Source organism: Gallinula chloropus (assembly GCF_964237585.1).
Source record: "Gallinula chloropus genome assembly, chromosome: 1".
Classification (NCBI taxonomy): Eukaryota; Metazoa; Chordata; class Aves; order Gruiformes; family Rallidae; genus Gallinula; species Gallinula chloropus.
Genome location: NC_140085.1, coordinates 15,246,359 through 15,311,795, shown reverse-complemented (window position 1 = coordinate 15,311,795; position 65,437 = coordinate 15,246,359). Strand labels below are relative to the sequence as shown.

At 39.8% G+C, this 65,437-nt stretch overlaps 1 protein-coding gene across 1 annotated transcript; it reads left to right on the top strand.

Annotated features, from left to right (window-relative positions):
- Positions 1-5,735: 5,735 nt before the first annotated feature.
- LOC311195075 (ataxin-7-like protein 1) lies at positions 5,736-45,684 on the top strand (the record flags this gene model as incomplete). Its single annotated transcript, XM_084268382.1, has 4 exons — positions 5,736-5,850; positions 6,383-6,451; positions 45,330-45,434; positions 45,564-45,684. The coding sequence occupies 4 exons, from the start codon at positions 5,736-5,738 to the stop codon at positions 45,587-45,589; spliced, it is 315 nt and encodes a 104-aa protein (XP_084124508.1). The 3' UTR covers positions 45,590-45,684.
- Positions 45,685-65,437: the final 19,753 nt, after the last annotated feature.

Here is a 65,437-nt window from a genome sequence, read left to right as displayed (position 1 = left end):
ATCCACTTGAAAAGCAGGATAAATTAGCTGCAGCGCAGTGCTATGTTAGTGCATTTAGGCTACAACCAATACTTGAGCAAAATTGTTTGGAGCAAGCTTTTAGGCACTGGAACAGGACAGGCAATTTATTTTTTCACAGAGCTTGCATAACTCTTTTGGGTTTGAAGTGCATAGTAACTGTTGAACCTCTAGTTCATGACCTTTTTTTCTTTAAACTTTGCAGAGTTCACAGTATTAAGTTATCCTTTCATGCACTTTCTGTTCATAGATCAGTGCAGTACACCTCATGTTAGATTTTCATCTGATTAGTGCTGCTGTAGCATTTCAAGTATTGTTTTGGGTGAAGCAATTTGCAACACTTGTTTGAGAAATATGTTTTTGTTGAGATACAAGAGTATCTCCCTTAGAATCCCTTTGTCAGTTCTCCATTTTTCTGACTGTATCTCTTTTAAGTACTGGCTTCTTTGGTTAAGATGGAACCAAAAGCTTAATTTAGATTTTGTGTGTGTGTGTGTGTGTTATTCCAGAGGACATTTAAAATAGATTTCTTTGCTATAAGTGCTATACAGTTTTCTATCTCATGTCTTCTATGATGGCACTCACATCATGTTTGAGACACCTTCTGAAATTACAAAAAGATCAAAAATAGCACGGGGACTGAAATTCTGGCCATAGTGGCTCTAGGGAGACTGGCTCATAGTGGCTTTTATGCTTGGCTTACTAAGTGCCAAGCTGTTTTAATGGCCATCCTGTATGCATCTTTTTGCAGAGACCTAGATATAGGACTTTTAAAGTATCTGTTTTGTTTAGTGAATTTCGGTACTCTAATTATCACATAGCAAACTAGGATGCTACATTGTATTAAAAAAAAAAAAGTTTCAGAATCAGTTTCACCAGAGAAAGAGCCACTATGTAACTGGTGGGGTTTGCAGCTCTCAATACAAACTTCTCTTTTTGCCTGAGGTACAGCTATAGTATTAAATCAAAATTCATTTTAGGTAATCTACAGGTAAAAATTAGAAATACTGTAAAAATCCACTATAAAAATCATTTGCACTCTAGTAAACATATAAATTACACTTCTTGATATCCTGCAGGAGGATTGAAGTTTCTATACTTCTGTGACTGACAGCCAGCTTGTTCCCTGGTGCTTTTCTTATGCAAACTCCATTACAGACTATCTTTAAGAAAGTCTTGTGATTCATTTACTGTTCCATTCCCACCAAAGTAGATGCCTGGGTTCATAAAACTGTCTGCTATGTAATAATTTCTCCTACAGAAGATAAAACCACTATTGTGGCAAATCCATTGCAAAATAGGATCTTGAGAAGTACTAATGAATCTCTTGCCAAACTGCTTAAATCATAACGACTTTGTCACGAGAACATAGCATGTTTATAATCTTGTTATGATACTGAAGTCTTATACAGCTGTATTTTGTAGACAGTTTAAAGCCATCTGGAGCACTTATAGCCAGGTAGATGTGATTTAAAGTAGAGGGCCACAAATTTTTGTTGTCATTATGACTACACATGCATCTTCAGCAAACACATGATATTCCTCAGTGTATGACAGTGGAGCTGAAACAGAATCATGTCATTATTTGTACATGCTGACTACATACGGTATTCCTGACAGCCACATGTGAGAATTGCTGGTTTAGTTTGTTATCTCTGAACATCTAGCTGTAAATATAAATAGAAATGTTGGATTGATGTCCACATAACTCAAAAATGGATCTCCTCTAAATATTGTAACTTTTCCCATGCTTTTATAAAGTCCAAGTCTTTAACTATAATTCTAGTAAGTAGATATAGAAACATATGATTTTTATCTACTGGTTACTTAGTTGAAAGCTTGTGTTTGGAGGTTGTCTTATTAAAAGACCAGTGATACATGGATTAAAAAGATTAGAGTAAGGTTTCTTCTGTATTTTGCTGCTTATTAATTAGAGGCCTTAATTTGCTTATAGTTTACTTTTTCAATTCCATATTATGGTTGGACCACTGTGGTATTTAGAAGCTGCAACCAAAATCAAAGCTGTACTGTATCAAATTCTGAAAAACCACATAGTAAAAGGAAGCCCATACTTGGCAGTTGAAATAAAACAAGATCCACAGGGACTGGGGAGGGAAAGAAGTACCTTTCCTGACTGACTTAATTATTTTTCAATGGCAGAGTGACTTGTTCAAGGTCATAGAAGAATTAAATTTCTGTATCAGTGAGCAGGTAGAAAAAAGGATGTTTAATCTGCACTTTCATGTGCATTTTTTTACTCATTTCCTATGGAAATAAGACTGCTGTGATGATGTTTTTGCCTTTCTCTCCCTTTTTTCCTCTCCACCCATAACTTTTTGATCCATTAATACATACTTGAAAGAGGAGTAAAAGTCTTAAATAGATTTGTCTTTCTACAAATTTTGTGAAAGTAGATGCCAGGAAAAGGGAAGAAACCATGTGAATGCCTTTGCTAAGGTAAAGCTGCAGTCTGAGTTTACATTTCCAAGAGGGAACTACATATATTCCCAGCCACATGAAAACCATCTATAATGTCAAATCACCTCTCTTCCCATGTCACTATAGGGCTCCATAGCATAACACACAGTTGTCCATGCTATATACAGTAGTTTGATTCGGCTCCAAACCAGAGTGAAATTTGTGTTCTTGAGGACAAGCGCTGGAGCAGAATGGAGGCTCCTTTTCTGCAGCTTCACAACTTGCACTGAGAGCCTACCAGCCAATGGAGACAAACTGATCTACAGTTTGCTCAGGGATGGGGTTCATGCCTTGGTGCAGATTGTAGAAGTAGCATAGATGTAATCAAAGCAGAATTTGCACTTTTCAAACAAAAGATCCTGATGGTTGGAAAGTCAGGTCTATCTGTTCCGATGATTGTGGAACCACTTGTTTAATGATAATGTTCTTGAATGCATATGGTAGGGAGGAGGAAGAATGCCTTTGGGAGGGCTTTGGAAACCTTTCTCTCAAACTGTAAGTCACTTTGTAAGACATCTTTGATTTTATGCTAATTCTCCTTCATATGGTCTGTTTCTGTTAGAGCCTAGACTGTAGTTCTGCAGCATGTCATGGTAAGCAGCATGTAGATTAGTGCCATGTGTTAGAGTTGGAAGTTTCTTCACTTTTTTTGCTTTGTTTGTGGCAGCTTTTATTAGTTTCCTCCTCCCCCTCCCATTTTTTCAGTCGTGTGGTTGGGATTGCTTTATTGCTTGTGTATCCAGTGACAGTGTTTAACATTAGTTACATGCTTAGCCATACATGCTTCCCTGAAATCTTACATGAGTTTTCATAGAAGGGGATTTCCTGGGTGCTCACACATCTTTTTTTCTATCTTGTCTCCAGATACACATCTCATGTAATCACAGAGGTGTTATGGTAGAAGGTCTGTAGTGTAACTTCAATTACAAGGCTATTTGGCCACTGTCAAGACTTTTGCTCAACTATCTTGCAGGCAATTTGCACACAAGTGCCAAATATGGTTGACTAGTATCTTCATGCCATTTATCATTCTTCCTAAGGAGTTCCATCTTGCTATGCTTGACTAAAGAGTTTTATGTGTAGTGAGCAGGGTTTTCAACCTCAACATAAGCAGTTTATGTCTACTCTGTTTTTTCTTCCTCATTGATGATTATGTCTCCTTATAATTAAAAACATCAATCACATCCATTCCCAGCTGAATTTTGCTAGAGAAAGTCAAGCTCTTCTCATATGATAGACTCTTAATTCCTCTGATCATTCTGATAACCCTTTCCACACTTTTTTGTCAGAAGATTAATTTAAACTGGTGGCTAGAACTGTAGTTAATTTTCCAGAATAGGTCTTGCAGGGCTTTGTATTATACCACAACAACTCTTCCTGCTTCTGGAAATTCTGTGTGCACCATAGCTATGATCACACATCTTAGGTCTGCTTCATTTTGCTTGCTAGTAAGCCTGCCACCATTGACTCATTCTCTTTTGAGGCATAATTTGGTGAGTTTGTTGCTGCTTTGTTTTGTTCCTGTAGTTTCTTGCAGCACATGTTACATGACTGGATGAACTCTGGACAGGCCACACAGTGTGAAAGCTTTTAGGCTTGCCTCCAAGTATTAAGGATAGGATTTGTATATTCCAGCTACTTTTTGGAAGAGGTGGAGTGTGACTACTGTCCGGATTTAACACTGCATCTACTGACAGTGTATAGAAAGCAATAGGTGCTCATCCTTTGCCCCAAATATTTATCTGTTCTAGCACTGTGAAGAGCCCAGTCTCAATGAAATTGTATGACATTTACTTACGTCCACTGTAGACTGTCATGCTGTGTACCTTTCTGCAGGCAGCAGGGCTGATTTTGTCAACTCCTGCCCTACTCTCTGGCCACTGCTCCAATTCTTGTGCGGGCCCTAAATTCTATTCTTTTTTCTTGAGCCTAGACTAATTCCATGCTTTGCTACAGCACCGTCCTGCAGTGGTGTGAACCAGCAAAAAGGGAACGGTGACAACGGGTCTTAAGCAAGTGGCTGGGAAGAGAGATAGCACAGGGAAGGGACCATTTAAAGCCCACACCACCACCCTGAGAAGTGTCTGTTGAACCATTAACTTCAGCCTTCAGTACGCCTGCTGGGTCTGTACAGCTGTGTGAACTGTGCTGCATACAGAGTCTGCGAGGATGCGTAAATGAAACCAAGTCCTTCACCAGGGGTGTTTATGTCTGGCTTAATAGGTGTGAGCTGGAGCAATAGGCTTATGCTGTAACTCCCTACACAAATTAGGTACGGGGAGTACAAAAATTTGCACAGTAATATTAGTTTCCATTCTTACCTCAATGGAAAAATAAATCAAAGTGACACAGCCCTAGAATTAAATGAAAAACATGTACAACCCATGGGTTATGTACAGCAGGATGAAAGCCTGGGTATTACTGGAGAGGAGCGGGACCTGTGAGTCCAGAGCTGATGTACCTGAGCCTGAACACCAGAGCAAGAAAAAACCCATCTGCCAACAGACGAAGCCTGTACTTCAACACAGATTAGGCACGATTTGGACAACAAAATGGCTGTGGTTGTGGTTAGAGGTGATCCACAGGGGCGCAGCTGAAGAAGCCGGGGGGAGGGGGAGCCCCGCCAGCGCAATCCGGGGCCGTTTCCGGGCCGCGCTGGGGCGCGGGGGCCGCGCCGCAATTACCCAAAGTGCGTCCCAGGGACTTACTGCGGGGCGCAGCGAGGCGCGGGGCGCGCGTCCCCGGCGCGAGTAACGCCTGCGGCTGCTTTCTCGGCGAGGCACCCCGGCTGCGGGCCCGGCTCCGCTCCGCGCGGCGTCGGCTCTGCCGGGCCGGGCTGGGCCAGGCCGTGCCGGGCGAGCCGGGCCGAGCCGAGCCGAGCCGAGCCAGGCTAGGCCAGGCGGCGGCGCTACGCGGGGGCGCGGAGGGGCAGCGGGAAGCCGGCTCGGCGCGGGGGCGGTGCGGGCCCGGCACCCCCCTCGGGGAGGGCGACAGGCCCGGCTGCCGGCGGCGTCGCGGGGCGCGGCGCGCAGGCGCGGGGGACGCGGGCATGCGCGCTGGGCGGCGGGGAGCCCGATCTGATAGGGAGCAGGGGCTGACACTACCCCCGTGTGGGCGGCGGAACGTCCCGAGTATGACGTGCGGCGTTCTCGAATCCCGTGTCTCGCTCGCTCGCTCGCCGCCGCCGCCGCCGAAGGAAACGGGAAAAGCAACAAGGAGGCAGGAGCAGGCGCGGCGCCATGGCGGCCCTGGAGCGGCCCGTGCCCAGTCCCGAGGCGTTCCTGGGCCAGCCCTGGGCCGCCTGGGTGCGGGAGGCCGCCCCCCCGCACGCGCACGGCGCCGCCCCCCCGCACAGTAAGGGCAGGGACCGGCCCGCGGCTCGGCACGCCGCTCCCCTCCCCCGGAGCGCACGCACGGCGGCGGGGCCGGGGGCCGGGGGCCCGGCCGGGCCGCCCCCCACCCCCCTCCCCGGGGCCGCGCCGCGCGGCGGGAGGTGCCGCCCCCCCGGGCGCTCAGCTGACGCGCCGAGCCCCCGGTGCCATGTGTGCGGGAGGCGCTGGCGCACGCCGTGCCGTGCCGCTGCCCCGCGGCGCGGGCTCCGCCGCTGGGCCGGCGCCTCGGTGGGGGAAGGGGGCGAGGGGGAGGATGAGCGGCGCGGAGGGGCCGGAGGATGCTGCGGGGAGGGGAGGGCGGGGGGAGGCCGGAGGGTGCTGCCGCGGGGGGCCCGGCGGTTCCCCTCCCTGGCAGATGTTCCGACCATTGTGCTTTTGCTGTTGCAAATAGAAACACTGCTCACCTCCTCACCTCTCCTCCTCCTCCCCCCGCCAAACAATAAATGCACACCTCTGGGCCCTCAGCGCTTCCTGACTCTGCTTCTCTTCTGCAGGTGTAGATCTAGAAGAGACTGGAAAGGAGGGTGGAAAAAGCAGGGAGGTTATGAGGCTTAATAAAGAAGGTAAGTGGATAGTGCTGGCACACCTCTCTACCTGTCTGTCTCTTGGTGGCTGTGGATGACTGTGGTTTGGCCTTGACAGGGCAGTCTAATAGCATGTGGATCTCTCTGCCGTGAAGAATGGTTCAGGGTTGGATACACACAGATGACTGTCACTGTCAACTTCTTTTGAAGTACAAGTATAACAGGTGTATGTGTGCAACTGACAGACGTGGTAAAAGATAAAGCAATTTTTAAGTCAGAAGACAACTACACATCAGTGGCCATATTGGATTTCTTTTTAAGACCCAGTCCTTTCCTGGTGCAGCATTTCTCTTGCTTCTGCATGAAGATAAGCATATAAACCTGGGCATCGACTTTAATTGTAACATTGTTGTTGGTGACTCTAGTGAAAACATTTTGTCTTGCGGAGAGAAGTGGTGTGTTACGGTCGTCAAGTTTATTCACTTTAGGACAAGTCGCATTTTATTCTCTCGTTCTCACCGCTAAGTGTGACTTAGAGTCAACTCAGTGGGTCAGCATCTAGTATTACCTTACCTGCGGCCGAGCAGTGTACACTCTGCAAAACCAAATGCGATGGTCATTTGGGCCGTAAGGTTCTCTGGTGCTATAAGTATGAGCAGGCAAATTCCAGGCTATGGGTATTGGATAATATGCCATCCCTGACAGGGTTCTGTTGGTTGTGAGAGGAGAAACTTTAGAGGTGAGCGTAGGCAAATCGACGCGTTTTGTTTGTGACGTGCGTCATTAACATCACGCTGGGGTAACGCCTAACGCAACTAGTGAAACTGGAACGTTTTCACGTAGCTTTCTGTTTGTTTCTGTTCCGTTAAGAAAGCAGTGTACATACACAACTCTTCTGTCCTGAGAAGTATTTCTTGTGAAGTCAGTTCCTGGTGAACAGTTTCATCATAGTGAAACTTTGGTGTGACTTACTGATGCTGAGAGAAATCCCGCTATTACCTGTAATGTCATAATATATATTCTGAAATGATGCTGTATTATAGTTGTCATTACACATGCGTTTAATTTTGAGCATCTTGGCAGCTTAAAGCAATCTTATGTTTTCTAAACAGGCTCTTGAAAAAAGAATGAATTAATCAGTAACGTAGATTTGTGTGATAAACTATAAAATTGCATGGAGTGCACATTAAATATTTTTATTTAAAGCGCCCTAAACCTACCTTTATAGAAATGCCAAGCTTAATTGTATTCTCATCTTGATTCTCACATGCCTGAACCTCTATTTTGCCAGCTCAAAAATAAGTTAAGAGACAGAACTGGGATTTTCATGTAGTATAGGCAGAAGGTTCAAGGCTCAAACAGTTTGTACGTCTATCAGTAATGTTGAGTGTATGTTAGATTCAAAAGTAATCAAAACAAAAATCTTGCTACTGGAGCTTGACCTTTGTACAGAGCTTAATTTGGTGGGACAAAATGTTTTGTGTCTGGAAGTCCTTGGACACAAATTCTTGTTATAAGCTGACTTGATCGAAGTGCATCCCTGCTCCTTAGTCATACATAATATGCAAATTGTTTCCTAGAACGATTCAGTGTAGATTATCAGCTCTATAGTTTCTCATTGTTTGTTTTTCGGGGAGTTAGAGACTCCGTCATAGGAGCTCTATTTTAACTCACCATGCAGAAAAATTATTTCCAAACAAAGTGTGACTTCATTTCTGATGTTATGATAGTGACACATGTGAAGCACTTACTAGCTTTTATAGTATTTACATTGTAGCATAGTTTAAAAAAGCAAATCTGATTCTTCTATTTAGAAAATAAAAAGCTTTAGGAATTTTATTACTTCCAAGTAGTAACTTGCTTTGGATCACTTAGAAAGAACTTTCACAAAGTGTGAATAAATTAGTATGTGTTGAAATATTTCTACTGTGTTCCTTTAAGCAGTCTGTTAATACAGGTGTTTTCACCACACCCTTCTGTGGAGCTGAAACACCCACTGTAAATCTTCCTTGAGTCTTACTATCCTTATTAATAAAGGTGGGGAAAAATTGGAAGTGTTAGGTTAGTCTGCAGAAAGCACCGTTCGTATGCTTGTAGACCTGATGGTGTGTTTATTCTGATCTTGCACACATCTGTTGTGGGGCATGTTGACTTGTTCTGTCTGCTTTGTTCCCTGACAAGGGTTGTGCTTCATACCAAACCCAACTGCTTTTTCTTTGCAATCTTACCTATTTGAGTAAGCCTTTTTATGGCATTTGTGGTGCCAGGAAAGCGTGCCTTTGGAAAAATCAGACTTTACTTGTGTAAGGTAACTGGTGCATGATGGACAAAGACAGTATTAAAAATTACTGTCCTATTTGATAAAGATCTAATCTCACTGCATTTAGTTCTTTTAATATTTGTCTGTGTTTTGTCAACTTTAGTTGATACAACCAGATTTACTTGGCCAATCCCTTGTAAGCAGTTACACAAGGAGCCTTTTTAGAGTAGTGGATCCATGTGAAGGACATGGTGGGGGAAGGAGTGGAAAGACAGTGGTTTCCAGACCACGTCCAGGTTTTGTACACTTTGGTTTTGTAGAGGAAAATAATGTGCTTTCAGTGAGTCGGTTCATCCCCGTGTTGTTGCCTCCTTTCCGGTTGTGTACTCAGTGCGTTCAGAGCAATGGGCTGCATTTCCTGCTCCTGGTGACCCAGGCGGGGGCCTGGGAGGCAGCATTCACCATTGGTAGTGGAGAGAAACACTGACAAATCTCCACCTCCTGAAGGGGTTGATACTTCTTAGCACATCCCTGGGTAAAGGGGTCACCAACTGGGTGTGCTGTTCATTTCTGTAAGGCAAGAGATGCACTGAGGCCGTGGACACCCTCTACCCCATCTTTAGGGCAGAAGTAAAGGCATGGAAATATTGCTCGCTGCTTTCCTTTACTCACTGCTTTCCTTTATTCTACAGTGTATATTTAGGCAGCACAGAAGGAGAGAAATTTCCTGAATCTTTGTTCAGTTTTGTAGACAGAATTGCTTTTTGCATGCTAGTACTTACTTTGTTTTCCCTCAGCAAATGCAGGAGGTCTATGGGTGACTTTTAGTGGCATGTAGATTTGTGGAGAGGGGATTATGGAGTTGCAAGTGTTCACAGAAATGAAAAATGCATAAATGTTTGTGCCAGAAAAAACCCCCCAAACACTTATCTGCTTATCTAATCAGGAAACAGAAGCAGTATTGTGTAACTTATCTGACAAATCACTACCAACCAACTAGCTTAGCTAAAAGAGGGGTTATCGGAATTGAAGCAACATCTAGAATTTATATTGAATTTTAAAAAGTTGAACGGTGTGTTGAAGATTTCTTGTAGATACCAGTCATAGTAAAAGGAATCTCTTCATTTGACAATTCGTGACCTGTAAGAAGTCGTAGTAGCTGTATGCCTGAGACAGTATAGTGATCTTTTATCATCAGTCGTAACCTGTAACTGATTTTAGATTCATTTTGGAAACATATGGTTTACTTTACTAATAGGAGCTCCATATGTATAGCCAAAAAAATCATATTCTTCTATTATTTTCTTAACTATTAAATAATCGGGTTAGTAAACATGTGAGCATTAAGCGCTGTCTCTCTGGGTAGGCAACGGGCTGTGAAGGAGTGAAGGATACCCTGTGTGTCTTTGTGAACTACAGCAGGGTTAAATATGACCTGTGGGATTTAGATCTGTGTCTGGGTACTTGGTGTCATAGTCAACTTCAGTTTCTCAGTTCAGTAGGTTTGTATTATTGTGGTTTCAATCTGATGATGTGTGTGTTTTGTCTGAGATAGTATTTTTACTAACCATACTGACTCATTACTATTTTAACATTAAGGATGCTACGTAAAAAAAAAAAAAATCTGTTTTTCTAATGCTGGGCTGAAATTAGAGGTTTTCTATCATTATTGCACAGCCCAAAACATGACCATTTAACTTGAAGATTACACGTGCAAACTGGAATTTTAAATCTATTGCATAGCAGTTTACAATACATTTTTCCTATTTTGACTTTTCACATAAATATCCAATGAGAAGCTTTTTGGTAAATCCTTTGGCAACATCAGAACAAAATTAAAGGGATACTGATTAGTTTTCTTTTCAATATATTTTTATTCTTCAGAAAAAATATCTTAATAATTTTATCATCCTTCATGGAAAAATAAGAAGTTAAGGAAAAAAAAAGGGGTGTAGCAAACAGCATTCTACTTTATGAAGAGCAAGAGGAAGGGAACTAAAATTATTTATGAGAAGATTGTGAAAGAAGAGAAGAGAAGACAAAACCAGCTGGTTAATGTAAGCATAGGGATTGGAGTTGATCTTTTTTAAAATTCTAGTTTATTTTTTTGTTTACTAGTGGTTTGCTGATGGTGCTGTTTGTCTTTTTAAAAAACACACCAAACAAAAACTGAAGAATAAAACAGTCTTGTTTTTCTTAGCCACCTTCATCTTTTACCTTTTTGTGGCGTTTAGGGAATGTTGGAAAGGGCTGAGTGAGAAAGAAAATTATGTCAACGTTTGAAACACATACCTCAAAATAAAGAGGTGAGGCTGTTTGATTTAGACCACCTTGGTTGGTTGGTTTTGGTTTTGCAGTGGGCGAAAGAGAGAGGTGAGTGTGGTGTAATTTTCTTTCTCTTCCCTGTAAGCGAGCGAGGTCTTGCTGAGATACTGTTTCTTAAACAGATGTAATGTTCACATAAAGCTTGGTAAGTGAAAGAACTGAGACTTGGCAGGGTACAACGCTGTGGCTCTTGTCAAGAGAAACTTTTCCTTGCTGTTCTTATCTTTATGCTGGGAATAAGAATAGTGAGCAAAGGTCCCCGTGGGGTTTTTCTTTAGGATGAGAATTGTCAGTGGGATTGAATTCTGGCATGCATTCTGCTATTAAAGTGCCTGATCAGTTTAGTATATACTATCTGATTCTGATACTATGTTTCATTTCCCGTGGACAGCTTCTGCAGGGGGGTGGCGTGGCTCCTGGTTGTGGCTGTCACCTCATTTAATGTGTCTCAAGGAATGGTGACAGAGGAAGCATGAAACATTATGATAGTGCCCAGAAATTTAGTCAGAATTGTAGTTTATCCTCATAGTTACATAGTTATTTTCTGAAACCTGTCCTTTAGTTCATCAACCCACACACTGGATAAAAAGAGTGGAGTAATGGTAAGGCTCTCTGATCAGACATTCTGTGTTTTGAATCAGGATTTTGATGATTTTGAATATGCATCTAAAATTGTTGGTCTGTAAATTACTTCTTAAAAAATTCTGGGCTTGTTAGGTGACATGTATCTTGATGGAGTTCAGGTGACGTTTCTCCCAGTATTCGTGCAACAGTTATTCTGAAGGCATTACATCTCCTGTAGTTTAAGGTACATTTTTTGATCACTGCTGGGGAAGCCATGTGTGGTTTTTGTCAACTGACAGCACTGTCACTAAAGATTGGACTCTGACATTCCTTCTACTTGTTGTAATTTATAACTGGATTTGAGAAAGAGGGAAATAACATGTTTACTAGAGTGTACCCCAAACCTTGTTGTCACCAGAGAATGTGAAATGACTTCTTATATTTAATTATAAATGTAAAAACACGCATGTGTTTTCCTGTTGATCTGCCTCTGTATTTGGTTCATAGATGAAATCCAGGTTTCCATGTGTAAAAAAGACGACTCAGGAGTTGAACCATTTCCACTACAAAATGGAGTAATTTCTTTCAAATGGGTATTTTGTTCCTAGGGCATTATCAGGTTCTGTCTTACCTTTGGGGCAAAAAAAAAAGTTATCCATTTAACCAAGGCTGAGGTATATGACACAGAAGCAGTGGAAAACCCTATGGAAATCATATTTCAAACCTCGTTTTGTTTAATTTGTGGATCACAGAAGTTCTGAAGGCAGTAAGTGAGTAAGTGTACGTTTCTGGTAGCCCCAGTGCAAGTTTAGATTTGTAACACTGCATGCATTAGTAGGAAAGATCCCCTTCAGTAGAAATAGTATATCTATAGGAGTATTTCTTAAAGACTTAACTCCACCATAAGGTTATATGGGTGCCCTGCCAATTTGTTAACAGTAATTTTGGAATAACTAGCAAGAAAGATTTTTGGTTTATATGGACATGGATCGAGTTACTACGTCTTTCTGTCTTCCAAGTTCAACTAGGTGCAGAAGTTCTTCAGCTTGTCCTTGAAAAAGCTGTTTCAGGAGTTAATGGTGCGGGATGCCAGGCAAAGCTGGTGTCTTTAGGTAATTTATATGCCAGAAAACCTGTGGTGAATGCTGTCACGATGCAGTAAGGGTGTTTGACAGAGGTCTTTCAGCAAGTCTATAGCAAGAAATCTTTGTTGGTTCTCTTGCTGGATGAGAAGAATAGATGCTATGTGGGTAAAATTATGCAATTTTTTTTCTCATAGTGCTGTGCAGCTGTCTAAACTGACTAATTGGAGATGGAATCCAGCACAGTTACTTAAGACCAATGTGGGGCAGAGGAAACCCAATTATTGTGTCTGTAATTTTGCGCTCTTTATTTTCTTTTTTTGTTGTGCCTTTGGTGTCCCTGAATGTTGACGAATTTGAGTGATTTTTGTCATAACTTACATGGCTTATTAGAAGTTAAGCTTGAAAGCCACTGATGTTGCTGAAGAAGTGGGCTTTGTGATTGCTCTTGGTCTTGTATTCAGTGTAAGTAGAGATGTCTTCTTCACTTCTGAAATGTTGTGTTTATTCAGTGATTTCCTTTCATGTTTTATTAAGTCATATAAATAATACAGCCCTTAAGCCCAACATCTTCCTATTTGTCTGTATTCGGACAGCAATTAGAATTTAGAATTATTTGGTCTTCCTGCTCTGGTTTCTGTGTGCATGTATTTCTAAGATATGTGGTGTTTGGCAGAAAAAAAAAAAAGGAAGCAGAATTTGCCCAGATCTGAAAAAGCATCAGGCAGAAGTAGCAAAGAACTTGAAGACAAAAGTTTAAGTTCTGCACAACTGCTGGTACCAATATATGTCTGGTGCAGTTTCACTTAATCCCCAGGCCCCTCCTGAATCATCTGTAAAACGGAAGCAGTTGTGTTGTGACAGAGCTGTGCAAAGTACACAAGGGGTTTAGGCTTGCTTCCCTTTCCGTTCCCTTGGAGCAGGTGTTCAGCAGAAGAGACAGAAGGGTGACTGCTGAAGTAACATCAAGACGTAAGAATGACAGGCAAAGGGCAAGGAAGTTCCTGGGGTTTTATTTGTGTGTGGTATTCTACACTGTGCTCTTTGCTTACTTTATTTTTTTTCTAATGTAGAGTGTTTGATGTTTTCTGTGCAGACATTTTTTTTCTCTTCCTACTACAGGGGGATAGATATAAGGGGCAGGCAGGGACTGAGAATATGGAGTTATATTTGGATTGACCACCACTAAGGTCTTGTAAGTAATAGTTGTTGACAAGTTTGTTGGATCAAAAGTGTCTTCTCTAGCAAGGCAAAACAGGATGGAACCAGACCTCTCCAGTGGCAGAAGAAGGTGACTTCAGCTTGTCATTGTTTTGAGCTGAAATAGTCTGTTCTGAATGCTGCGATGGAAGCAGAGATTTACAGAAATGTAAATCACCATGTGATTTCATCTTCTGATGTCTGACAGGTATTTTGTCCTCAGGTGGCCTTTAGGCTGATTTCTTGTGATTGTCCCTGTTAGGTTATCAGATGGTAGTTAGCATATCCAGTTATTTTTTTAAGCTGCTCTTAGTTATGTCTCATTGAGACAGGATGCTGCTGCTGATTTAAATCTGAAAAGTTTGTTGGACCCATGCCACCACAACAACCACTGACAGTGCCAAAACCTTGTTTGTTTGGGGCTGATAATGGAGACAGTCAGAGGACAATGATCTGGATGAATATAAGTAATTTATCTGTTACTGCCATGATTAGGGAGGCAGTATTATTATTTGAAAGATCCTAATGCCTAGCAGCCCCACTGGAGACTAGATGTTTCTATGAAGGGTAGCAGTGCAGGGAGGAAGGGTGTGTGCACGTGTGTATTGTGAAATCCTTGCGCTGCAGAGAACGGATTTCTTTAAAATGTTACAAAGTGGGAGTTGTAATAGTGACAGGCAAAACGCTCAACGTGATAGGTGGTACACTTTAGCCTAAAGTGGCTTTCTTAGAACTGTGGCAAGGAAAGCTTTAAGGTGATGGTCAGAGGGCAGTGGAATAGTTCTCCAGGAGCTTGGAAGGTGTCCTTACTCAAGGTTGGAAGTTGGCCTGAGTGAAAATAGAGAGTGGTTGGTAAAAGCTTAGTAATTGGACATTATGAAACAACTATAAATGGTAGTAAATGGTGTGACAGCAAGTAGGATGTGGACAGTGTAATGTAGGTGAGACAAAGGAGCCTGGAAAGCAAAGATGAGTTGTTCCCAGTGTTTACAGTTTGAATGGAGAATCCATTCTGCGTAGAAGAGTGCAGAGGGAATAGTGGTAGATCAGTATGACAGTACAGAAGAAATAACTTTTGGAACAGTGTGAACAAGCAGGGTAATGTTTGCCAAGATGGGAAGGAAGGAAATTTTAGTAACTAATATGAGATGAAGGCTCTGACAAACCTTGAGCTCTGGAGATGTTATCCTAAGGGATGTAAGGCAGGAAGAATCACATAGATGTAGCCTTAATGAACAGTATGAGAGAAGTCATTGTCAAAGATAACATAGTATTTAGTTTCTGAATGAGGGGCAAGATGATAATGTTGTCCACAGTGATTGAAAAAGGAGGTGGAGAAACGAGGACAGGAGAGGTGAGATCTAAGTTCTGTTCTAGCTGTTTGGAGCTGAAGCTGACAGCTACTCACTGACAAGAGGTGTCAGAAAGATACACTGAGATTTTTTTGTTTGCTTGTTTAGACATAAATCTGATCTGTTTGAGACCTGTCTCCTTACAAGCTGAGTTTGTGAATGAAATTCCCAGAAATAAGAGAAGGAGCAAAAGATGTAGTTCAGTGCAGCCCTAGAAGACAGAGGAATAAGAAGCTTTTGGTGACCTGTGAAGGGGTTGGTACAGGGAGGAAAGGAAACAGGAGAGGGTAGAGTCAGAAAAGGCGAAAGAATGCTTCAGACAAATGCATTTAGTTTTTATGAAAAATGTGCAAAGGTTATGGATGATGGAAATTATTAACTCATTTTGACATTGCAATAGTAAAAGGTTTTTAGATGTTTCAGTCAAAATAGTTTGGGTAGTGCAAGGGACAGCTGGAGGGAGTTCAGGCTCAAATTAAAGATGAATTAAAAGTGTAATTTCTTATCAAACAGTTCACGATGAGCTTAGGGGTAAAAGAAGCATAGAAGAAGTAGTGCAGTTAGAGAAACAAGGGGTCAGAAGCACATTTCCAAACAGAGGGAAGGCTGATTGGCTGTCCTGCTGTTCCATCAGAGCAGGAGGAGAAAAGAGTTGTGAGGTATAGGATGATGTGAGTGAGGCGAGTGGAGAGTGCGACAGATGTTTCGTATCTATGGTACAAGGAAGAAGGGAGAGCTATAAGGAAGAGAAAGAGTGGGAAGGGAGAACGTGAAATAATTATTATGTTTTCTGGCTTTCTCTTGGAATAAATATTTGCATTCTATTGTGGAGAAAGAAATGGATACAACAGAAAAGGTTTGAGGAGTGAGTCAAAAGTAGGAGGAAAAAAGGCTGAAATTGCAGGTGTGGGTTCAGCTCAACTGGAGGAAAGGCACAGCTTAGTAAGCAGTAGGAGAGAGAAAGAAAATGTGCACTAACCTCATTTCCAGACTTGTTTCCTTTTCCACTGCAAATTCTAGGACAGGCAGGAATAAAGCCAAGGAAATGGATACTTAAGATGCGCATGGTTTCAGGATTGGTGAAATTTGACCCAGTGGTGGGAAGGAGAAGAAAGAACAATCAAATGTGGAAATAAGAAGAGCACAAATTGTGTCATTGTGAAAGAGGGTGGAGTCCTGGGTATCAGAAATAATGGGATGGGGATAATAAGCAGTGCTGAGAGTAAATTGAGGCCATTCAGTATATGCCAGGTCAGTCTTTGAGTCACATTCTTGGATAAAAGATTATTTTGGAGGTGACTGGAGAGAAGACTGCTGGCAGTTGGTGCTCTTTGACAGCCCCATGATTGAATCCTTGACATGCCTCACAGAAAATACAGACCCTTGAAGAGCAGCCTTTTTGAGAAAAATCAAAGAATATTACCTTTTCTTCATGGACAGAGAAGAGTGTGTAGACCATGGCTGTGGCAGCAGAATGCTTTGGCAAATTTTCATATCTTATCACATGGCATAATGGACATGATAGCAGTTTTCTTGCTAAATAGTTCTCTTCTTTGCTGTGCATCATAAGTAGATAACATGTCTGCGTTATCTATTAGATGCTGATACTGCCTTGTGCTTCCTGATTCCAGAGCCGAAGCAAGGCCATCGGATTACATGATCATGGATTGGGCCCCAGCTAATGTTCTACTATGCAAGGAGTATCATCAGAGCTTGGGCATGGTGCTGCAGTAAACGTGGTTGTATGGCTTTTGCTTGTCTTGCAGGGCAAAGCAGGCTTGTTGCTGTCTCTATGCTGTAGGCATACTTTATGTTACAGCACTTTTTTTTTTGAGGAATCGGGACTTAACGATTTTTGAGGTGTTACATGGAGTGGCTGTCATTCGTGATGCAGGCTCCTCAGTGTTTAGGAAGTTAATCTCAGGTTTTTGCATCTCTTTAGTAGATCTAACGTCTGTGTAAGGAGAAAGAGGAGAATGCTGTGGGAAAGGGAGGATTGGCCTGATCCTTTGACTTGGAAGGTTTGATCTGTTACCTTGCTTGCCTTTCCAAAGCAACTTTCTGCTTGTCACTTACGTTATCAATGTTCTGTCATCCCAGTGGTTTATGCACATCATTTTGCAGAGTTACTGGCAAAACAAAAAAAAGAAAAGAGACTTTTTCTTCCATGTCTTTCAGAGGGGGTTTTGTGCACTGTCCTAAAGGTTTTGTGGTTCTAATCTGTATTCATGCTTTTGTTTAATTTTTGGCCTTTTGGAGGACTTGGAGAACCTTGGGCAAATAGACTAAGAAGCTGAATGCATGACAGTGGAGAAATATAAAGATAAATAGGAGAAAAAAAATCGTTCAGCTCTTGGAATGATGGTGAGCTGTATGGATAGTGCTTTTAATAGTCTTTGTACATTCTGTGCTTTGTGTGAGCTTTCTTCAGCTCCTCTTGTAACTCACAACACACTGGGTGTGAATGTTACCAAGCCTCATAGGTATTTAGATTTTGAAAGAGATAGTGCAGCTTTACATATTTTAGGGTTTCTTGTTTATCAGAAGAAATTATTCTTGACTGCATCACCGAAGGAGGGAATGCTACTAGTTTTGTATTGCAGCATTTATTTCTGTTTCCAGCTTTTCGAGATACCTGTCACTATTCTGACTGTTTTCCAAGCTCATTGGCAAACCAAAACTATTGTAAAACCTTGGTTGCTTTCCTGGAAGGTAAGAGTTTATCCTGAATGTGAGGTTTGGTAGTTATTTGGGTTGGTTTGTTGCGGTTTTCTTTAATACCTGATTATTAAGTATATATTTGAAAGGTTCTAGAATTGTGTAAAAAAACGTGTTCAAATGATATAACATGTTTAAAAGTGGTAGCTTTAAAACCCAGTAAAATACAATCTGTATTTCGGAGAGCTTACAATGTACTTCAGCCAAAGCCATGAGCAGTGTAGGTTCTGAAGACAAAAATCAGTCTATGAATGTTGAAAAAAAATTCATGCAGGCAGCTATTTTAAGGAGGAATTTGAAGGAGGTAGAGAATAATTAGTTGATGTGGAGGAAGGAGGCATCAAAGCTGATAGTAGAGTGCACAGGAAGGTAGTGTACAGCACAGATTTCTAGTGAAAGCAGTTTACTTGTAAAAATAAACACTCCTTGTTTTGTTAATATTGTCTTACTGTCTTGGAGCTGGAAAGCGAAACTAATTGTGATTGCCAAACTGCAAGAATAACATAAATATTGAAAGATAAATCTTAATCTTCCTTTACTCTGTTCCCTAAAAATTCCATTTTTTATTAGACTTCAGCTTCATCTGTTCTCTTGAATGGTGCCCTAGTTTTCATATTAGGCAACAAGTAAAGGAAACTAACGTGTTATGTACATAACATTTGCCATTGTTTCATACTCCTTCTGTATTGGTTCTTTTATGCCCGTTTGTTTGTATAATACAGGATCAGAAGATAAATGACATGCAGAATTCTAAGCAGTTTTGACTCTTGTTACAGACTTTTAACCTCAGAGTGAGTCTGGTGTATCTGAAGTTTGAATTTCTTTCAGGAGAACCCCTTGAATGTGGGCTTTTCATGCCAGATTTTTGATGCACCATGTACAAGCATAGGGTGCTATCAACATACATAGAATAAATGCTTTTAAAAGCTTGCTTGTTTTAATGCTATGAGGTTGTGAGAAACTTTTTCTGTGTTCAAAATCATGTATTAAAGCTGTTTTGAGTAATAATTGGAACAGTGTACGTATATCCAGAGAAAGGGTATAGAGCCCACCTATCAGGGCAAGAGAGCCAGAGAATGGGAAGAAGTTGTGAGAATAAACAAAATGACTACTGTTAATGTTTATAGATAACTTTCATTGGAAGAAAGCCCAAGTGTTCTACCAGATATGTGCAGAAATTAATCCATTTGTCACTGGAAAGGGGTAGGGGCATCTTTGAATGCAAGCATGGCTGCTGCTAAAAGCCTAATCTACCTGCACTGGAATTAAATGAAAGCTGAAAGCCTACTGCGTATTGATAGGGGGTAATCTGGGCCTCACTGAAATACGTTATTGCATAATGATTTGGAAAGGAAAGGAACAATACCTTGTTTCTAGATTACAAAGAGAATACAGGTACATAGAATATAGGTATTTATTTAGATAAAACAAAGGCAAAATGACCAAAGCATGTTACCTTTCCTCGTGAGAGGTCATGGCAGGCTTTACTGATGAGCGCTCTGTTTACCAGTTTCCAAAAGATGATGCTCCTATTGACACCAAATTTTGCTCATTAAAATTAAGCAGTGATCCAAGGCTGCCACCTTTCAAAATACATCATTGAGGTTAATCTTTCTGTCAAAGAACAGTTACCCAAACCAAGCTTTTGAGAATAGGCCAGTTCTTATTACAGCAAAAAACCCACAGTACTTCACTGTGTTTTAGCAAGTGACCACAAATATTAATATCATGCTTTTCTGTCATTTCAAAATTGCATAAAAATAGAATTTAGTATTACTGCTCCAAAAGCTAGATTGCTTGCTCCTTTCCCATGCAAATATCACTAGCATCATCTTTTCCTCGCCTGCTGTGCCAGTGAGAACCATGTATACTTCAACAGATATGATTCAATATTATCTCATAATCTCTATTTTGATTTTTTTTGGAGGGGGGGAAGTTTGCTTTTTGTGTCTCTGCATGCAAATGGTCATCTTAGATACATAATGATTTTACTTGGGTTCTTTTTTCATCCAAGATAAGAAGGGAAGCTAGCTGGTGATACAGTAATAATTGAAGATTATAAGTGTCAATTAATTTTCACTACATGGGTAGATTTATAACATTAGCAAATCCTCCATGACTAGCCTGCAGCTCTGCCTTTTGTCTGGTAGAGCACTGTCTCTAGCCTGAAGCAATCTTTCGTTGTCCCCACTGGATTTCACTGAAAATAAAATCTGCTGTGGTCACCTAGCACCTCAAGAGGTGAACATACAAGTGAGCGTCAGAAGAACACTGTAGTGCAAGATCGGCCAGGACTGTTGAATTTATTGAATGGAATGGTAGTTTAAAGAAGTAGCTTTAAATTGGTTAACAATTATGTGATTGCAATGTAATCTTTTTCTCTGCAGTTTTTCTCCTGTAAGATACAGGCACTGAATTCACACATTCCATCATACATAGGGCTTGGTTAAAAAGACACATATATTTTTCTTTATAACAAATAGAGGTGAATTTGGTCATGGTCCATTTTGAATGCGTTATGTTAGGAAGAACTTCCATCTATAATATAAGTAGGGATAGAAGAATTACCTTAGAGAGTTGATTAAGTATTACTCCCTATGCCAAGCAGTCTTGAAAAGGGCTGGAAGTGCATGGCTAGGAGAGTAGGAAGGTGAATACTACCTTTGTATACACCTTTACTGAAATACTGTATCCTAGTTTCCCAGTTCTGATGTGCACATCAGGTGTTGGCAAAACTGGAAGGGCTTCAGAAAAATCTACATTAATTTGAGGTCTGGATAATCAGCTTTAGAATGGAAGATTTAAGAAGCTCAATCTATTTAGTTTATCAACAGACGGTAGAGGCTACCTGATAAGTCTGTAAGTACTTAGGCAGGGCAGAGGTATCTGACAGTTAGATGGTTCTTTGTCAGCTAGATTAAGGGGATTCTCAGGGCTGAAAGCTGAAGCTAGATCAGTTCAGACTAGAAATAAAGTGCATTTTTCTAATGATACAATTAAATAGGAACAGCTTATCAAGGGATGTAGTAGACTGTTGTACAAAATCCTTGCATAAGGCCCTGGTGCTTTCCCAGAAAGCACCTGGTGCTTTAAGCAGCCAGAAAGCTTGGGTTTGAAGCTAGAATAACATGATGAAAGATCTTCAAAAGGTGTGGAAATTCCATTGTACTGTAGAAAGCTCAAGGCTTCGTCTTTGTGTGAGGTAGTGTTCCTCATGGCTGTTGTTCAAGCTGGAAGTTAACAGCATCAGAGTTCATATTTATCGTTTTCTTTCTGCAGGATCTAGGTATGTGTTGAAAAAAAATCACACTCTCAATTGTCATGTTACAGTCTCAAAGTCTAAATGGATCAGGACTGTCATCTTTCAAAAGTTATGCTTGCTTCAGGAGAAATAAGCTGCAGCGCTTCAGAACCTCATATAGGGAGTGATGACACCAAACCATTGTGGGCATTTCCTTGGCTTTTTGTGTCAGTGTCCTACCTATCAAGAGGACCATGTGTTTCCATCTGATGTCTATTCATTATGTAGCCCTTCCTTTCTTAAGCATTCCCCTTACCAAAATGTCAAGGTGTGCTTTTGCAGGAGACAACTGACAGCAGTCACTCACATCATGAGAGGTCCTGTCCTGAATGGCAGCAATGTGAGGAAGCCTGTTAGCTCTTGCTAAACAATATGCATTTGATATGGCACGTAGATCAGATGACAGCTTGAGGAGAGGAGCACTTCCATCTCTGTGTGCCTCATTCAACTAAAACTCTACTTTGCTACTGCTGGTTGCCTGCTGAGAGAGCACCACACTGACCTGTCAGAAGGAAAAAACGTTACTTTTACTACAGCGACTCTTCAGGGTGCTCTAGGCAGGGTGGGTTCTGCAGTGTGGACTTGTGAGCATGGGACTCAAATACTTCGTGCTGATGTGGGAGTTTAGGGATGCAGAGAGCTGGGACACAGTCCTGACAGCTGCATCCAGGCCATCTTTTAAATTGTGTGCTGGGTAAGCTAGCAGCAAAGTGCATTGCAAATAACACATTTGCAGTCTGAAAAAAATTGAAAGCGCACAAAAAGGTTAGTAAGAACAAGATGAAGGATGGCACTGCAGCATTGCCATATTTATATGCTGAAAATCTACAGGCAGATGTCCTCAAAAGACATGTATACATGTAGACATGTATTTGTATATTTAGAAACTTGTCTGTAATCGTGTTTGAGTTTCGAGATATTTTTTAACCTATTTGGTGATTCAAAATGACCCCCTTTCAAGGCATCAGTTTCATTGCCTCATTTGTTACAGCTTTTTTACACTGTGCTGGGGGTCTTTTGCATAAATTAAAGCTGATTTTAGTCTGTGATAAATTGGAGAATATTTGTCTTATTTGGCTATTCATGTTTTAATAATCTGAAAAATTAGAAGAATTTGGTACTGTTATCAGTCTGTCCTTTGAGTTCCTTATTTTGTCTCAGATGGCTCTTTTACAGCAACTGGTTATAGATATAGAAGGTATATATTATACTCTTTTAAGTAGAGCCAGTGTTTGGGAATTGGCCAATATGTGTGTCTATTAAATGACAGTGTTTTCAGATGAGCCAGTATTTTAGGTGGACTGTTTCTCTTGCCAGGGATGTCTTGGTGAAAATTCCCTCAGTGATTCTACAGCAAAAGCAACAGTTAAAATAAGAGCAAAATCCTCAAACTTGGGGTTTGTATAGATGAAAACTTCCACATGGGTACTGCTTTGAAAGAAGTCTAGTGCTTTAGTAGTGTTGACTGCCAGTATCTAATGTGTTGTTTCTTGCAGGCTTGGGAACAGTTTGCCCCTGTCTGCATTAGCATCCAGGCTGTTTCCTGCCCTGGTCAGGCAACCTGTAGTTGACATCTGCTGTCAGTTAAAGGCTGCTGATGAGCCTTGGTGTGCACTGGGGACAGTGAGTCTGGCTGAACGCATGTTACTTTCATTTGGTGTTACTGGTTTGGTTTTCTCTGCTTACCACCTCCTTCTGAGTGTAACAGTAAATGGAGGGAAAGGAGGTTCAAAAGAAAGTCAAATCTCTGATGTCCTACTGTCACAAAATACCTGAGGTCTGGAGATTATTTTTTTTCTATGAAGGCAAATGAGGTAAACATGATAGTTCTGCATTTAAACACAATAGTTCTGCATTTTAAAAGGGCAGCCTTCTTTTAAGGATAGTGGTTTTACTTTGGCTTGACTAACAGTTTACCCTTTCTGAACCAAGGAACACAGTGTAAATGCTTTGGTAACACACTTGTCTAAAGCACTTGGCAGCCTGCTTAATAAATTAAGCCTCTCAAGTTTTCAGTGAAGTGTCACAGATGGAGAAACAGAAACATGGGGAAGCCAAGTGACTTGTGTTGCTGGAATGCTTTGGTTAGATGCGCCTTTATTTGGAGAGTGTAAGAGGCTAAGGTAGTAAAAAAGACTTAATAAATTGCTGCATGTAATTGCAGCACATGGCACGTTTTCAGTAACATTCCCTGAAGATCTGTATCTTATTTACACTGTGTTACATCTGTACAAAGGCTGCATCCCCCTTTGCCTCCCTTAGAGTAACCACTGATACTTTTACGAAGAGCGGGGTAGCGAAGGAACAGGTACATATGTTGGACCTTGGAGACTGCTGCTGGCAAGTTAAGTTTTATTTCTTCCTTTGTTTAAAGGGAGAAAAACTGCTTTTCCGTATCTCTCCAGGTTTTGCCAAGCTTAGTGGTCTATCTTATGGAAGAGATTTTGCCATCAGAATGGTTGGGCTTTCCTGTTGTTGTTTTCTTTTGTTGTGTGTAAAATTCCGCTGTACGCGCAGTCCAGCGAAGTTTGGTACCTGGCAAAATTCAGGGCTGCACTGGCAGACCCTGCCTTGGAGTGTGTTATTTATACAGGGATATCTGTGGGCTGCACTCTGCTGACCTGTATATTGACACCTCAGATAGCTTTGAATTGGGGAGGGAGTGTGTCCTCAAAATTTGCTCTTAGATCCAAGCAGCTGGCAGAGTAGCAATTTGATGCTAATGTATATGTTCTATAGCTTGAAGGAGGCTTTCTTTCACTTTAGTGTGCATCAGGTCATTATTTTCTTTTTATGAGAGCAAACTGGCCCCGAGTGCTCCTGTAGAGTTCGTTCCTTCAGAGCTGTTTTGCAGCAGGGAACTTGCTGTTGTATGTGATATCTTCTAGTTGATTTTGAGTTGCTCCTGGCATTTTCTGCCTCAGCTTTGCTTTCAATTAGAGGGGTTTGGACAGGTGAAAGGGCATAGAGGGCTAAAGGCGAGAGGAAATTGCCCTGGAGTAGAAGGGTAGGGAAGAGGAGCAGCGAGGAGATTTCTCACTGCTGTAGAGTTCTGGGAGTGTATCTTCTGAAGTCTCAGGGAATGTGTTCTGGCTAGTAGCATGCCCTCTTGCCTAATTTGCTTTATGTGTAAGTGCTTCAGATATGCCTAATGTGAATACTATGGGAGCTTGCAAATTGCCAGAATCTGTTTGAAGGCATCAAGAAGTGTGGTAAATGATTAAGTTTTTGTTTGCTTAGTATGGCCTGAGTTTTGATGGTGTCTGGGCTACTGATGGCTTACAGTTCCTTTGGTATGTGTGTTCAGCACTCTGCATGGTAAAATAGAGGTCAAAGTTTTCATTAGTAGCAGGATAGCTCCCATTATGAATGATTGTGCTGACCTTACACTTCCAAAAAACTTTCCTTTAAAAGTTCAGCATATTGACTGGTTTGAAAATGAGAACGTTTATTTCATTTATGTTTAGAGGTTGCAAAACCTAGAAGTCTTCTGAATGTAATTGAAAGCTATGTAGTCAAATCAGTGCATGTCACTTAAGGAGATCCTTGCATCCTTATATGCACATTTCATGATAATAATATAGTAATACAGTAATTAATAGACAACTTTAGGCCTTGGTGTATTTGTTCTGTAGCGTTAATAAAGTGAAATACGATTACAGTGTGTGAAATAACAGTTGCCCTTAGAACTGGAAAAGTAGTCCTGTATTATTAACATATTTACTTTTTTTTTTTTTACAAAGAAGAAATATTCACATGGGGCTTTAATTCTTTTTTGTATAGTGTATCTTTTTGGTGGAATTTTTGTTGGGATGATTTTATTCACAGTTTCATCAGCCGTTTTGCAACAAGTTTGACATTTTATAAGGCTCTGTTTTCACAGAGGAATAAAAGTCCTTGTAAGGTTATTGAAACATGCAGTTGTAAAGCACTTGTAAATTATCTTGGAATGTAAACAGTGAGTGTGAGCTAGCTATGAGTATGTTATTTTAACAAGAATTGCCCATGTTTTGGTAATTAAGTGGGCATGAGTGATTACGGGTGATTTTATGATTTTGGGGTCTTTTTTTTTCATGGTTGCTCCTTTTTTCTTTTTTTTTACCCCCGTTCTACCCCGTCCCCCCTTCCCCTCCCCACCTTTGACAATGGGAGTTTCCATCTGTTAGTTTCTGGTAGCTACCCTGTTGATACTGAACCAAAATAAATTAATCCTGACTGGTGAAATGGCCAGCTTCTAAACTGTCAGAGGTAGATAGTTACAATGTTCTCCATGCTGTAAAATATAACTTTTAAATGAAACTAAATCTTCCCACTCTATATATGTGAAGTTACAGACTAAGATTTTGAATCCAGTGTTGGATCTTAGTTGTGCCCATGTTTTCCATTGAAATTGTCAGTGTATTGCTGAATCTGATAGCTGATGACTTCAGTAATGTTACCTGTAAAATTCAGCTGGTACATGACATGCAACTGCTGCTACTCAAGTGGTAAAGAAATTGAACTGTAATTAGCAAGTTCTGATTTGTGTTTCTGAAGAATTTAGGATGGTATAGTCAGGAAGAAAAAAAAACACTTTTTTTTGTTATTTACTAACATTAAACTTCATTGAGAAAATGTGGTAATAGTTCAAGATTTTTAATTTGCAACATAATTTTAAGTATTATATATATATAGGTAATGAGTGATTAAGTTATAAAGTAATACTTCAGAAATTAAAGAAACTCATAAAATTGGTGAAGAAATTTATAAGTAAGGTATCCAGACTCCTTTAACTATTGGGTGGTCATGTAGTAACTGAATCCTAGTAACTTATCTGGAGTATGTGCTTCCCTGTATTTAGGTTTTTGTTTTGGTTTGGGTTTTTTCCCCACTCTTGGAGGATTTTTACATCACAGAAACATGTTGTTCTAATAAAAATCTAAAGAGTTCAGCTTTATAAACTACAAAGATTCTTTACTCTAGTGTTCAGAATTGAGATACAAGTTTTAAAGTGTGGCCATTTGACTCTGTTTAGGTATCAGATAATGTACCACACATGAACTTAGAGACTTAAAAGAACAAATGCACTTTGAGGTATGAAACAGGTTTAGGAATCCTCTGCCTATGACAGAAACTTTGAAGATGCTTTGTATTTTTAACATTGTGAAAGAAAATGTATGCTGTGCTTCAGAGTCTTCCTTGGGCAGAGGCTTTCTATCATAAACACTTGAAAAAAAATAAATGGAGAGCTCAACCTTTCTGTTCTGATAATGACAGAAAATCCTTTCTGTCAGAAATTTGTTGGGAAAACTATTTGTGATAATCTTGGAAACAGGATGGGATTTAATTGTGGAGCAGTTGGATAGAGCATTTACAGAAACCTCATTAACAAGGAGTTTACATTAGCAGGTGGTCTCTCATGCCTATCAAAGAGGGCTGTCATGCCACCCACCATGTGAGTGGTGTCCCCTGTCTATCAAACTGGAGATTCAGAATGAAGGTGCACGTCAGTAACTTGGAGGTTTTCTGAGTGATAGTCCAGATGTGCACTTTACAGATGTATGTGGCCATTCCTTCTACTGTGCTGAATGGAGTGTTAGAGCATACTGCTTTTTTTTTACACTCAGGTATTTAGCCTCCTTAACAAACAATATCACAGCCTCTTTTGGTTAACATAGTAATTCTGTCTGACACTATATTCATTTACCCTTCCTTAAATCCATGCATCACGTGGATCACTCCCCCAGCTGCTGCCAGGATCCCTGAGACAGGTACCTTCCACAGGGCTGGTGCCGCAACAGCATAGCATACATAGTGCAGTCCTGGGTTGAGGTAATTGCCTCCCCCAAGACACATACATACCCCTTGCACATTGAACCAGCATCAACTCACACAAGCAGCTCCAAAATATGGTTCTGATCCTCGATGTAGTTCCACTTGAAGATCCTGTGGACAGTTCTCAGTGGATAGGTGTTCACTCACATGGCTACTGTACCGTATTTAGGCTATTTTCTGGTGGGGTTTTTTTCAGAAGCAGAATTTTGTTGAACTCAGTCTTATGGAAAAGCAGTAATACCACTGCGGGTTTTTTCCAGATTAAATGTTGTGATAGGAATTAGGTGTCGCTTTTGCCATTGTAATTACCACATAAACTTTCAGGTGAGTTAACATATATTATGTGTAATAATGGATATACTTATTTTCTTGTGTAAGACTTCTCATCAGTAGATTTGAAAGCGTTCAACAATGTACATAATTCCTCCTGATGTACAGGGAAAGACACTAAGAATTCAAGAAATTTAGTTAAAAGTTTTCCCAGGAGGCAATGAAGGAATGCAGGGTTTGGCTCCTGCTTTGTCCACTGTCCTGTCTGTTGGATTGTGTGGTAATTAGTAAGAGCCCTCCAAGGACAGTAAATGGGGGGTAAGGTTTGTTCCTTGTAATAGTGTGAACGATATTTTTGTTTAATAGGGTTGGTGAAAAGGCCTCTTAAGTGGTCTCTGTCCATGAATCTTGATGACTTTTTATTGCTTTATGATGCTGGAGAGTATCTTAAATGCATGAGACAAGGCAGGGTATTTTTGCTTTTCTCTCTTTTCCTTCTGTCTCTTCAAGGTGATATCACTGCTGAAGCCAGGTACGTGAGAGAATTGATAGTGTCTCTGAATAGCTGTGTCTTGGACTCTTATCTAGGAAACCCACTGCTCCAATGACCCTAGAATTAGGTAAATCATGGAGTAGGAGGCACAGCAGACTTGAAGAAAAGCTGAACAAAACATGGATTCTGAACACGCGTAGAATCAGTCTGTAAACAGAACTGTTTTGTTGATTTTTATTCTTTTAACTGTTGCAGAGTTAGCACAACACTGTAATAGTGGATGAAAGAAATAACTGCTTTGCTACACCCAAATCCTCAGAATAGTATAGTGCTGGGAGATTCCTTCTAAGCAAAGATGACAGGCATCAGGCTGCAGCATAACAAGTGTTAAGTGGTCTGCTCGTGTCAGTGAGCTGTTAGGTGGCTGAGTTTAATCTGGGGAGCTGGGTGTTGGTGAAAGCATCACTTCTGGGCGCAGGTCCTGTCAGCAAATGTTGTTGCTGACCTTTTGCACGTTTGTGCCGAGAACCCAGGCAGACGCTGAGCAGAGCCATTTTCAGCAGCTTGCTTTAATCTTGCTGCAGTTTTCTTTGTGCGTGTTCCTAGGATGCTCTTAGCTCCCCAGTGAAAATGGCTGACCCCTTAGTGTCCTAATCTTAGTCAGGTGTCAACAGCAAGGGAGCTTCTGGGTACGTAGTGCAAGGAAACCAGTCTCAGGGGGCTGCATTGAGAAGCAGGCTCATCACCTCCCTGGTCAAAAGGCTCTGAAACATTCTTACTTTTTTGGTCAGTGTAACACATCTCAAGACCTCAATCAGCCTGCTGATTCTTTGTTATATGCAGCAACCTTTAAAGAGAAGGGCTTCTCAACCTCCAAAATGCTGCTTTGGGGTATTTGAGTTACCCCCGACGTACTAACCAAGTACGTCACTGCTGCTGCCAAATGGTGGAAAGCGAGGTAATGTTGTGAAGAAGAGTGAGCTGGAAGGATCCTTGTAGTAATCATACTTTTTCCTAGTTTTCATCTTATCTTCCCATATTTTGAGTAGTTTGTTCCCCAGAAGTCACCTTTTTTTTCTTGTCCAGGAAATGAACAAACCAGCTCCAAAGACAACTGAAGTCTTTCCAAGCCTCTGTCTGAGAATGTGAAAATGAAATTTTTGCATAATCTTTAAATATTAAATAGAATTACATAGGTGCAGGTCAGAATACAACTTGTGCAGTATTCAGTCTGGCAGAAATTGAAATAGAACAATAACGTGATTGAACTAATAAACTGCTTCTTTCTTTCATTAAAAGGAAAGAGCCCCATTAATAGCTCTTATTATATTAGTGTGTATGCCTTTGAGTGACAATATTAAACTGATGATTTGTAATATAAGTAGGTACTGTGCAGCATAACAAGTGCTGAAGATTTTTTAACTTTTTTGTTGTTGTTGACTGATACAAGTAACATCTCTGCTGTTGCTTTGTTGTTACTTTCTTTTGCTGTTTCAGTACTACTGGATGGGCAGGTTTCTTCACGTTCACACTGTACTTGTTTTAAGTCTTTGGAACTGAAATATCCTGGTATTTCACTGGGGAAATACAGAGTTTCTTTTGTTCATTCTTAAGTTGGTAAAAACTCATAGAGTTTCTTAAGGTCTCTTTTGCCTGACATAGCAGCAACAAAATTTCTTTTTTTTTTCCACTCATCTAATGGGAGCGAATCTCATGAGCGTGTATTGGTAGTGGAGTTTGCCCCTGTATAGGGCGATTGCTTTAACTGCAGAGCTTTATTTTGAGGCTTTAAATCATGATTGATCCTGTACCTGTGACAAACTGTAACTTTGTTAGTAGCATTGCTGGAAGAAGGAGGAATAGGAAGGAAGGGAACACCTCTAAATGTGGCATGTACATAGCCGTTAGGATGTTTGTATTGAAGATTTGATGGACGCTTTAGTGGCATACAGAGTTGTACTGGCTTGAGCTCTTCATGACCATGATAAGGGTTGTGTGCCTCAGAGGAAAGAACCCTCCCTGAGGAGTGCACCAGCCTCTCGACTTGGTTAGCAGAGCAAAACTGCTTTTATCTCTGGGAACAGGGAAGAGAACCAGTACAAAGTTCTTCGTTACCAGACCAGCTTGTCTATACTTAACATGTTTAACCAGTAGGAGCATATTCCTGTCCTGGAAAACGTTTGTGGTGTGTGTGTGAGTGTACTATAGAAATCTCAGTATAAGAGCTGATGATGTATGTATGCGCTTTCTGACAGTAGTAATATTTGACTGATTGTACTTGGAAGGATAATTGTTCTCTTGAGAGCGGAATTCTTAAAACAAGAGAGCTATTTTCTGGAGTTGTGTATTCGTAGAACTAAAGGCCACTCTTAATCTGTGAGAAATACTATTGCCTGTTTTAACTGTTTTGTCTAACTGGCCTTGGGGTAGAATTTTTATATGATTGGACACCGATTAAGAAGTTTCTCATTTATATTTTCATATCCTGTTATCCATTAATAAACTTTTTCTTGTACATTTTTTTCTTTGGCATAAAGTCCTCCAACTGGAAGGAAAGAAAAAAAAAGTGCAGTTGAGGGTACCTCGATCTGCCTACCAAGGAAGAGAATGAAATCTGTTTAATTTGGAAATGTGTGAAGGGAAAAGGTGATCTTATAAGTTTATCTGAAAGTAACTTCTAGGAGAGAGGAGTTCCATGAGAGGCAATATTCATGAAGAGAGGCTGTTGTAGTTACAGGACACTCTACAGAAAAAGCACAGAGAATTGGCATAAGAATTATTTGTGTCCTTTTAGACAACACATTTTCATTTAATATCCAGCTTTTGATTAAGAACATCCAGACACCTTCTGTCTTAGGTGAGAATAGAGTTCTTCAGTTAAAAAGTGTTCTTGGCCTTGACTTTTATTGAAGGGAGAAATAAAGTAACAAAACAGAAGTACCTTTGGCAATGGACTTGGGGGTTGGAAAAAGCCAGGCAATAGTTGGGGAAAAAAATTAGAAATTGATAGATATGGCTACATAGAGAGTGCCCTCTCTAATTTGTTCAGTAAGCTTTTGAATGCTGCAGATTGTTTCGCTTGTAAAGTGTGTATGTGTTATAAATGTCATGACTAATTAGTTTCAGAGTGTGCATCTGATTGCTTTGAGATGCAAAGCATTTAGATATTTGGTTATGTTTGACCTTTTTTTAGCTGTGCTTTTAAAGGGCTGATGGACCCAGAAATTGAAGTTGGCTGTAGAGCAGGTAAACAACAAATTTCCTTATAGTATCTTATGATGCGATTTGCTAAAGGCTAGCTCCGTTTCTCTTATAGCTTACCAGCAAGGTATTGCATCCAGCTGTGATTGTATCTGTTGGCAAACTTGTTCCTAACAAATTTAGTTATACAGCAGTCACCAAATATTTAATGGATGGTACTAATCGCTGGCCATTTAAAACAAAGTAGGGACCTAGAACCAAGTGGCAATGCACACCAAACAGCAGTGATACACACAACAGCAGTACAGGCACCCATAACACTTGATGAAATGGGAACAATATATGGATCCACTCTTCCCGTATGTGGGCAAGCAATGAGATACTTAGTACTTTGTAAAATGACGTAGGTGAGATTAGGGATTTTCTTTTTCTGAATATTTTTTGCTCATTTACTCATCATTTTCCCATGCTAGAAAAATTAGAAGAAACATACTTTCCTGGTAATGCTATCTTTGTTATTAAACTTTTATAATAATAATGTAATAATCTCACTGTTAAGGAGTTAGGCTAAAAAGCTGTGAATAATTTCATTTTTATAGGACTTTTAAAATTCTTAACTTCTGGCCTTACTCAGAAAAGTGGGAGTTCTGTAAAGAACACGTAACAAAAGTTTTATTTGATAATGTTAACAAAGAATATTTGCTGCAGTTGTATATGCCACTTGTGTATGAAAATGCTTCTTTAAATGTTACTAGGACTTCTTTAACAAATCTTTGCAATAGCATCCCAATTGTCATACACCACTTCTAAAACATACCAAAAGTTATCTTATTCATTGCGTGTTCTATAGTCATAGTGAGGTCCCAGCCAAAATGAAGGGCCCCATTGTGGCCGCAGTGTATGGACAAATAGTAAGAGAATACTGAAAGCCTGCAATCTAAACAGGCAGGGCAGACAAAGAGCATATTATCCTGATTTTAGAGATGGGATACTGAGGCACAGAAAAATCTAATCAGGGTCATGCAAGAATGTTGTTCAGGAGCCAGGAATTAAGCCAGCTCTCCTTCAGTCCAGTTGTACTGCCTTAAACCAGAGTCGCTCTTCTGCAGAAGATAATACAGCTTTGCAGGCTAGCGTGTGAGTGCCAGTTGTGTCTTGCTGAGTGTTTATGAAGAAAACACCAGTTGGAGGATTAAAGTCTGCTTCATGGCAGTCTGCACAGAAGAAATAGGAGTGAAGGGTTTTTTCAGTCGTGGGATTTTTCTCCTGAGGACTGCTTGACTGCATAGATAACATGTTTTTGTTAGTGTGCATTGACAAGAGAACGAAAGAAGAAAACCTGCAGTCCTTGTAGTATTTCATTACTACCACTTCAAATGATTGACTTACAATTTATTTGCAAAACTTTATTTCAGTATTTAAAAGATTTCTGCTGTTTTGCTTTACATTCCATAGTCCCCAATATGGCTGTATTCAACTTTTCCTTAACTCCCCCCCCAAAAACAGCCAACCAAAAAAGAAAACCAAAACCCCACCACAAAAAATCCCAGAATGTCAATACAGAGGAGTTATTTTCCTTTCAGACTTTATTTTTCAGATCACTTAATATTTGATCACACAATATAAGATCATTGTAGCTATGGATAAAAATAAGGAAAAAACATTTTAGTACTCACCCTGAGCCACTGTAAAGATAATCTGTAGTACATATGTACTATTGTGTAATTTACAGATGGCTTATTAATTTATTTTTATTTCAAATATTTATTTTGACTTGCACAATGGAAAGCTTCAGGTCTTTGCATGTAGAAACCCCACTGGTTTGAAATCAAGTAATAGCATCTCTACATCATTTATAAATACTTATTGATTATAGTGAGCCCTTAGGATTATTGTGCTGCAATACAGAATACAAATTGACAGTAGTTTATGCTGCCTTCTCACCTTTTCAGCCAGCCACAGTCAGAAGCAACATTTATGGGGAACTGAGTGAATTTCCCTGGTCAGTCTGGTCGTTCCTCGGTTATTCTGGTAACTTCACAAGCACTCAGTTTGGAGGAAATCTCTTATGAATGTGGAACAGGTTCTTGGAGCATATGTTGCTGCTGGTCCTACTGCAGCAGTGCATTCCACTCTTTAACTGTGTCAGGTTCTTCCAGCAGGCCTGGAAACCTAAAGTCTTAGGTATAGAAAGTCAGGAGGGGATTATAACAGTTGCAGCTCTCCCCCAGTTTCGTGTCATGACAGCAAGTTAGTACTTGGTGAATACTTACCCTACTACTAAGCTGAAGTTAAACATGCCCATTCACAACCTTCTTTATCTTTTGTTTCAATTGCTGTGATCTGATTGCCATTCTTGGAACTGAGCTTTGCTGCTTGTGTAAGCCTACCACCAAATAGTATCAAACCAAGTGCTGATCAAGAAGATCAGAAAGAAAGATCAGTGTGGTAACAAAAAGGACAACGAAGCTTTGTAGCACCCCAGATGTGAAGTAGCAGACTGCTATTCAGGGTGCAATTGTTAGCAGTATACTTCCAACTAAATCTGCCTTCAGAGAAGAAAATTTGGGCAGATCCAGGTCTGCTGGCACCAGTCTATAACCTACATTAATACAGGCTCTGTAATAAACCACAATACCTTGTATATAGACAGCTTCTTGAAAGAATAATTGTTCTCTGTTACCATAAAGTAGGTATGTTTTCCCATCTGTCAGGCAGAGATGTATTCTTCAAATTCTGCAGGTTCTGCTTTGAAGGACCTGGAAAGCATGTGTTTTTCCACTGACTCAAGCACCATTTGCCATGTTAGCTGGATTTGGTGTCATGGAAATCACCTATGTTTTGGATGGATACCAGGACAGCTGTACAGGTATAAAGTAGATGGTCATCATCACAGATAAAAGGGAGTAAGTCTCCTTGGCATTCTTAGCCAAACTCTTGATGCCAGACCATTAAAAAGTTAGTTCTGTGGTAGGAGTATTTGATTGGTCTATCTTTCCAGGAGAAGATTCCTCAGTTGTCACAATGTGGTGGTTTAGCCCTGGCTGGAGGCCAGACGCACACCAAAGTCAGTCTGTTACTCCCCTTCTTAGTTGGACAGGGGAGAAAATAGAAATTAAGAGGCTCAGGAGTCAAAATAAGGACAGGGAGAGATCATTCTGACATCAATGACGTGGGCAAAACAGACTCAACACAGAGTAAAGAGAGAAACTACCTAATTTATTACACTACACTACAAAGAACAGTGAAACCAGAGTTGGGAGTGGGATCACCAACCAGATCTTAAAACACTTTCCCCCCACCACTCCCTTCTTAGCAGACTTTAGTCAGAATTTTGCTGCCTTCTTCCCCCTGCTCACAGTACAGGGGGGCAGGGACTGGGAAAAAATGGGGTTCTCAGTTCCTTCTTCATGAGCTATTTTCCTTTTCCAGATCTTAAAACACCTCTGCCTTGCCCCCCGCCCTGCTCACTTCTTAGCAGACTTCACTCTAGTCATGATTTCACTCCCTTCTCCCCGATCGCAGCACAGGGGGGCAGGGACTGGGAGGTGGGGGCTTCGGTCAGTCCCTTGCAAGTTGGTTTCCCTCTAGGCCGGGGAGGGGGGGCCAGGGTGGGGGAGGGGCATTCATTCCACACCCTCTGCCTGCTGCACCATGGGGTCTCACCCACAGGAGACAGTCCTCCATGAACTTCTCCAGCATGAGTCCTTTCCCACAGGGCTTTATCTCTTTATCACAATGTCTCTCAGTCCCAGTCCTCCACGGCGTTATAAGCCTCCCCCAGCAAACCTGTTCCGATGCAAAACTCTCTCTTACTCATCTCTGTGTTTCTGATTCTCCTCGTGGCTGCAAGTGCTGACAGGGGCTTATCCCAGTGTAGGGTTACAGCATCTTCTCTATGTCTCCACCTGCTCCATCCAGCATGAAGCCCTTTGACGGGCTGCAGGTGGGGTTTTTTTTTCTCCTGTGTGTGGTTCTCAGAGGCACTATGATTATCTCTAGCCGCGACCTTGGCCTTGAATTGTCCAAAGTTTACACTGAGGCTGGCAGAAAACTAACTGCTGCTTACAAAAACAGTCTCAGCAGCACAGCCTTGCAAAACTGCAACACACAGATACTGTATTTTCACCTTTGGCTCTAGACAGACTAATATATTTGCATTTCCAGGACTCTAATGATTTGCAGATGTCCAATATCGCACAATTACATGATAACAGAATGGTAGGGGTTGGCAGGGACCTCTGGAGATCTAGTCCAACCCACCTGCTAAAGCAGGATCACCTAGAGCAGGTTGCACAGGATAACATCCAGGTAGGTTTTTAATACCTCTAGAGAAGGAGACTCCACAACCTCTCTGGGAGCCTGTCACCCTCCAAGTGAAAAAGTTTCTCTTCATGTTGAGATGGAACTTCCTGTGTTTCAGTTTGTGCTTGTTGCCCTTTGTCTTTTCACTTAGCACCACTGAGAAGAGTCTGGCTGCATCCTCTTGATATCCACCCTTTAGATATTTATAACCATTGATCAGATTCCCTCTCAGTGTTCTTTTCTCCAGGCTAAACAGACTGAGCTCTCTCAGCTTTTCCTCATATGAGAGATGTTCGAAGTCCCCTCATCTTTGTAGCCCTCTGCTGGACTCTTTTCCGTAGTTCCTTCTCTTTCTTGAACTGGGGAGCCCAAAACTGAACACAGAACTCCAGATGTGGTCTTACTGGGGCAGAATAGAGGGTGAGGATAACTTCTCTTAGCCTGTTGGCCGCAGTCGCCTTAATGCCCCCCAGGCCTTCCTGGCTATGAGGGCACACTGCTGGCTAATGGAGACTTTGTTGTCCTCCAGGACTCTCAGGTCCTTCTCCACAGCGTTTCTTCCCAGCAGGTCAACTCATTAATGAAACCCATTAATGTCTCAGGCTCCAACAAGGGTTGCTCACTCCACTAATGAAGGACAGCAATGCCAAGCCATTCGTTCCCCCACAGCCATCATCAGCTGTTGTAATGCCAAGGGTGAAAGCTGAGAAAGGGTCCCAGGTACCTTCTGCACTGCCTGAGTACTTCTGTAGCTTAGAAATGTAAGAAATACTGAAGGAAAAAAAAAATTATAAAAAGTTTCCTTGCCTCTGTAGTATAGTTGGCGAGGCATCAGACAGCTTAACCATCTTACAGCAGAAAACCAAAAGCTGGAGTACTGTGTATTTATGTTAGTTATTGTGGTTACTTGCAGACCTGACAGCTCTTCCTGTGTCAAGGTGTGCTCTCCCAGTGGAGAAACTGGCAGAGTCCACCTGCTGTAGAGGTCTGAGAAAGTATGTACATGGTACAACCCTCTGTTGCTGGAGGTTAAACATCTTCATTCAGGAGAGCCATACATCAATCTGAGATGAAATTTAGACCCATCATCCTTGAAGGATGCTGCTTGTGCTGGCAAGTCTCGTTTGCAGTGAGACTTCCCTTGATACATGTTCAAGGAACAAAGAATTGTTCTGTTGCTATATAGTAGTTCACGGAGACTCTAGTCAAGGTACATGATGTTTGCTCTGAATTATGAAGGAGACGAAGATGATTTGCTGCTATTCTTCCCCTTACGCCTGCGTATGGGAAGCTGAGCCATCACAAGTCTAATGCAGAGATTGATTAATCCTCTTGCACATTCTCTATCCTTTGTAAGTACATCTGTGTGCAGCCACACTCTCCAAGGTTTTCAAGTGCTGGATGTGAGCATCTAAGGGAAATCCATCATTTCTGTAGACTAAGAAAGTCTCCTGGTCAGGAGTTCTTTGTCATGCTCTCCATACTCACGAGTCTGGGCACAGTTATGCTGCCTGTTTTACAAATGGGGTGTCACCTCTGCTTCTGCATATGGAGTGCATAGTCTGGATCCTTATAAATAATATATCTTTTAATGTTTCTCTGCCCTTAGTAATTTAATTTCTGCTGTTATTTAATAATACGGTTGCTGTCCTGAAGATTTCCAGACATGGGCAGGATGAAATTTGTAGCTGGAGGTGATATCTTTAATCGAACTAACTGTAGCTCGTAGGACAACTACAGACATTTTGGGGCACTCATCTTCTTAAAGCCCAAAAGCCAGATCTAGCTGTTTACTGAGTGGTCTCATTAAAGATACTGTCCACGTTTACGTGACTCTTCTAGCTTGCCTTTAAACTTATGAAAGGCGAATTCTTCCTTGTATTTTGCTCACCTTGATTTTTGAGGCAAATTATTTAACTGCTGTGTGGAAGGTTTGGGATGTTTTACTTTTCTGTCTCTCTTTAGAACTTACTGTGCTTAGCTAGTATTTATTAACAGTATTTTCTTCTGGTTATTGACTTCATGCAATTTTGTAACAGGCTTATAAGCAGCTGCCCTAGTTCCTGGAATATGTTGTTATACAAAAAATGTGAGGCAGCTTCAAATCCAGGTTCACAAGGAGGATGTTCCTTGAGACACTTTCTCTGAAGTGTAATCTAATAATTGAAAAGAAATGTAAGAACAGTTACAAGTTTGTAGGTAGTAGTTTGACCTTACCAGAGTTGTTCAGTTGCCTCAGTGTTCATATGTTTTGATTAGACTTAACTAGCTAAATATGGTGTAATTGAATGATGCCCATTTCAGTTACAAGCATGGGTTTTATTGCCCATCACCCTGCTAAACTGTCTTTTGCCCTTGTCTTTCATTCCTGTTCCAGTCTCAAAATTCTTCCATGCTCACTTGCAAGAAAAGGGCCAGTGCTGAGAGTGGCCAGGGCAGGGAATGGTCTGTCTTTGTGCCAGCTCGTCCTTTCCAGGACCATTCCCTGTCACTCTGGTCCTGGGCTGTAACAGCCAAATGAAAATGTTCTCTAAACTTAGATCAGTATATTTTAGCAACTTTAATGTTTGTGTTCACCCTGTAGTATGATCTTTGATGATAACAAATTTAAAAGAATGTGTTAACTAAAATTCTCATAACCTTCTAAACAGACCTCAGTGGTGTGTGACCCTCTCTTAATGTGCACTGGTTTCTTAGTACTACCTACATCCTTCATATCTGAAATGAGAAGGCTCTTTAACTGAAGGACAGGCAAGAAAGCCAGTGTATTCAGGAACTGAGAAGGCAGAAGTTAGCCTGGCTAGTTACACTGCATAAAAAAAAACCCTGAAAAGCTAACTGGTTGAAGTGGGAACCTGGTTTTAAAGATCAGTTCAGTGATCTGAAGTGTTAGAAACAAAAGAGTTCTGTAAAAGGAGGTGATATACTTCTGAACATTTTTATATGATACAAATTAATACATTGTTTACAGCTTTCCTAACTGAGAGGTAGCTTTATTTTTACAAAGCTTCCTTTGGAGCCAAGTGTCTTCCTTTAACATTGTGCAGACACCTGTGTGTCAGATTTCAGTGTGAGCTGTAGGGGCTCTGCTGCTCCACAGCTGTTCTAACTGGGTTGGCTCCTCTTGGTCCTTCTGCTCTCTGATTCTGGGCTCTGCATTTCCTTCCCCTCCCTTACGCTCGCAGTAGTCTTCATTCGTTTCTGCAGTAGGGCAGCTCGGGGAAATAGCATGTCAGAAAACCTTTTCCTGTTTTGTATTGTCCTTCCTCTTGTTACTTTGCTCCTGGTTCAGAGTTGTCTTGAATTTGACTCCCTTGTGTAATCAGTTAATTGATGGTACAAGCCCAAGGGAGGGGCAGAAATATGAAGCTTGTAGTGGAAAAGGACTGTACCAGTGCCTAACTGTGATCAATGTAAGTTCTTGTGGAACTGCAGCCTCACTTACTATTGAAGCAGAAAATTTCAAAACAATGTTTGAGTGTCAGACAGTGTTACAGAAAGAAGATTGTGACAGAAGAAATTAAATGCCTTTGCAAATACAAAGGAATAGCTGAGCAGTTTACTAGTTACTCAGTGTTGGAGGCTGTACTTTATCTGAGCTGTGTACAGAGAGTGAAATAAAGACTCATAAGCAGATGAGCTGTCTTCTGCCTACCCCAGGAGGTAAGGGGCCGTGTGCCTTAATATAAGCAAGTTTTAAGAAGTGGGTTTTTCAAGAAGGAAAATCTTCTCATTAGCTATTGTCTCAGCCTCTAGGTATCTTAAGATGTGAAAAGCTGAAATTTCATAGGTATGCAGCATGATTTCTAGGCCTGTGAGTTTGGGGTTTGCTCTTTGAGTATTATTGTGATTTGTTATTCTGGTAGTCTGGGCGATGCTGGTCCTGTTTTGTTAAATTACTTTAAACTAGGATGGAAAATAGCCTACATACATTTCATAAAATTATTTAGACTTGTGGAAGAAAAATTTTGTTACCTTTTCCCCATATTTTTTTCTTTTTTCTGAAATATATAATGTCTTATGCAAACTAGTAATGTCAGTGATGTATAGCTTACTTTACAATCCCTTCCAAACAGATTGTCATTACGAAACCAATGCAGATACTGTTAATCCACAGTATTTGTTTAGATCACTAATTCCCAGTTAGGAACTTACGGGGTTTGTTCGTTGTTACGGTTCTTTGTGAATGGAAGGCACCACTTCCATATTCAATGTAGTTTCAAAATGCCTGGATAAAGGTAGTGTAGTACATCATCTTTCCAAGTTGTTGGGGGTAGCATTTCCTGTATAAACTATAATTAATGAAAAATTCCCAACATTTTTTAGGATTGCCAGTATCCTCATGATTGCTGTAACCTGGGAGGCAGCATACCATTCAAAGTTACTAGTGTGGTTTAAAGGTGTCATCACCTTGACACTTCACCACACTGACCATTTCCTACTTTTTTCCCCTGCATTTTTTTTTATTTCATTGCTGTTGTTTCATTTATTATTCCTGTTCTTGAAAAGTCTAGTATTTCTGTACTGACCCTGAAGTTAGCCATGGTTTGAGCAGGAGCTTGGAATAAATGACACCCAGCGATCTCTTTCAGTTTAAATTATTCTATGATTAATGGCAACTGTGACTGGCATTTTCAGCAGTTAAATGCAGTTTATTCTGGCTAACTAGTTTCTGAAGCAACTTACTGACTTTTTGTGTGAAAAAGGAAAAAACTGAAGGAAAACCGTACTTGGGGAAGAATAAAGCTGCTGTTAAATAGAAAGAATACGACATGTTTGACTGCTGTCTGAGTAATACCCTGAAGACATCTTTATATTGTTTCACTTTCCAGTTTTAATTCACCATTCAAATTATTTAGTTTTTAAAGTAATCTCAGGTGTAAAAGTAATCTAATGCACTGAACGGTTTTCTGCATTCCTCTGTTTTTTTAATGATGGACAGATTTGTTGCTGGTGTGGACCAAGAGGGAAATATTGAGCACATTTCTAGACACAGAGTATAAAATTTTATCTCCAGGAGTGGGAGAAACTACATGGATTTGGTTTTGTCCATTGCCATTTTATTCAATTTCCTAGTTTTTGGGGTTTTTAACGGTTTTTTGCTTAGTTTTAAACCAGTCTGCCTTGTATAGTCTTTCTCTCTTCTTTCGTCTGCCCCCTTCCCTCTACACATAAACTTCACTAATATTGTTCAAAGCAGGCTTTGTGTATATATTTAGCAGAGCAACTGATACCTAAGAGAATGCTTAAAGTGTGTATAATTTATAGCAAAAGATCGTCATTAAAATTTAATTTCCCACACAATATTATGAGGTCTTACTCTTAGACAACCTTAATTTTGCAGTGGTTTAGATTATTTCTAGCTTGTGTTTTATTATACAGTTGAATGTAAATGATTATGAATTATATAACAACAGCGATGGAACTTCATATAAGTCATCTGGCTTTGATTGTTACTAAATATAATTCCTTTGTGTGTGTTATTGGAGAAGATAAAAAGTCATATCTGACACCTGTGGTTTTGTGTTTGTGCTACAGTTTGCAGAAGCAGTGTTTTTCTTTTGTTTCTATGGTATTTGTAGTTTTAATGCACATTTTACCAAGCTGATATCTTCCACAACTATGTCATACGGCTACAGCTGTCTTTCGGTTTGCTGGTGTTAGTAATTTAAAAACTATAAGCAGAAGTTATATTTATTTTCCAAGCACCATAGCAAAGTAATATTTGGTTTAAGATTTTAATCTGGGAAAGTCATATTTCTGACAGTCAGCATTCACTGTCTCTGATTTCCACCTATCTTGCATATTTTTCACATGGTACAGGACACTCTTGCATCCTGTTAGTCACATAGCTCATTTTCAAGCAAGGCTTTTGTTGGTCTACAGTGTCAACAGACATGGCTGGCCAAAAGATTTATTCTTGAGGTGATGACGATTTGCTGTTGCAAGGTGTGGGGTATGCATAGATAACGCTTCAACAAAGTGTGAAGGTACTGGAAAATAAGTTATCTGTTCTTTCTTGCCATCAAGAGTCTCCTTCAAATCTACTGAGGGCATCTTCCAGTAAAATGCGGTATCTGTGACTGGGGCCACAGACTGCTTTTACTGAGCGGAAGGGCAGGGCAGCACTTTCTGTCTCAGACCCGTAGCTGTCTCTGCACACAGGGAACAAGCAGACCACGGGCACTGGTAGAGATCCCCATGCTGATCTGGGGTGAGTGACTTTGGTCTCTGATCCTTTTAGCAGGGAGCCAAGTTTTGGTATAAAGACTCTTTTACCGTTGCTCCTCAGTCTCTTTATGTTGTTTGCAGGGGTTTTTGTTCTTTTGATACTTATTTCAGTACTGTTGTGATAGTGGCTCACCTTATTTGCCAGTTACCTCCTGCATTTTGCAGTTGTCATTTTCCATGAAGAAGTCTTTTCTGAGCTAGCTTTGGAGACAACCATTTTCTTCTTCAAGATTAACCTCTCCTGAAAAGCTTAGCAGTACTGCTTCTGCCTAGGTAGGCAGGGAGGTGTGATTTTTGCCTTTAAAAGACAAATTTTTGTTTGTAGGGGCCACTGTATTTTTTGCTGCATGTACAAGGTTTAGTTTATCAGAGGGCTATAATCTGATGTAAGAATGACACTAGTGTCCAGAATAACCCTTCAGTCCTGGTTGCTTTCATGCTTTCATGCTTTTCATGCTAGTATTGAACAATTCTTAACAAACCCCAAGAAAACACATATAAAAAGATACATAGTTGCTTGTATTTTCTGTTTCCTTTTTCATTTCAAACTTTCCTTGCTTTTTTCTTTGTAAATTCTCTGATCTGTATTACATTCATGCACCTAGTAAAGCATGTCCCCAGTTAGAATTTCAGGTGAGGCAATATTAATGCTTTTTTACGCTTTTAATTAAAAAGTAATCTATACTGTGTAAGTGCTTATAAATCATGATCTTAATCATGAAAACTGATTTGTGCCAATCTTGTTAACATTGATGAACTAACAGAGTTAGTTGAACCTGTTTCGAGTTAATGAATTTTCTTCTTACGAACTCCTGAATAGTAAGGTTTTTAAGAGATCCATTGAAAGATAGTGCTTAAGTTTTTAGCTATTCTCATCCAATAATAAAAATTTGTGTCACATGATTCCTATTTATGATTTCCAGTCTGTCATCTTGTGTCCTTGAGATTCTTGGACTAATTAGAAGTAGACTTTTAACAGATAGCTGACAACTTCGGTTCCTATCAGAAGACTCACATTTCCAATACATGCTTCTATGTCAATTGGGCAGCTACAAAACTAAAAAACCTTTCCAGAGTGCCATTTCAGGATGTCACTGACTCTGCATCTGTGCATCATTTTGATGTTGTATTTCTCACAGCAGCATTTTGGTGCTACACACTTGTGCAGTGTCTCTGTATCTCAACTTCTGCCACCTCAGTAACATAAAACTTAAACTGGTGCCATTTACCCTTCAGTGCAGCAGTATTTGCCGGGGTTGTGCAGTGACTTCACAGGTACCAGAACTTTCCCTTCACTGCTCTGTCTCCTTGACAGTGTCTGGTGAAAACATATGTGACTTTGTGATCCTGTGAACTGACCTGATTTCTTATTCTATGTATGTCCTTGGATAGTTTTCTCTGGTATTAATAGCTTATGTGTTTTTATAAGTTACTTTTTACAGCCAGATTTCATAAAGACTCAAGCCTCGGATGGACTTCGTATGCCTCAGAACTGGGCATATTTTAAAGGCTAGTATAGAGAGCTGTGAGGGTTAAATGGACTTACGGAATTTAAAATGGGAAAAAGCTGTGATTTTTGTCTTTGTAATGGGGAAGGTCTGTATGTTCTCATAACAAGATTGTCCTGGACCATTCAAACAACAGAAGACAATTTTGAGCTGCTTTAACCATTGTAAAAATATTTCATAACTGTAAATAAATGCATACTTTTGAGCTGAGACTTTGTGTCAAATTACACTGGGGGGAATATTCCTCTCTGTGGACTTTACAGTGCTGGTAGTGGAAATCTGTAGGTTCTGATCACAAATACCCTTGGCTGAGATTTGCCAATGTAAAGTGAATTTTTTTTTTTTTAATTTATTTTTTTTTTGGTAGAATCACTGACTTGTCACACTAAACCAAACAATATAATAAACGGTTCGGGTTTTGTTTGTTTTACTAGTAGGGAGGATTTGGTTTAATCCAACTGTGGAGTTTTGGCTTCATCACTAACTACACCAAGAAATCACCAAAGGAATTTATACCTCACCACTGCCATTCTTTTAAATTTAAGTTGAATGTGTTGATCACAATCATCTGGCTGTAATGTGTTTAAAGGCTCGGTTAGTCCAAGACTGGCACTGCAAAGGGGTCACAGTTGGTTAAGGTTTCAGCTGGTGTGAGCAGTAACCAAAACAGACTTTTGGTTTGCAGGGAATAAAGGAACAATTCACGTTGCGTCAGGCTATGAAATACCTGCAGGTTGGTGGTGCTGGTTTGTGCCCAAGGATGCTTGAATGAGCTTGTTTGGATCTGTGTGTGATATTGCCTGCACTATGGTGGGAGGGTTCCCCCATTCCTCTGTGGGGTTTTGGGGGATGGGGGGGTGGGACACACACGCCTGAAGACATTTTGCACTTCATCATGCCAAGTGCTGCCATTACAGACGATGGTGTTACTTGCACAGCAATGCAGGCCAGGATAGAAATACTTAGGAAAATAGTTCGGGGGGCAAAATGTTTGCTTTGGTTAAGAACTAATGAAATAAAGTAGCTGTTTGAGTCACTTTTTGAAAGAAACCACTATTTTGGAAGAAAAGTACAACTTCAATGAATAAATCCTACTTTTCCATTATGTTTATCAAACACAGCTGCTGTTGTGCATGTTTGTCATCACTGAGGGTCTTCTCCGGTCTCTCCTGTTCATAAGGCGCTCAGTTCAGTCTGAGTCAGAAGCCGCACTTGCAAGTTCTGTAATAGATGTCGGATGTTGCTGAATAACTCTGGAATGCCTTTTCATGGCATCTTTAAATAAAGATGTCACTGCCCTGTTCTGAGAGGTAGTGCGATCTGTGCGGCGGATACTCAGCACGGGGTTACTAATCCAGGAACACCTTTGTTACAACACTGGGCGTGGTGAGAGTGACTGGAGTTTCTGCCCTCTGAGCTGAGCTGCGGTGGATGAGTATGTGTGATTGTTCTTAAGTTACAGCAATGCAGAGTGAAACAAGTTACCTCACTTGTCATGCTAGAGCTGTGAGGCCTTCAGTAGTAATTTAAGTCCATTTTACTCTGTTTGTAATGGCTTAAGAATGCATGTATTGCATGATGTGTTTCAGCTGAGAGGGACAAGTGCCTGTCATTGCCTGAGTGGACCCAGCTTTTGATTTCATGAAATTCTTTTTGCCTTCACTGAGAAGTACCTCAGTAACCATCTGTCTTTTCCCAGAGTTTTTGCTGGGGAAAGAAACAGTGGGACATTTGAGAGGGACGTTCACACGATATCAGAAATTCTGTGTTGTGACATCGGGTTCAAAAGAGGGATGACATTCCTGACTGCGTTTTAAGCTGTAGGATCCTTGGCCTTTGTTATTGTAACTAACTTTTAAGCAGGACACTAGGTGTCTGTAGTCAAGCTTGGGATATTGTAATGTGAAGCACAAATCTGTGCATCATGGTTTCTTAAGGGATCTTTAGGCAGAGATTTTAAAAGATGCATTCTTTTCCTCTTTCAACAGTTGGTCAGTACAGAAATGCTTATTCCACTTCCTGGAAGTGAGTGTTAAAACAAACGTGTTTCTATGTGTTCTGACTCAGACTGAGGGATGAGACTGCAGTATTAGTATAGGACTTTGAAACCTAGAAAAGGGTAAAAAAAAAACCCTGCTTGATACAGTAAGAAGCTCTGACAGAGCACTGTATAAATTTGCTTTGTATAAATTTATATAACAATAGTGGCCCTGCAGTATTTTCAATTTTTTTTCTTAATATATATTTAAAGCATAATTTCTAATTCTTGTATATATTTTTAACTTTCCCACAGATATGCACTTATTTGGCCATTATCCAGCTCATGATGATTTCTATCTTGTAGTGTGCAATATCTGCAATCAGGTAGTCAAGCCACAGGTTTTCCAGTCACACTGCGGTAAGTGAATGTTTTCTTTCCTGAATTAAAGTGCCAAATGGCGTATGGTTCTTTCAAGAATCATTGCATACAAACATGACAGAGGCATTGCAGATACACTTTTCTGGTTATCTTGTGTTCTTTCCACAGAAAATTCCAGCGATGCCTTCAAATAAGCATATTTCCTGAAGAGGAAGTTAAATTAGTTGTTCTAGAAGCTGAGCTTTCCAAATTGAACTTGTTACGCTAAATTAACTTACTACAACAAAGAAATCCTGTTAGCTAGATACTAACTAGCCTAAAACTATTAAAACCTAGCATTTGATTGTCTTTATCAAAGCTGCAAACTGTGAGGGCTGTGATACCGATCTACGTTAACTAGAAGTTGGATGTTAGGGATTCTTTTCTGATAGTATTTATACATGGGTGTATATAGGGTTTATATTTATCATAAGGTTTAATTTTTTACATAATTGGCACATTGAGTTATATTTGTTAAGATTTTCTTGAAATATGTTTGTTTGAGAAGCTTCAGGAATTTATTTCTCATTTGGTATGATAACATCAAGGTGACAGTTTTTATGTTGATTATGTGTAAGCAGAACTACTTGAGTTAGAATTCTTGCTATTGATTAACAATATACTTTCAAATATTCTTTGAAAAATTTAATCCCGAGGTCTGGTTTGTTCATTACTTCTCCAGTGGCTTATTTGTTCTTTGTCCAGTGGTTTGATTCTGTGGTGTTTTGCTGTAGTGGGGGTTTTTTGTTTGTTTTTTTGTTGGATTTTTTTTGTGGATTTTTTTTTTTTTAAAGGATTGCAAAATGTGACTGGAATGGCTAGCTTTGCATGAGGTTTAATCAAATTCCATTTAATCAAATTAATTTGAAGGTGATTGCATAATAATGAAAGGTAACTAGCACTGAGGATGGAATCAATTAAGTACATTAAGGGGAAAAAAAAAAAAAGAAAGACTCAGCAAGATTTTCCTTCCCTACATGCAGCAAAAAAGCTTCACAAATCTTCTGCCCCTTTCAGTCTTCCCGACAGCAAAGCAGCTCATGAGAAAATGTAAGCTGGATGACCAGAGAATAAAGTTTATTTACTTTTAAAGAGATACTGCCAAAATATTACCTTAGATTTGTGTGGATAGGCTGCTAACAGCCAGCCAGGAAAAACTGCATTCAAGTTGAATGGCAGTTGTCCAACTTCCCCACTGCCTTTGGGCCGGATTGAAATAATTGTGAAAAAGTGGTAATAGTGAAATACAGTATTTGTATCCAGTGAATAAGAAGAGATCTGAAAGTTTTAGGTATAGTGGGAGAATTGCTAATTTAATGGTGGGGACAGGTGTTAATTTCAGTGTATAACAAGCTGTCCTATTTTTTTCCAAAATTTGTTTCTCACCCATCTCATACCTGGATTCTTCCTGCCCAACTTCATGTGTCTTATGGTTGAGTGATAGATAAGCTTCACTGCATATGTAGTCTGGACACTGTAACAGTGAACTGGTGCATAAATAAAGGATCTACCAGGGAACAGAAGAACCTACATAATACCTTGCTGTAGCTTTCCCCAGTTACGCTGTGTCCTGGACATGGCCTTTGGTCTGGTGAGCAGTATGAAACTTGGTCCTGTGTTCATGTAGGAGGCACATAGAATGATGTTTCTTCTAGATGAAAGTATTTTGTGTTAGAAGGAACTTTTTGAGCACTTTGGAAGTAACAAATTATTATCAGTGTTAGTGTGTTGCCTGTAAACTGCCAGGATCCTGGGAGTCACTGTCCTTTTTTTCTTTTTCTCTTTTCTCCATTGCTTCATCATTTATACAATTCCTTTTACCTCTTCATTATAGCAATCTTGTCACACTGAACAATTGAGCATTAAATTCTTATTTGCTTGATTTAAGAGCCTAAGGTCAATAAAGACTTTTAAAAAAAGTAGACTGAATTAAAAGAAATGAAGAATACTGAAAATAATTGACCAAAGGTGTTGCCTCTTGAAGATTGCACTTTGTCTAGTCAGACTTGTTTCAGGAAAACTATGCTGGAATCTTGCTGAAAATCCTGTGGAACAGTTTGTATAGATAAAATATTTTGGTTTAAAGAAGAAACAGAAAACAATATGCACTAAAACCATATAAACAAGTTTTAGAAGAGAGGTTTATTGGACATCTTGGGAACTATTGTAAAATAACTTGTAATTTAACAGGTTAATTTTTTGAAAATAAAAGTGCTACATGTTGTATAAGTGACACACATCTACTAACATGTAATTATTTTGATAAGGAATGAGTACAATCTAAACAAGATCTACACATGGATCTCTAACTGATCCGTAGTTGCATTGTGAGCTGCTTGTGGCTGAAACTTCTCATACTTGGATGGTATCAGTAGTCCATTGAGAAAGGTCTGGAGAAGGCTTTGCTGGAGAAATTAGTTCTGGCTGCACTGGGCTCTTCTGTGAAGCAGGAATATTTAACTTTCAGTTTTATGTAGAGTTTTGTCACCTGTTGGACACAATCACATTGGTGGATCAGGTTTTGTTTAATTCGTTAGGCCATGCAGCAGTATACCTGTCAGTAGACTTCGAGGTATTTTAGACCTGCATATTTACCACAAAATGCCTTATTTTGTATGTCTTGAATTGCAGCTTTAAAGTTGTAACAAAGACAATGGAATGAGAAGGTATTGGAGGCTGCTACTGTTTTTTTGGATCTAGAAAGATGTGTCATGGGGAGTCTTGGTGCTACTGACAAGGACTTATAGAGATCTCTGCCAGAATCTGCCACAAAGTGTGGGGTTTTATTAATATCCCTGGTAAGATTCAGTCCATGTTCTCTTGATGAAGATTTAAGTCCATGCCAGACACATGCTTTAGGTTTCTAGGTTCCCTACATTGTAACTTGAAGGTCTTGGCTTTGGAACAGTACTGGAATGCTTGGTTTAGTGAATCTTTCTATAACACTTCTCTTGAGCCCTTGCTAACATTTGCCTTTTTCCAGAGCATAAGACCTACTGTTTCAATTGTCTCTAATTTCAGACATGTGGCATCCATCCTTGATGGCACTGGGAAGTCAGGAGTATAGAGGCATATGTTGTTATTTAACTTTCAAGGGTTTAATTCCTGAAATATCAAGAACAAAAAGAGAAGAATCTGGTTGTGGTTCACATATCTTTTTTTAATGGGAGACAATGCATCATGCAACCTTTGACCAGTAGAAATCAAGAAGGTCAAAGAAAAGATCTGGCTAATTAGAGGATGGACTTGCTAGGCTTAAGAGTCTTTGTAATGAACACAGTATAAAGCTGAGTATTGTAAGGTAGCCTCTAAGTCAGAGAAAAACTGAGTTATTTTTTAAGAGCAGTTTCACAATCTTGTATCTGTGAGATAAACACTTATATCCATTTGTAAGGATTAAATCATTCATGTACACATGATGTAAGACCAGCCGAAAGAGACACTTGCTGTCACAGGCTGCTGGATGAACTGTGTAAGTCAAATAATTTCTTGAGGTCATTCAGTATTACTGTGCACTTGCAGATTATCGAAATGTCATCAACAACAGGGTTGGAATAATGTTGTTTGCTTCTGATGCCAGTTCAAGTAACTTGCTGCAGTGGTTCCATATCTTAGATTATTATTTTGTTTAATGTGTGAACATGTAGTTGTATTTGTTTCTCCGTGAAGTAGGTTGAAATGAGAAGTCAGTCCAGTTATAGAGCTTGTAGCACTTCTGAGTATAGCTGGCACACAGGGAATTGTAGTTTGAGACTCTTCTCAGTTGTTGACGTTAGAAAATATAGACCACTTCTTGGGATACCAGAAATGTAGTGTTTTAGTATCCCTGAACTGACATCATGTTCTTGCTGTTTGGGTTTTTTCCCCATTATGTCAGTTTTCTAAGAGATTGTTAGGGTGGCAGCTCATGCTTAGCTCTGTCCATGTGACTTCCATTAATTCCAACTCTTGGACAGACTGTTACTTGTTAAGATGGAACCTGTATCATTACCCAGGAGACATTTCTATTTTCCTTTGACTCCAGACTATAAAGCTTCATATTCTTACATTGCATAGTCTAGTAAAGGACAAAAAAGCATCAGATACCGTTCTGGTTAATTTTTTTTTTTTTTTAATGTTCTGTACAGCCTTGATAACTTTGTTTTCCCAATGAAAAAGGTAGCTCTGTCACAGTGAAGAACAAGCAGTCTATATACAGAGAGACTGTAGAAACATCCTGATTTTTTTTCTTTTAATAAGGAACTAAATTTAATGATGGGAAAGTGTTAAAAGTAAAACTGGGGGGGAAGAGGTGAATTAGCCAAGCTAAGTAATACAGCTTGGTTAAACAGTAACTACAATATAACTATCAAAGACAGGTTCCAAACACATTCTGGAACAGTTTCCAAAACTGTGGAAATCTTAGTGAATTGGACAGTCAAATTTTGATTTGATGAAGTCCTAGTGTACAAAGGAGAACAGTGTTCCTTTGCCAAGGAGAAATGACCATGAAGATATTTTCTTTAGATAGTTTGTTTATTGGATGCTCATTGATATCTGTTCTGCATCTCTAAGGTTGTTCTAACAGGCTTCCAATTAAGAGGTAGAAATTCTTATTCCTTAAAAAGTTTTAAAAATACCCTTGATCTTCACTACTTCTGAATTCTAAATCCTCAGGTTGACATTCTCACATCATAAATGTTGGAAGAGGATATTTCCTTTTTATCCTGTTTGGATGTATGAGGAGCATTTAAACAAAAAAACAAGCTAGAAAGCATTGGAGCAATAAAGAATAGAAATATTTTCCCATCCATACCATAATTATTTTCCTAAAAAAGGTTATATATTTTGAATTACTCAGACTAGCTATTTTACATTGTACAAGTTGTACGTTAGAATTTAATGAACCACGATTAAAGACAAGAAGGCTGAGTTTACATTATGAATAAGAATGATTTGCTTTCTTAACACAAGCTGGAATGTTACTAGCTGGCATCTCTTTTTGCATAAGGGTATTTGTACAGGTATCACTGTCACATTTGATGGATTACTCTCAGTTTTGATATTTCAATAATTCAATGCCTTGGTTTTTATTAAATATAGCTGTTTGGGGTTTTGTAATTTTCAATATTTTATCCATTTGACCCTTTATCAAGGAGAGCACTCTTATGCTTTTAAAGGACAATGGCATTTTGAGTGATTCTCCTTCTGCTACTGTGATTCTCCTTTTGTTTTCCCACAGCCTTGTCAAAACTTGTTATGTGATATCATTATTGATTAAATAACTTTGTGGTTGTCACATGATTAGGTTTCACTGCATAAAAGAATTAGAATAATGAAAATTACTCTCATCCCTCCTGCTTTTTGTTAAATATGGAAATGGTAGCAGCTAGACTGCCAAGAATCCCAGTGTTCGTTTTCCTTTGCTGGGGTGGGGCAGGAGGAATTGGCTGTTCTGTGTGTACCTTATTTGTACATTTTCACTTGTGTGATTGCCTAGGATATGCTGATTTTTGTCTGTAACTTTCATTCCTGTTACTTTAAATTGGAAACCCCTAGTAGCTAAAAGTATACCAAAAAATTACTATTTACAGTCTTTCTATCAGAAATCTTGTTCTCACAACCGTAGTACAGCAAGTGGCATCACCCCGTCTCCTGTCTGTGATGAAAATCTGAGCTGTAGTTCCTGCAGTGGTACATGCAGGCTATGTGGGTCATGTCCATGTCACTGCACATTCTCCTAGCCCAACATAACAGCAGTCGCCATGAAACTGCAGCCACAACCATCTTTTGTGCCATTCCCACAGAACTTCAATGCATAGATGAACCAGATAGAGCGAATATTACCCTTGATGAGGCAAAAGTAGAACAGCACTACTTTGAATTCATCTTTTTTCCCTACGTAATCTTGGAGTGCTATATTTTGAGACTGACAACAACTCTTGAGACAATGAATAGGTAGAGAAATGCAAAGTCTGTCTCTCTTTACACCTTTGGAGAGATGAGCCAGATTCAGAAAAGCACTTAGATGCATAAAAGCTAATAAACTGACATTTCAACACAATGCAAACGAAGCAGTAAATGAAAACTCTTCTTAGGGACTCGTATGCGTGAGGGTGTTGGTCACCTCAGTATGGCTACTGTGTTCATCCAGGACTGCAAGCACCCTATTTTTTTCATATGAGCCCTGGAGGGAGCTCGGTGAAAGATACATTAACAAAGACGTGTTCATTCAAGAAGAACAAAGAAAAAAATCCTACTTTCTGAATGATTACTTGTCAGGGGAACAAGAGATTTGGATTTAGTAGTCTTACCACCTAGAAGCTCTTCTCTCATCTTCCAGCTCCTAGGAGAGGGAAATGTCGTAGCCACCACATACGCCATAACCCAGGTTAAGAGAAGAGTAGCACATGCTTTTTGCATTGGAGATGTATCGGAGAAAGTAAACCTGAGTGTCAAGAGTAACACCCAGACCCAAGGGGTGGATTATGATAGGGACTGAAAAATGCTCAGAGCAACCACAAATGTAATGTGTCTTCACCTTGCAGGTTGCTAAGATCTCCTCGAGGCTGGAAATTTGTCATGTTTTCTTCTCTTAGTCTGGTGTGTGAATTAAGTGGAGCTGTGTTCAGACCTGCTGATCTGCTTGCTTAGAAACAAATAGAATCAGAGACTGGTTTGGGTTGGAAAGGACCTTAAAGATCATCAAGTTCCAACCCTGCTGCCATGGGCAGGGACACCTCTCAGTAGACCAGGCTGCTCAATGCTCCATCCAACCTGGCCTTGAACACTGCCAGGGAGGGAGAAGCCGCCTCCTCCCTGGGCAGCCTGTTCCAGTGCCTCACCACCAACATAGTGAAGAATTTTTTTCCTAATATCAAATCTAAATCTACGCCCTTCCAATTGAATACCATTCTCCTTCATCTTATCACTACATGCTCCTCTAAAATATCCCTTCCCAGCTTTCTTGTAGGCCCCTTCTGGTACTGGAAGGCCCCTATAAGATCCTTGTGGAGCATTCTCGTCTCCTGGCTGAGCAAGCCCAACTCTCTCAGCCTGTCTTCATATGAGAGGAGCTCCAGTCCTCTGATCATCTTTGTGGCCCTCCTCTGGACCCGTCCCAACAGTTCCACATCTTCCTTATGTTGGGGACTCCAGAACTGGACACAGTACTCCGGGTGGGTTCTCATGAGAGTGGAGTATTTCTACTGTCATCCCACTGCCTAAAGTGCTTTCCTCTTTGTTGTTATTGAGTCATCATCAGTGACAGAGCCTAAACCAGACAAGTTCATGTACAGAAATAGGTATGATACGGAGTTATAAGGTCAATGAGTAGTGTAAGTAGGAAGTTGACAACTTCCTGTAAATTCACCCTAAGTTGAGGTGTCAATTATTGAAAATAGCTCCATTTAGAAGAGTCTTTGAATGAGAAAGCAGGAACATTTTGGGAGTATTAAATCTCACAGGATTGGGCATTGGAGAGCAGTGAGTATTCAGTAGAATAAAATGTTCAGCAGTGGACAGAATGCTGTGTATGTATGCAGTTGCTAAGAATAGTAACCTTCCCCCCAGCCCCCCTTACCCATTTCTGGACTTATGTATGAAATGGGAAAGTCTGGAAGTAAAAGATTGATTTACTTTTCCCTGTTTCTTTTCTAATAGTTGTGCCTTTACAGTGCTCTGACTGTGCTTTAATTTTACAGTGCAGCTCTTAAATAAATTGACATGAGAAGTAGATTGAAAGAATAGAACACGGGGCTTTTCCATTCACTGGAAGTGTATTTTTCTAGTTTACACTTAGGCTAATTTATGATGAAAGGATTTATCTGTTTTGCATAGTGTATTTATTGAGATATTTGATTAGTGAACCCTTTTGTATTTTTATTTTTTTTTACTTCATAGAAATTGTGGTAAACGATGCTGTACATACTTCAACTGGGTGGTGTTGTCATGGCATTGATGGGAGATACATATCACTTGTAATTTCTTTCAGTCAAGATTTTAATAGAGATGCAGTTTTAAATAGTAACCAATAAGGATTTCTTTTAAGGAGTGTCCATTAATAGAACTCAGCTGTCGAAGGTTGACTGTAGCATTAGGCTTAAGTTTAATCTCCTACATACTATAATTTACAGGGCTGCGTTTAGTGCATCAGTCTTCCAGCTGCTTCACTGGCATGGGGGTGGTGATAGTACTGAGAAGGGAAAGGTATAGTAAAGGTTTTCTATCATAACCCTTACATATCTGGCAAAATTAAAAATAGGAGAATATGGCTTGAAGTTTTCCATAGAATGTTCTACTTGGGCTGAATAAGGTGGATGTCTTCCATCATAGAGAAGAAATGTTTTAAAATATATTTAGAAGACTTCATGGTCTTATTCCCAGATAAATCCAAAACACAATTAAGAGCTTTTTGAATTAACTGTTTGGAACTGTTTCGGTGAGTAAAAGTCAAGCAAGCACAAATCCTATTTTTATATCAAGTTCTGATGCACTCTAATGAAAGGAAATTTGAAGTGAAATCTGAATTTGCCAAAAGCTCAGATAAGAAGTCACTGTTTCTTCACCGTATTCAAAAGTATAGAAGTGTTAAGAGCAAGTCTCATCACTCTGTTCTCTCTCTGTTTATCCTGCATGTGAACAGGCAAGGAATAGGTGGTGGGGTGGTTTGTTGGGGTTTTTTTTTTGGTGGTACAGTGTTTTACTCTGCATGTGTTACAGAAAGCAGTTAGCATTTGGATTAGTCACTACCAGATACTCTATAGTTCCATTTCAAGTCTGTAGAAGTCTTGTCTGCATATAGCCATGCCCACTGACAATGACTTTGAGCAGTTGTCTAACCATTTTGGGTTTAGTTCATTTTCTCTCTGATGCAGTTTCTAGTATATTTAGCAACTTCTTGAAAGTACACTCCAAGTTTAAGAACTTAGCATACAAATGTTTTTACTATAACCTGGCTCATAAAGTGGATTCTTGTCCATTGGTTATTGGCTTTCCCAAAGGAAACGTAAGTAATTTTTGCTAGTGTCTTCTTTAGAAGCTGAACATGTCCTGTGCTATGAATTGTGGTTGCTGAGTCTGCATGTGAGGTGGCAGGTGGGGCTGGAGGCACAAGTCATCTTGTGTAGTCAGGGCTCCCTTCAGAGCAGGAGAACTGGGCCTGGGAGGAGTTTGGCTGACCCCAGAATATAGCTCTGGCCCTCACAGCTGCCCAGATTGACTACCTTGTTATGTGCAATGGTGAGTGGAAAGGAAACTGGAATGCAGTTAGTAGTACTTCTGGAAAGTAACACCTCATAGTCTAAAATACTGCTTTCCAACAATGTTTCTGTTGCCTTTTCTAACATCTACAGGCAACAAGAGCAATTGAAATAAATACAGAGCTGTAGTACAAGAGTTTTATGGAATTTTTTTTCAAGTTGGAAGTAGTTGCATTAAATGCCTTTCATGAAGAAATTTTTTTTTATTTGGTGTTTCAAAACAACCTTATTTTTTATTAGGGGGAAATATCAGCTTTGATAAACTAGCTGGTACAAGGCTTGAAAATCTACATTGGGTACTTTTCCCACAATTTTCAGTAATATATCACAGATTTTTTATACCTTCTTAATTTTAAAAATATTTCTTCTTGTTTATTTCAATACAACTTTTTTCCTCTACTGTGCAAGCATGTTTGTCACAGCTCCATGTTGAAAATCTAGTGAGTTCTGTTTATTTCATTATAATAGCTGTACACAACCTCTTGGTACCTGACTAGTGCCAAATCTATTCAAAACATTTTATTTGCATGCATTAAATACTGTACTTAAAATTCTCAGCATTTCAAATACAGATGAAGCTCTGTGTGTTTCTCATTTCACAGTCCTGTAGTGATTCATATAATTATCTTAATAGCTTATTGCTATTGTATTTAAGAGGTGATATTAATGTAATAATTGTCATATTAAAATATAAAATATTGAATTAGGTCTTGTTCTAAAATATCTTTTATTAATATAGATAAGTTAGACGCACTGTAGGCTTCTGTTTTCAAAATAAAAAATTATATTCTCAAGAGATCATGCCAGAACTGTTTAAAATATTTTGTGCAAATGATGATGGGCAACTCATTCACCTCACTACGTGTATATTTTGATTTTAATTCAATTTAAATACTTGATTTAGCTTCTAGCACTAAAACCTACCTAAATTTCCTAAAATCTAGGAAACCGTCCTCATTAGCTATTTATGTTTCTGAGGCTGGTGATGCTGCTAACCACAAACATTTTCTTTGACTCTTGCTCTGGAAGTAACAGATCTTCTTTACCCCACCCCACCCCTTTTTTGGACGGGCTTCTTGTTTCTGCAAAATAATCTTTTATCATGCCTAGCATCTGCTCCACAACTAGTGAAGTATAACTAATACCACACTTACATAAAATAGCAAGTATTGCATAGAAGAGCTGTGTTTAAGGCAAGCAGTAATGTATCGTTATTTGATGTGCCTGCTTTCAATGTATTACTTTCCACAACACAGGGATTCTTTTCATGAGTACATCATCAATTCTGTGTTTTACTAACTGTGTAATGAGAGGATTTTTTTTGTTTTATAAGCCTACTTTTAAGTTTGAGGTTGGTGAATGAAAGGTTGTTTCATTTTTTTTAATTCAGTTTGCTAGGAGAAGGATTGACAGGGAGGAGTCTCACTTTTGGTGCTGCTTTTGCATCATAATATTGAAGCATCTGTGCAGGCTGAAACATGGACCTGTAATGGGCCAACAATACCAAAAAGGTCCACATTGATTATAGGTGTTTCACATTGCTTTAGTGTGTGTTTGATGGGGATCAGATTGCATAGACTGTGGAGACCAGTGCATCCTTGTGTATACTTAAAGCTTTCACAAACTTGCAGTCCTATTGTGGATGTCCACATGAGTCTGAAGACAAGTGCTTCTCATTCTGTGACTCTAGGTAGATGAAAACTGTAAGATACAAATAAAAATAATGCATTTGATTTTGGCTAGGACAACAAAGGACTAGTTTAATTAGTTCAAATAAATCTTTTTGTCACTGTATTTAGCAGCAATGCTGAAATGAGCAGTAAAGCTTTTCAGCATTTTTGCATGGGCAGGAAAGGCGTTAGTCAGGACCAGACCATAGTGGCTATGGATAAGTGCACTGTTTGATGAGTATTGAGAAGGTGCAGAAAAAAATGGAACCTTGAAAAGTTAAGTCTGGTCTTTGTTTTTGTGCTGATAAACAATTTTGTTGACCCAGTATTTTTTTTTACCTAAATGGAAACTTCAGAGCTATGGGGTCCTGTAGAAAGGATTCTCAAAATTGAAGCTCTACACTGTATGAAGAAATACCTCCTTTTTTGGTTTGTTTTTGTACCAGCAGCGAACAATCATTTCCTGTCCAGCTTCATAATGTGTGCTTCATAACCCTGCTCTGTCATCACTAATCTATCCAGTCAGGCAAGTCCAAATCTGTCTAATTTTCACTCTTGTGGAGACTCTCCATGTCTTTGCTATGTGTTTTTATATCTTGCTCAACTCTTCTGAGCCCTTTTTGAAAGGAAAGAAGCAGTACTTCAATGTGCTGTATTCCTTGCCTAACATTTGGTTTGCCTTTGTGACCACTATAGATCATTGAGATGATAATTTTGTACATCTGTTACAAGACCAGTGTCTCATTACTGTGCAATAATCACTCAGACACCATCATTTTGTATATAAATTTTAAGAATGTTTTCTTCTTCCATGTCTGTCACTTTAAATTTGTCTGCATTGAATTTCATTTACTCTTTTATTACACCGTTCAGTAATATTCGGTCTTTCTGCAATCTGCTGATTTTCATCTTTAGTGCTCTGAGTAATTATATACCAAAGATCTTGTTCTCTCACTAACCACCTTCTTTTTCGGATCTTTTCTGGATATGTTGCATAATTCAGGCCCTAATGCAGGCTCTTGCTGCATGCCACTGTTTAAATTATTTCTTTTAGGACCATTTTTACTCTCTTTTCCTTGCCTTGTAGGTAGTTTCCTAGCTTTTGGGTGGGGTTGGAACCCTCCTTCCTGTCTCACAGCAGTTATCTTTCCTTTAAGAAAAGTGAATAGCCTTGTTTCACTTAGAAATTTAAGTAGACTGTGTTGATTGGATTTCCCTTGTCCACAAGTCCCTTTACGCCTTCCAGGGATTTTGAGAGTCGTAACAGTCTTTCACAAAAGTACACTGACTTTTCCACAACACATCATATTTATCCATAAATATACACTAACTTGGTTCCTTCTTAGAGCTTCTACCCCTCAGGCTTTGGTGCATTTCAGACTTGCTGCCATCTATTTCTATGCACTCCCCCAGATGTCAATGTTGCCTTCTGACCTTCAGGTAAAAGGTGGTTTCCAGTGAGAGGCTTTGCTTGCTTGTTAATAGCTCAGTAACTGCATCCATATTCTGGGGAGCTCTGGCTATGTCAAGCCACTTTGCAGCCTCTCTGCCACTGCCTCAGTTGGAGGCTGGATTTCAAAGTCCTTTGGAGCTTCCGGACCATGAATGTCATTTTTCCAAGGACTAGAAAAGAAGCAACATTTTTTTATGCATGTGTCTATGTATGCATGTGCATTTTTGTGTACATATACATATATATTGGCTGATTTAGTGCTGGGCTCCCTGGTATAAAAAAGACAGGGATGTTTGGGAAAGAGTCCAGAAGAGGGCTACAAAGATGATTAAGGGCCTGGAGCATCTCCCCTATGAGGAAAGGCTGAGTGAGCTGGGACTGTTCAGCCTTGAGAAAAGAAGACTAAGGGGGGACCATATTAATGTTTATAAATATCTTATATGTGAGCTACATGGGGAAATGACCAGCCCCTTTTCTGTGGTCTGTGGGGATAGGACAAGGGGCAATGGCTGCAAGTTGGAGCACAGGAAATTCCGCACCAACATGCAGAAGAACTTTTCCACAGTGAGGGTGACAGAGCCCTGGGACAGGCTGCCCAGGGAGGTGGTGGAGTCTCCATCTCTGGAGATATTCAAGACCCGCCTGGATGCCTATCTGTGCAATATGAGCTGGGGAGCTGCTTTGGCAGGGGGGTTGGAACCCAATGATCTCTTGAGGTCCCTTCCAACCCCTATGATTCTATGATACTATGATTGATCCATTGCAGGACAAATGCGATTGCAGCCTTCATTGTAGAATAACTAAAATTAGTGGCTTATTGCCACTTCCTGGGTGGATATGTTTGGAAAAAATGAGATTTTTTTTCTTTCTATATGTTGTTGAAGAAGAAAACGCATTGTTTTTTTGTGTTGAGGGAATGGCTTGAATATAAATCACGTTCTTCCCAAAATAAATTTCATGCCTTTAGAGGTGGAGTGTTGCCCTTGGTGTGAGGTAGAACCTTTCTTTTAGGAGGCTGAAGGAAAAACAGAAAAAATGAAAGCCTAGGTCTGCAAAACTATTTCTGATCCTTTAGCCACTACAGTTAATGTGCAATGTAGGACATTTTCTTCCCTAATCTCAGGGGAGTTGAACGAAGAGTGCCTTAAGCAGGCTACCCAATGTTGATGGGTGTTTCTAATCACTCACATGGACTGTGGTCTCCTTTCCATAAAGAAATGCTGACAGGAACTGGGGTATCTCATCTGTCAAGGTGATGAAACAACTGCTTGCAAGGTTTTGCCTGCTTCTCCAATTGTGTGTTTTTTATGGAGAGGGAATGGAAAGGTTTGAGAAGAGGCTCAGAAATATCTGCAGGCTGAGGAACTGAGCATTTTTGCTGCTGGAAGACCTATGTTCAAGTCCACACAGATTTTTTTCTCTCCTGTTGATGTTTTTGTTTTGCATAATTAAAGGAAAATAAGAGAGAGTTAATCCCTAACTTTTGAGAAGCAAGACACTCACTGGGGATTCAATGTGTGGTTCAAGAAATGTGTTTATAAAAAGTTGAAATAACTTCATCAGGAGGGAAGGATGTAGTCAGAGCCCTTTTTTGCAGAGAGGAAGATTTGGATTCAGGCTGATTACAGGAAGGTGATTCCCTTAATCAGGGAAATAGTCATCATACCTGGGTTTCACCACCTTGCTCTGTTTAGAGACTTAGCACTTTAAATGGCCTTTTAATTAAAAAAAAATATATTTAGAAATATTTAGTATTGTATCAGTCAGAATTTTAAAAACAAATCCACTCTCTGAACCAAGCCAAAGTAGCTGGTCAGAAAAGAGAAATAAAGCCAGTCACAGAGTTGTCAGAGAATCATAAAAACCATCCGCTGTGTTTGTTGCATCAGTGACAACTAGTGATGTGTTCTGAATATAAAACAATTTTGAGGACAGTCAGGATGCTCAGACAACACTTACCAGGTTGGTGGACAAAGCCTGAATGTTTGTTTATGATTTCATCTGTCTTGTTTGCTGCACAGCTCATGTCCAGTCGATCTGGCAGCTCTGGAGTGCTATGGGCTAAGCATGCACTGAGTTAAATATTCCCTAGCACACAACATTATAATATTCCAGGTGCCTTGTAACTCTTACCCTAATGAGGGTTGTTTGTTTTGGGTTTTTTTAGTGTGTTTTTGTTTGCAGAGAGGTAAAAGGGAATGGAAGGAGGAACCCAAACAAAAACCAACCCTTTGTATTTTGTCCCAAGAGCAGAAGAAGGACGTGCACAAGGATTATTACCTGCAACCCCAGTGCCACATTTCATGTTTGCTACCTGGGAGTCATGAAAACTCCATTTAGTGTCTGTTTGTCAGACTTGGGAAGAACTGCTTCATAAGGCTTACCTGGCAGATGGGGGAATAAATCAGATCAAAATTAGTCTGTATTTGAAAAGAGGCAAGAATGAAGGTCAACAGCAGTGCTACAACAGGGAATGTGCTTAGCTTAGGGTATGGGGAGGTCTAAGGGAACTAGGAAGAGAGGCAGGTCAGGATATTTTCATATCCAGTCCATGTTATATTCACAGCTTTCAGTCATTTCTGTTCATGAACTAGAGAAACAAAGCCACAAATACTGGACTACCATGTCACACACACACATGTTACTAGGTTTGAGATTTAGCTAAGATACCTATTCAGTTATTTTCTGATTTTGGAGTTCTTGAAAACAGTTAGCATGGGTCAAGTGATGATCCTGCCTGTACATGCTCTGAGGTTGTTCCTTCTCCAGACCTTGTGCCGGTTCTATCCACGTGCTTTTCTCCTTCCCATCGCGATTCTCTTTAGCGCTTGCAGCAAATGGTTGTAGAGGCGTAAGGGAACAAGGCTGAATTGTTGCTTCTGCCCTAATTTGAGGATACCTGGTCATTTTGAACCCATCAGTGGCCTGGTGCCTCTTTTGTGTGATTAAAAAGTCAAAATATAAAGGCAGATTTTAGAAATGTTGGCAAAAGAAGGTGAAGTGCCTTTCTCCCTTGCATTTCTGAGATCCGTGTCAGTGAACCCTGGCAAAGTTGGCTTCTGTCTCCTCTGCTTTGCTTTCATGTGCAGAGGAGGGTTCAAGTTACTCAGTAGCCCCTGTGCTGGGACAGTTTTATTTCCAGTTGCTTATCATGTGAGGCAGTTATATGAAGGAATTACGAAGTTGTTGCCAGCATTTGCACCAGAAGCTCTTTGAGAGCAGGCAACTTGGGTTTGGTTTTGGCTTTTAACTCACAAATATGGATGTGACAGTTGTAGCTAGATAGTATCACTGAGATGAAATAAAGTTCAGATAAATGATACATGGAGGTTCAAGTGTCGTGATTTCGAGATGTAGAAACAAATACATTCCACTGAATACTTCAAAATTCTTAGGGCTAGCCTAATGCAAGACTTTATTTTAACCATTCATTGAGGATTTGCTCTATAGTTCCATTTTATAAACTAGAAGGATTTTCAGTTCTTAAACTATGTTTGTTTATTGTCATTTTAGTAGAATTGTCTTATGTCTTGTTTATTGGCTTTTTAAAAAAAAGTTTAATGTAGGATTAGATTGATTTATTTTTTCAGAATATACCTATGATACAAAAAAGAAAACATAAAGTAATTATTTTCTTTAATGCTTACAGAAAGTTACAGTATCTGTTAGGAGGTTCTGATTAATGGCAAGACAATATACATATGCCAGCTGACTCTTTGCAGTCAGCATTGCATAATATCAACTGTTAAGCAAGTAAAACGGGTGATGCTTTTACGTGTTTATGACCTACCAAAACTGTCATCTTTGCTGCTGCATCGTATCACACCTTTACTTTGCAGCCTTCCCTTTAGCTGTGGCAAATAAAAACTGTACTCTGCTCAGATCCACCCAAACAGGATTTTGAGGGGTCCACTGCTACTTTCGGTTTTTTGAAACCTTTTTTAATGAGAAATTCTTCTTGAAAAAGTATTACAGCCGCCTTAGTTTCAGTTAACATAATCATCTGAAACCTCTGTGTGTGTCTGTGTAACGGTCAGCTAACGAAGATCTGACATGGGCATTTTACATTGGTGAAGGAAATGAACGCGTGAAGCGTGGCTTAACTCCGCGTTGCAGAGCCTGTGCCTGCCTCTGGAGTTGCGCTGGACCCCACGGTAGCGTTTTCTTTATGTTTGTCTTGTGTTTTTCTTGGACATTTTAGAGCAGTCGTTTTGTGTTTTTATATGGCTATGCAGCACCTGCTTAAAAAACTTAAAGTTAGTTTATAGAGTATAAGTTGTAAACTGTAAGTATTATTACTGGGAAGTCCAAGCAGCAAAGATTTGAAGGTGCACATTGAATGTATCTATCTGCTCTAAAACTGGGTGTAGTATCAATATGGTGGGGTCTTTTGATGCAAGTATATCTGCAAAGCAAATTGAACTGATGTTTCTTTTACTGCCCAGAGAAAATATATTAAGTAAGTATGGGAGTTGTGACACAGGAAGGGGTTAGACACTTGCTCCATTCAAAGAGGAAGCTGCTGCTCCTCAGTCTGTTATGAATCGTGCTGGGCTTTTAAAGGCTGTATTTCATCCCAGGGTTTTGTTGTAGTTTTGTTTTTTTTTTTTTTTTTCCTTCTTTAAACTACAGTTCTTTTTCTTAGTGCAGTTCACATATGAGGTTTACACTGGACACAGCAGTGCTGTTGGCCTAAGTTGTTTTTTACTGGTTAGGCTTTGCCACCCTCATTTTTCTGATAGGCATAAAAAGCTCACCTTGAGCTGAACCACATGGATGAGTCCCAGTGTTTTTTTAAAATGTTCCGTTCAACTGTTAGTTTGGAGGAGGTCGGGCTGTTCTTAAATAATTCAACCCTCCAAGTGGAAAGAGGACCACAGGCGTGTTACATTCATGCAGGTATAGCTGGCTTCTTTGAGATCCCCTTGGTTAGCAAGATGTGTACTGGTCTTGTTTGGGAGAAATGGTTTTGGGGCTCTGAGTCTGCAAGGCTTCTGCCAAGAATTTCCATGTAAGTTTTCTAAGATTTGATAAAGGTGAGTGGCCACAGTGCTGAGCTGGTGCCATTCCTTGCATGCTCAGAGGATTAAGTGTGGTCAAAGCCACATTAGATGATTGCTACGTTTTGTGCCTTTAGAGACTGCAGTGGATGTATTAAGTATCTGATTCAGATCACCTAAAGATCCTTCTGGAAAATTTGAAATATCATCTATTTTTGTTGTTTAAAAATGAAGTCTAATGCTTTGCAAAAACTAAACTGCTTTGCTGCTTTTTTTTTTTTTTTTTTTTGAACTGAGAACTGTTTAATTGGATCATCTGGAAATCTGCATAAGATGTGTTGCTGGGTAAAGCTGTAGTAATTAATAACTTGTTTAAATTGAAGAATGACAGCTATTCTGAGTCTTATATAGGAAGCTGTGTCGTGACTTAAAATACCTTTTATCTATTGATTTCTCTGTAAAATTGAAGAATACTGAAATTTCATTAGTTGATATTATTTTTATTATCTGGACTTTGTTTTGTACATGTTACCGTGTGGTACAGACATGGAGACCTAAGCTTCCTTGTCTCTAGGTGAAGACAGCATGGCCATCTCTGTGAGGTTGTCATTCAGTATTAGCTTTACTTGAGTGAAAGCAAAGGGAATTTTCTTATAATTATAGTGACATTTAGCATCTTATTTTAAGTCTTAAAAAAAATACTACAGGAAGAAAAGCCACACAGATTATTTATTTAATTTCCTTGTATTTTCACCATGATGTGCTTTACCTTCCCTGCAAGCATTCCTTGGTATGCAGTGCCTCCCCCACACTGTGGGACTCAGCTGGCCGAACAGCGCCTCTCCCCATTAGTCATCATTGCCTTCCCTAACACCGTGTGCATGAAAGTAATTCTCTAAAGCAGTCACTCATAGTTCATTTTTTAAAGATTATAATACATCATTGCAGTAATACCTTCTCGTAAGCATGGACCAAATCCTGGTCTCGAAGCACAAGCAGTTTTATGGGAAGAAAAAGACACATCGCAAATAAATCACTACTTATTTCCTTTAATCCAGGTTCAAAATTGTTTGACTTTTGCCATTCAAACACAACCTCCATTCACATGCTCAGGAAGCTTTTGAAAGCATATGAATCGTAATTTTCCCAGTTTTTTGGAACTTAACATAGTTAACTTCCAGCCGTGTCTGCAGCTGGCTGCCTAATAAAAATAACTTGCATTCCTAGAAACATTAGATTGTACCAGTGGCAAAAAATTACTAAAAAAACTTAATAAAATATAACCCACACTGTTACATTAAAAAGCATTAATCGATATTAATCTAAAGTAAAAGATTAACTGCAATGATTTTTAGCCTTTTTTTTATTAATGTGAATTAGCCATTTACAGAAAAGTTCTCAGTTGTGGCAGTTTGCTGTTTTAACTGTGATTGCAGTCCATCCATTCTTACATTATCAAAAGACTTCCTGATGTCTGTTGCTTTAGTGATCTTTCTTCCCTTTATCTGTGAAATACTCATAAAATATTGCAAGAAATATAATAACTACTTTGCATGTGGTGCAAATGAACATTTACATCTTCATGCCTAACAGTGTTGCACTGCCTTTCATACTGGTTTCTCTTTTGACATGCAAGCTATGTTTTTATTTATTCCATGTTGATTTACTGGTTTTAGTGTAATGAAACTTGTTTTTAACTTAGAACTTATTTTTAATGTAGTGAGATTTTTTCAATTTTTTTTTTTAAATTCTCAATTTAACAAAAAAAGGGGGGGTGGGTAATTAACTGAGACAATAAACAGTGTGATTGATGTATTTCCAGTTCATCTTTTATTTGAAAATTCTGGGCCAAATTAAAAAGGCAGATTTTTTTTTTTTAAGTTCAGGTTTTAAAGAATTTTCAGTGGCAGGATATGATTTTTTTTAATGAAATGTATTAGTCTCACAAGTAAGTCACTAATACTAAGAGAGCGTTGAGTCCCAAGTCTAGCAAAAATGCACCAAGTCTAGAAGCAGTGTAACAAATTTGTGTGTTTCTGCATTACTTCTCTGATAGTCTTTTCTTAGATGGGTAGACGTCACTGAGGAAGTATGTCTACAGCGTCCAGCAGGCTCTACAGCATCGAGTTATTCTAGTGTTTTGTTCTTCAAAACAAAGCAATCACATCTTGGTGATGTACAGAGATAAGGAAAAAGTTTTCTCCTTTCATATCCAGCTGTTTACAGACTCCTGATGACATTTTTCAAAATACTACTGCATGAAGAGGTAGTGAATCATTCTTACCAAAATTGTCATGTCCTTGCTGCTGTATGAAGGCCATACCTGAAGGCAGACAGGTTAGCTAAGACCAGCTAGTGTGGTCCTCCAAGTATGAGGTGGTTGATGCCGGACTGTTCACACTTGCCGCTGTTTCCCACCCTAGATGGGAAATGCTCGTAGGTCAGAAGATGACAATACAGGCTGGAGGCTCAGCTGAGAGAGCAGCCCCAGGTCGTGAGGTGCAGCAGTGCTCTTTCCCAGCATGGACTTATCACTGAGTGACAGCCAGAGGCCGTATAAAATAAGCAACCCATTTCAATAGCAGCACATCCTTCAGCAGTTTTAAAATGTTATCATCTCTCCTGGATATTTTCTCTGTTG